At 46.4% G+C, this 70,578-nt stretch overlaps 4 protein-coding genes across 8 annotated transcripts in view; 2 read left to right on the top strand and 2 right to left on the bottom strand.

Moving 5' to 3' along the window:
- The window catches only part of LOC102794599 (casein kinase I-like), a 21,394-nt gene extending 20,100 nt beyond the window's left edge, over window positions 1–1,294 (bottom strand). For all 4 annotated transcript variants that reach the window (XM_087850597.1, XM_087850599.1, XM_087850598.1 and 1 more), the window contains exon 1: window positions 1,129–1,294. The gene's annotated coding sequence lies outside the window, so the exon portion shown is untranslated. The remainder of the gene's footprint in view (window positions 1–1,128) is intronic.
- A 25,214-nt stretch (window positions 1,295–26,508) lies between these two features.
- Window positions 26,509–32,928, top strand: mrpl37 (mitochondrial ribosomal protein L37). Its single transcript, XM_006809737.2, has 8 exons — window positions 26,509–26,980; window positions 27,298–27,481; window positions 28,902–29,017; window positions 29,089–29,277; window positions 29,373–29,527; window positions 29,607–29,738; window positions 31,696–31,770; window positions 32,687–32,928. Exons 1-8 carry the CDS (start codon window positions 26,611–26,613, stop codon window positions 32,762–32,764), a joined length of 1,299 nt encoding a protein of 432 aa, XP_006809800.2. The 5' UTR covers window positions 26,509–26,610; the 3' UTR covers window positions 32,765–32,928.
- Window positions 32,929–39,355: 6,427 nt separating this feature from the next.
- Window positions 39,356–59,778, top strand: LOC148098714 (acyl-coenzyme A thioesterase 11-like). Of its 2 annotated transcripts, XM_087850576.1 has the most exons (18): window positions 39,356–39,406; window positions 39,485–39,656; window positions 42,549–42,740; window positions 42,821–42,890; window positions 42,966–43,026; window positions 43,152–43,256; window positions 44,141–44,276; window positions 44,968–45,059; window positions 46,100–46,161; window positions 46,367–46,486; window positions 46,558–46,696; window positions 50,598–50,653; window positions 50,763–50,829; window positions 51,826–51,909; window positions 51,984–52,117; window positions 59,164–59,331; window positions 59,405–59,531; window positions 59,604–59,778. In XM_087850576.1, exons 3-18 carry the CDS (start codon window positions 42,557–42,559, stop codon window positions 59,730–59,732), a joined length of 1,734 nt encoding a protein of 577 aa, XP_087706702.1. In that variant the 5' UTR covers window positions 39,356–39,406; window positions 39,485–39,656; window positions 42,549–42,556; the 3' UTR covers window positions 59,733–59,778. The 2 variants fall into 2 exon arrangements, with proteins under 2 accessions (XP_087706702.1, XP_087706703.1); XM_087850577.1 differs by lacking the exons at window positions 50,598–50,653; window positions 50,763–50,829 and having other exon boundaries at window positions 39,360–39,656.
- A 2,040-nt stretch (window positions 59,779–61,818) lies between these two features.
- Window positions 61,819–68,910, bottom strand: LOC148098713 (protein FAM151A-like). The gene is made up of 8 exons (XM_087851414.1): window positions 68,544–68,910; window positions 68,229–68,386; window positions 64,411–64,551; window positions 64,154–64,303; window positions 63,924–64,086; window positions 63,563–63,620; window positions 62,059–62,148; window positions 61,819–61,899 (listed from the first exon to the last, which is right to left on the bottom strand). The coding sequence occupies exons 1-8, from the start codon at window positions 68,606–68,608 to the stop codon at window positions 61,819–61,821; spliced, it is 906 nt and encodes a 301-aa protein (XP_087707540.1). The 5' UTR covers window positions 68,609–68,910.
- Window positions 68,911–70,578: the final 1,668 nt, after the last annotated feature.

Raw genomic sequence — 70,578 nt, 5'->3', positions numbered from 1 at the left:
GGTTCCAACATTTGTATTGAGTAATAAAAACACACATCTGTGTGAAGCCTGAGCAAACACAAAGAACATCCTCCTCTGCCAGCTGACCACAGTTTGGAGGCACTGCTTACTAAGTACTTCCTGCCTTCCCCAGAGGTGATTTAAAAACAATACTACTGGCTCATCTTAGCCATCATGGTCTCAGCCTGCACCCTTACACTGCTGAGCCAACCAGTGTATGACAGTATATTACCCCTGCTCTTTGTTCACCTGCTCTTATAGCAGACCTATCTGAAACGCATCTGTCCTGATTGTCAGATATGTGTGTATCAGTGAGCTCCTCGTATTAAAACCTACTGAGCGCCTGTCGTGCAGCTGCAAACATCACTCCGTTCATTTTAACCAACTGTTAGCAGAAATGACTTCTTCATGAGGTCTGTAGGAGAAACACAGCATATCTAAATGCATCGCCGTGGCCTCGTCTCGCCACCCACACTCCACAGTTCTTACTCATTTCTGAGTCTCTGTAATAGTGCATACTTCAAAGCTAAGCTAAAGGAGTACAAACCATAGCTTTGTTCACTGGTTCCGCGGGCTGTCAACGTTTTACAGTTACAGACAGAAAGCTTTAGGCTGACCTGAGAAGCTCTGCTAACGGTTAGCTGATCGGACTGTAGCGCGTCTCAGGACGGGGAGAAGCCACTGTGTAGTCTGATAACTAAACACCTGCATTTATTACACGACGTTAGCTGCTAGCCAGAGCTGGGAATTATTCTGGTGTTACTGTTCGTCAACTCTCAATCAAGCTAGGTAGCGCAGGAAGTTAGATTTAGGCCACATTAGTTTGTGTGAGGTTGGCCCATAGACTGCAGCTTGACAATGTCAGCTTCATTGAAACAAATTTAAAGTGGCTAACTGCAGACAGTGCTACAGTAAACGCAGCAAAGCCATATAAAATGACTCCCAAGGTAATCACACGACAGTGAATACTTAAAGGATTCGGCTAGCGCAGCTAAGCACTGCCTGTCAGAAGCTAACGCTGGCTAGCATGATAAGCAGCCAGCTAAATAGCCAATGTTGGCTAACGCCGAATTTGTGCTCATACACAAACACGGTTAGCTCGTTTACACACAGAGCTCACGTACGTACCCGCTCTCGATGTTTCTACGCTGACCTTTGGTCTCTGTTTTTCTAACTTGTTATAAACTGTTCGCGTTTTCTTCGTCTCGCTTTCCTGCTCATCTCTTTTCTATGGATGTTTGGCTAACCAGCTGAAAAGGCTCGCCAGTGAACCTGAACGCAATTTGCGTGGATGTAGACGAGAGCTACGCAGTAAACGAAGGGAACCCGCGCAGGGCCCTTTGAAGAATACCCACAGCAACGCTTCTTGTGCGTGTCTGCGCCTGTACGTGAGAGGGGGCCACGCACACTTCAGTTTGTGCAGAAAAGTTTAAATATTAACTTTCACCACTACTTTCTGACACTCTCACCGTCCGTGTTTTATGCAAAGCTGTGTGAAAGTTTTTGTGTGCAGTTCAGCATATTTTTCTCAAATGTATGTGGACAAAATATAGACAAAAATACAAAAACATAACAATCGACCTTCTCATTAAACACACAGTCCACACTCTTTAAATTAAACATTTCACATATACCCACGTGCTCCATAAAACCCTCAGCCTGTGCAAGCAACAATAACGTTGTTTTAACAGCTAGTTTTTGTTTAGTTTGTTTCAACCTGTTGTTGATAGAAATCATCACAGGCATCAATATGACGCTATTTTATTATAATGATTGTAGGTCCAGTATATATGCTATACACTATACGCTGCCCTAAATCTCTGAATGAGTGGTGCTGAGGGTTCTGTATCAGTGATCATGATTGGCTACAACTGAACTCGCTGAACAGTCAGAAGGTTCAAGCACTCAATGAAGGAAAACTGTAGATGTAAATACTTTGGGAAGGTCTCTTGGAGGCTGTCACTGCTCCAACACTTTCAAACTTGACTGAAATTTGCAGCTGCCCACATGAACACGCCGAACGCCTTCTGGAGACACCGTTTCTAATCAAATGTTGAGCTAGTTGGCCATGATGACAAAAGATGACTTCTCCACACATGAGAACACAACTGTGAAGCCTGCTGTTAGCATCGACCCCGAGGCTGTACCGTTACACTTCACAAAGTGGATGGAATTGAATTTTTCATCAAATCAACAATTACGCCTTTGGCACAGTTATGTGATCTAACACGGTAACGACCTCCAACACACATCAGAACTGGTTTTGGAATAGATCATGCTAACATTAGCAAAGCCCCAACCCTGTTGAAGGTTATGGATTATGCTTGAATGTGGGTGCATCCAGGTTCATTTCACCAATCCTGCCAAGAACAGTGCTCAAACATCAACCAGAATTATACCAGGAGCTCGCTGATGGCTACCAAAGCATTTGGCTGAGGTGCAACATGCTAAGGGACATTTAACCATATATTAGTGTGGCTGTATCCATGTGAGCCTGTATAGAAAATCAAAAATAAATTCAAACTTGTGCACCTAACACAGTTGTATGCTGTACATCAGTTCAAAGCAATCATTAAAAGTTTCTATGACATTCATGTCCACGATGAAAACCTCTGACCACAACTTTCCTGTGGAATCGTCCCCTCAGTGATTCTTACACGAACCAAACTGCAGCTTTATTCCTCTTCATATAACATTTAATAACCATTTTTTTCATTAATTTATAGAATAACATTTTTAAAAAATCCAGATGTTTCTAAATATTTAGGCAAATTAGCACACAGTTAATAGGCTAATGCTACATTTGCATACGTAAACATGCAATTGTAGAATATTTGCAATACAAATAGTTGTCTGAATGTAAGTAATCAGCTGGAAAGTCAACCTGCAAATAACGTGTTGTGACAAAAAGCTGAGAGACTGGAAGGTTCCAGAAATGATTCATCTGTCTGCAGCATTATTAGCAAATGTGTAATCACTCATCTAAGTGACTTCTTACGTAATAAAATATGGATATTATACAAATGAGAGATGAACCCCGTACAGCATAGGTGTCAAACTCTGGCCCTAATTACATTTGGCCCGTGAAGCCATACCAAATTACTATCAGAGCTGGCCTACTGGTATTATACAGCTAATATATATATTGTTTAGTATTAAGCTTTGCTTGTTCCATATTCAGTTTTTCAGCAAAACGTGTTTGAGTCCATAAGAAAAGATTCATTCTCATATCTGGAGGAAGATTTTTTTTTCAATAAATATTCATGTTAGCCCGCGACTTTGTTCCAGTTTTAAATTTTGGCCCACTGTGTATTTGACTTTGACACCCCTGCCCGACAGCATGCTTTGGATCAATGACATCATCACATCAGTGACAAATGTGGCTGCTCCTGTGTGTCCACCTTTGGACAGTAACAGGGTGCAAACATATCAGTTTATACTACAAATTAGGGCAACATCGTGGCATGTTAAACCCTTCTGAAACATGAGGAAAGAAAGGTTCATGAAGTATTTACTCTGGTACTTGAAGGTACAACTTACTTCAAGTCATGTGACTAGAGGACCAATGAGAGAGGGGGGGTGCACACAATTTATTGTGAAGACTAACCATTTAAAGAATAAAACTAACATTTGGTGTTAGTTAGGCCACGCGACAGATATGCATTTTTAAACTTACGTTGGTAACTGCATTTGACCAAAGATCAGCATGTATTTAAGGCTGCTGGTAAAAAAGAAAAGAAGGAATCAGTATGTTTCTGTGGTGGTGGGAGGGGCTAATGGCCCATTTTGAGGCACATGAGAGGCCTCCAGTTTTAGCTACCACAGAGTACTTCCTGTCTTTCTCTACGCTCTTTTGACCATTTTGTAGGTGAGAAGCAGATTTCAGCAGCCGTTGGATTGTTGCTCCTGATGACAGGCAGATATTATCTCCAAGTGAGACCTTGTCCGGTTGGTGTCAACACAGAAACGACCAAATATCCCGTATTTGTGCTCAGCACATGTGGGGATTTTTCTTCTGAACAAAGTATGAAGATTAAAGACGGTCGAATGATGCTGTTATGTTCAGTTTTATCAGTGTTCCTGCTCTGGCTACCACAGCCTCCTTCTGCTTGAGGCGCAGAGGTGTACATCCTGTCGGGGACTCACGTCAGCCGATCGTATCTCCCAGTCCTGATACGCACGTATTTCCTGTGAAATATAGCCAGCACTGACACTAGAGGTGTCCAGATGCAGGCAGTGAGAGGCAGGTGACAGACACACAGGATGAAGGCAGAGCTGTTGGTTCTGGTGGTGAGTTTGCTGTGCTGGACTGAAGCTGAAGGTGAGACGCTACATGACAACTTCACAAAAGTCAATGATGATAACAGACATTTTAATTACAAGCAACTAGTTTAAGTCTGTATCAGTGTTGTTGTAGTTACTAAACTCAAACTGGCTTTGGTCATGGACGCTGGGCGTGGCTACAGTGTTATGAGTTTCTGAAAGTCTGAAGCTGACAAATACTTAAAAAAAATTAAACTGAAAAACAAAGCTATTTTAAAGTGATTGGCACTAATTCTCCTTTGTGACATCGTGTTTTAGTTTTTGTGCAAAATCCAGACTCAGTGTGTAATCTGTGACATTTTTATTACGTCCTGTAAAACCAGTGAACTTTCTTCTTCTTCTACTGTCCACTGATGGTGTTATAAACGCTGCTCTCTGTAGTTTGTGCTTTACAGGAGTCTGAGTCATGAAACCAACAACTGTTTGTATTTAGAAAAGAGTCGACACTCATCTGATCTCTGAGTGAAACAAATGTCCCAGACAAACAGAACAAAGCTGATTAACTAACACACATACATACACACACACACACACACTCCTCGTGCCTATGGTACACTGCGCAGAAACACTTTGCCACACACACACACAGGCACACACACACACGCACACACACACGCACACACACACACACACACAGGCACACACACACACACACAGGCACACGCACACACATACACACACACACACATACACACACACACACACACACACATACACACACACACACACACACACACACACACACACACACACACACACACTCTCTTCCTGTGAGTGTAGACGTTGCTGCTTCAGTGCACGTGTCTTACTCCAACAGTCGTCCTCGGGTCGTCCTTCATGTAAACTGCAGTTGTTGGGGCAGACGTGGAGCCTGTTTCTGAGAGCAGAGGAACTGAAAGCTCGCTGACAAATACGCACTGAACTAATGAAACACGAGTAAAAGTTAAACATGGATGTAAAAAATTGGGTGTAGGTTTTTAAAATCCGTCTTTCTGTTCGTAGATGATTGTGACCAAGCTGGAGTGAATACCTCTGGAGACATGGTGATCTCACCTGGAGAAGCCTTCAGGCTGAACTGTACTTTCATATGTTTAAAAAACAACCACGTTGCACAGCTGTGGAAGGTATACACGTCTCAGATATTAGTATACATTTAGTATTATACCAGGGGTGTCCAACTCCAGGCCTCGAGGCCCGGCGTCCTGCAGGTTTAGATCTGACCCTGGGTCAGCACACCTGATTACATGACTTCATTACCAGGCCTGTGGAGAACTTCAGGACATGCTGAGGTCATTTATCCATTTAAATCAGCTGTGATGGATCAAGGACACACCTGAACCCTGCAGGACACCGGCCCTCGAGGCCTGAGCTGGACACCTCTGTACTATACTTTGATATCATGTATTAAAATACTGATACTCATAGCAATGTGATGCATGAGCTGCTGACTAACATGTTTACCTCCTTGTCTGAAGCATTCATATGATAGGCTGTAACATGGCTGTGATGTTTGTCAGGTTAACGTAACTGCAGTAACTGTTTTATCTTCCAGAACAACGAGTGTCTTGTCAACGTTTCCTCTGCATTACCCAATGTGACCCTGGTCCTGAATGTCCAGTCTTTTACAAAGGCACACACTGGTCAATACCAATGCAAGACCTACCCACCCCATACCATTAGTCCTGCTTTTAGTATTCAAATAGCAGGTAAGGACTAATTATTACTATTACTGCATCTTTATTGGCTTGCATTTCATTGTGGAATTTTCCAGATGACACTTTTATTTTTCATGCCTTCAAATGACGTCTTCAGCCACACCTTTCCTCTTAAAGCTCACAATCACATTTATGTCACGTGTGCAGTGCCCTACTCACCTGACTCTAGCACCACACCAAAGATGGATAAATTATCAGTTAGTATTAGTCAGAAAATCAGAGAACAGCAGTTGAGCGGAGAACTGACAGCAGCTGAAAGGAAAGCCCTGCGAGACAGTGTTTCTGTGCCACGTGTGCAATGAACACATCACTGTTATTTCTGCAATGATCTCTGAGTGTACAAACCATCAGCTAACTGTTCCTAAAAATTGATATCGATATTAGTTTAGGACGAGGGATATGTGGTTGTGTTCTAACCATGCAGTGTGATCACTCTAATGAGTTAGACCACAAAGCCAAATGAGAACAGTAAAAACAGACAGAGCCAGAAAGTAAACCTAACCCCGTTAACGTTAAGCTGAACAAGGATACATAACAGTTACTTTTTTCTTTTCTTTTTTTAAATCTAACGCAGCTAATGCAAGTTTTCCTGGTTTTTCCTCCCCACTGTTGCCAAAGTGCTTGCTCATAGGGGGTCATATGATTGTTGGGTTTTTCTCTGTATGTATTATTGTAGGGTCGACCTTATAATATAAAGCAATTTGAGGCGACTGTTGTTGGGATTTGGTGCTGTGTAAATGAAACTGAACTGAATTGAATGCCTCATGTTACCATAGACTGAACATTAAAGATGGAAGTATAGCTTCCAGGTCTGAAGAGTGAAGTCAGTGTGGAAATGCTTTAAAACTTGCCGGCTCTGTGGGAACCCATGAGCCTGGTTGTACAGAAGGATGTAGGGGGGATGCTCTCTGCATGTGTGATGTCAGTAAACACTTTGCTAATGAGTTAATGGTCTTAAATCTAACTTGAACATCATTTAGTAAAAGATAGTAATAATAATAATAATAATACATTTTATTTATAGGCGCCTTTCAGACCCTCAAGGTCACCTTACAGTAACACGTAAACAATACCATAAAAAACATAAGAAAAATGTATATATAGCAAACATGGTGGATAAAATTTAGACATAAACAGTCATAAAAGCATAAAAGCAAATATAAAAACTGAGCAGGTAAAAATGGCCTAAGACAGATCAGGTGTATGCAATTCTAAACAGATGGGTTTTGAGACGTGATTTAAAAGTGGTGAGACAGTGTGTGGTCCAGAGAACAAGTGGAAGTGCATCCAAAGTCTCGGGCAGAACAACTAAAGGCTCTGAGTCCAATGGTAGTCAGGCGAGCAGGTGGAACTGACAGAAGGGAAGCTGAGGAAGAGCGGAGTGTACGAAGGGGCGAGTATGTGTGGAGAAGATCGGATAGATATGGAGGAGCGAGGTTATGAAGCGCTTTGGAAGTGAGAAGCAGGATCTTGAAATTGACACGGAGGTGAACTGGGAGCCAATGGAGCTGTTTAAGAACAGCTGTTATATGTTCAGTGAATCTAGTTCTGGAAATAATACGAGCAGCTGTATTTTGAACCAACTGCAGTTTATGGAGGGATTTATGAGGTCGACCAAAGAGAAGAGAATCACAGTAATCCAGACGAGATGTGACAAGATCATTGACAAGTATGGCGGTACTGTGTGGAGTGAGTGAGGGACGAAGACAGTTAATATTACGGAGATGAAAGTAGGAAGACCGAGTGATATTATTTATATGTGCTGTGAAGGACAGAGTGCTGTCGAGGATGACACCAAGACTCTTAACCCGAGGGGAGGGTGACATCAGAGTTATCAATGGATAAAGAAAGACTGGTTGGAACTGTAGTCAGTTTTGATCTGGTGCCTATTTAAATGAATTCTGTTTTATTGCCATTTAGTTTAAGAAAGTTGTGAGAAAACCAGACCTTGATTTCACTTAAACAGTCAGAAATGGATGTGGGTGGGAGAGTAGCTGTGGGTTTGGAGGATAGGTAGAGCTGGGTGTCATCTGCGTAGCAGTGAAACTAGATGTTATGGTTCCTAAAAATATTACCTACGGGTAGGAGATAGATGATAAAAAAAGTAAAGGACCCAGGACAGAGCCTTGGGGTTCACCGGAATTAACCTGGAGTAGATAATGATCTGTGAGGGAGTAACTGAACAAACTGAGCGGCCAGAGAGATAAGAAGTAAGAAGAAGCTGTACCATTGATGCCAATAGATGCTAATCTGTGAAGGAGGATGCGGTGGGAGATAGTATCGAAAGCTGCTGTAAGGTCGAGAATGAAGATGGAGATGAGTCCAGAAACAGCTGCAAGCAGAAGATCATTGGTGATTTTTACTAGGGCTGTTTCTGTACTGTGACATGAATGGAAGCCGGACTGAAACTGTTCGTACAAGTTATTTCCAGTGAGATGATGATGAACCTGTGCAGCCACTATCTTTTCAAGAATTTTTGCTAGGAAAGGGAGATTTGAAATTGGCCCGAAATTATTTAGATTGGAGGGATCTGAACCGTTCTTTTTCAGTATTGGAGTTATTATTGCAGTTTTAAGAGAAGAAGGAACAGAACCAGATATAAGAGAGGAGTGTACGATATTAGCAATCAGTGGGGCAAGAGACGGGAATAAGAGTTTAACAAGATTTGTCGGCAGTGGATCAAGTTTACATGATGATGACTTTAAGTTAGTAATTATGGAAGATGGCTGAGTTATTGTGGGAAGTTCAAAATTGGACAGAGAGGATGACAGCTGAGAAGGACAAAAAATGCAGATAGAACAATTGACCATAACACAGGACGAGGGCAATTGTTGATGAAGATTCTCAATCTTGGTGTAAAAAACTCCAGTTCCTCTAGGTGCCACTAGAGCAGGGCAGATTGATATTCCATCCATCCATCCATCTTCTTCTGCTTTATCCGGGGCCGGGTCGCGGGGGCAGAAGCAGGCTTAGCAGAGAAGCCCAGACCTCCCTCTCCCCAGCCACCTCCTCTGGCTTATCTGGGGGAACACCAAGGTGTTCCCAGGTCAGCCGAGAGATATAACTGTCCAACGTGTCCTGGGTCTGCCCTGGGACCTCCTTCCGGTGGGACATGCCTGGAACACCTCACCCAGGAGGCGCCCAGGAGGCAGCCTTGTCAGATGCCCGAACCACTTCAGCTGGCTCCTTTCGATGTGGAGGAACAGCGGCTCTACTCTGAGCCCCTCCCGGATGGCTGAACTTCTCACCCTATCTCTAAGGGAGAGGCCAGCCACCCTTCGGAGGAAGCTTGTATCCATGATCTCGTTCTTTCGGTCACTACCCACAGCTCGTGGCAATAGGTGAGGGTAGGGACGTAAATCGACTGGTAAATTGAGAGCTTCGCTTTTACACTCAGCTCTCTCTTCACCACGACGGACCGGTGCAGCGTCCGCATCACTGCAGCCGCAGCACCAATCCATCTGTCGATCTCCGGCTCCCTTCTCCCATCACTTGCGAACAAGACCCAGAGATACCTGAACTTCTCCACTTGGGGCAGGAACTCATCCCCGACCCGGAGTGGGCACTCCCCCCTTTTCCAGCTGAGAACCATGGCCTCAGATTTGGAGGTGCTGATCCTCATTCCCGCTGCTTCACACTCGGCTGCGAACCGTTCCAGTGCGAGCTGGAGGCCATCACCCGATGAAGCCAACAGAACCACATCATCCGTGAAAAGCAGAGATGAGATTCTGAGGCCACCAAAGCGAAAGCCCTCCGCCACTTGGCTGCACCTAGAAATCCTGTCCATAAAAATTATGAACAGAATCGGTGACAAAGGGCAGCCCTGGTGGAGCCCATCACCCACCGGGAACGAGTCCGACTTATTGCCGGCAATGCGAACCAAGCTCTTGCAACAGTTGTATAGGGATCGAAGGGCCCGTAGCAATGGGCCAGACACCCCATACTCCCATAGCACCTCCCACAGGATGTCCCGAGGGACACGGTCGAATGCCTTCTCCAAGTCCACAAACACATGTAGACTGGTTGGGCAAACTCCCATGCACCCTCCAGTATCCTTGAGAGGATAAAGAGCTGGTCCAGTGTTCCGCGACCAGGACGAAAACCGCATTGTTCCTCCTGTATCCAGGGTTCAACTAGCGGACGAACTCTCCTTTCCAGCACCCTGGCATAGACTTTCCCAAGGAGGCTGAGGAGTGTGATCCCCCTGTAGTTGGAACACACCCTCCGGTCCCCCTTCTTAAAGATGGGGACCACCACTCCAGTCTGCCAGTGTAGAGGCGTATCAACCAGGACATCCCTACAACGTCCAGAGCCTTCAGGAACTCGGGGCGGACCTCATCCACACCAGGGGCTCCACCACCAAGGAGTTGTTTAACTGCCTCAGTGACCTCGCCACCGGAAATTCGCGGGTCATCCCCAGACTCTGCTTCCTCCTTGGAAGATGTGTCAGTGGGATTAAGGAGGTTCTCGAAGTATTCCTTCCACCGCCCGACAATTTTCTCAGTTGAAGTCAGCAGCGCTCCACCAGCACTATACACAGTGCAGGTAGAGCACCGCTTTCCCCTCCTGAGACACCTGACAGTTTGCCAGAATCTTTTCGAGGCAGTCCGAAAGTCTTTTTCCATGGCCTCTCCGAACTCCTCCCACACCCGAGTTTTTGCTTCAGCCACTGCCCGAGCCGCATTCCGCTTGGCCTGTCGATACCTGTCGGCTGCCTCCGGAGTCCCACAGGCTAACCAAGCCCAGCTTCGGCAATGGAGACGCTGAACATGGTCCATTCGGACTCAATGCCCCCAGTCTCCCTCAGAATGCTGTTGAAGCTCTGCCGGAGGTGTGTGTTGAAGATCTCACGGACTGGGGCCTCTGCTAGACGTTCCCAGCACACCCTCACTACGCGTTTAGGTGCACCGGGTCTGTCCAGCGTCCTCCCCCGCCACCTGATCCAACTCACCACCAGGTGGTGATCAGTCGACAGCTCAGCCCCTCTCTTTACCCGAGTGTCCAGAACATATGGTCGCAGGTCTGGTGATACGATTACAAAATCGATCATCGACCTCCGGCCTAGAGCATCCTGGTGCCACATGCACTTACGGACGCTCTTATGTTTGAACAAGGTGTTCGGTATGGCCAAACTGTGATTTGCACAGAAGTCCAATAACAAAACACCGCTTGGGGTCAGGTCAGGGAGGCCGTTCCTTCCAATCACGCCCCTCCAGGTCTCCCTGTTGTTACCCACGTGAGCATTGAAGTCTCCCAGCAGGACAACAGAGTCTCCAGGTGGAGCACCTTCCAGCACCCCCCCCCCCCCCCAGGGACTCTAAGAAGGCTGGGTACTCTGAACTGCCACTTGGCAGATGACAGTCAGGACCTGTTCCCCGACCCTAACGCGCAGGGAACAAACCCTCTCATCCACCGGGAAAAACCCCAACGTACAGTCAACAAGCCGAAGGGATATTAGAATACCCACCCCAACCCGCCCCCTCTCACCAGGGGCAACTCCAGACTGAGACAGAGTCCAGCCCCTCTCCAGGAGACTGGTTCCAGAGCCCAAGCCATGCATAGAGGTCAGCCCGACTATATCTAGCCGGTACCTCTCAACCTCACACACTAACTCAGGCTCCTTCTCCACCAGAGAGGTGACATTCCATGTCCCTAATGCCAGTCTTGGTAGCCAGGGCCTCCGCTCCTGGCCGCCGCCCGGCACACAATGCACCCAATGCGCCTCCTGTGGGTGGGTGGGCCTGCAGGAGGATGGGCCCATGTCCCCTTTTTGGGCTGTGCCCGGCCAGGCCCCATGGACTAAGGCCCGGCCACCAGACACTCACCCTTGGGCACCCTCCCCGGGCCTGGCTCCAGGGCGGGGCCCCGGTAACCCTATCCCGGGCAGGGTAAACTGTTCCTTTGATGTTTTCCTCATAAGGGTCTTCTGAATCGCTCTTTGTCTGGTCCCTTGCTCTTGCCCAAATTCTCCAAGGTCCATGCAGATTCCAGGGGCTATGTTGTCCGGGGGACAACATAGCCCCTGGAATCCCTAGGACACACAAACCCCTCCACCACGATAAGGTAGAAATTCACGGAGAGGATCGCGTGAGAGAGATTGATATTTCACTGATGATTAAATAAAATACAACAACAGCAATAATAATAGTAACCAGAATCCTATCTGAGCTCAGATATGTCCGTCTTGCCGGCTTAATAGTCCGTTTTCAGTCAAGTCAAATCCAAAAGGTCAAAAGTCTGTGATGGGTGTGATTTTGTCCAACCGCTCTGTTGCAATTCTTCGTGAGAGAAGAGCAACCTGCCCTTCTGGGCCAACTCGCAATGGGTGTGGTTCGGTTCAAAGGGAACGGCTCGCCATCTTCCTCGTCAGGAAGAAATCCAGGCCTCACGATCCCACAAAAAAAAGCCAGCACGCTTCTAATGTTCAACTCTCAGAGAGGATCTTGTCCGCTTCACCTGCGCCCGTGCAGATCACGATGGTTCCAAAGTCCAAAATGTTCACAACAAATCAGGTCCGTTTCTCCAAGGTCCATGCAGATCTCCAGTATGGATATCTGCTCAGTTTCTCAAGTTTATAGTTATTTTCCAGCAACAAGCTGGTCCCGTGCACATCCGTCTCTCTGTGTCTGAGCACATGTTGTGCCAAAAAGTGATCGTCTGCCAAAAACTGATTGCTTGCTTTTAAACTGCTATAAATAACTTGTTGATCTATAATATGTGAAACATATGTCAAATTATCCCTCATGAATGATATCAAGTTATCTTGAGCAACAAACAACATTCCTGTAACAAGGTAGAAGCCGCAATCAGTTTTTGGCAGTGACTTTTATGTATTCTTCATTTATGCAGTTAAAAAAAATTCTTGTTGACTTTAAAAATGTCTCTTTTAATAGTAGTCTGGCCAAGAGGACAGCTGCAATTGCAACAAATGCAAAAATAGTTCTGTAAACAGCAATTCACGGAGAGGATCGCGTCAGAGAGATTGATATTTCACTCATGATTTCTCCTTCAGTACGCCCCTCCTGTTTAATCAGAAAGCAGAGATGACTGTGCAAACAGTGATCCTATCATACCTGGCATGTACTCTCTGCTCCTTCCCTCCTCTGATGAGTTTTGTTGTAGTACCACGACCTGCCAGCAGAGGTCTTTCAGAGAGGCAATAAAAACCCAGGTAGCTCAGTGTTTCTGTCACCTCACAGCAGATCTTCAGCAGTATTAAAGTTAATTTTAAGTGTTATTGGTTGCTACTTTAACGACGGGTTATATACAGGCTAACATGCTTCAGCCCACTGAAGCATGTTAGATTAATATTAATATTTTATTAAATGATCATTGAAAAAGGCAGACTGTAATAACACTTTTGTGTGAACTGTAAAGTGAATTTATTTATTGATCCCATTTAGAACAACAGAGGTTGATCCAAAGTGTTTTCCAGGAAAGTGCATTCACATTCCAGCTTTCCAGAAAACCCCGTTTGGAACATGTGAACAGTGTGTATTACTTTTTTAGGCTATCATGACTTATTCCTGGTCTGATTAATGCTCCTCTGTCCAGATAACTCCACAGGAATACCATCTTCCTTGACCCCCAGCAGCCCAAAGTGTAACTGCACCCAGCAGACCCACAATGCAACAGGTGAGCGCTCACAAGCATGTTATCAGTTGGATGTCACTGATTGTGCTCATCAGAGTCAGGACTAATATGTTATAACGTATGATTGAAAGTCTTACACAGAGCAGGATTTCCACAGCAGCTGCTGTTTCTTTTTTTTTAGTGCTGATTTTTTCAGTCTTTCAGTTTTTTACAGTTTCCAAAGAGCAGTGCAGAGGCTCAGACTTCTCTCCCAGTATGTGTTGGCTTTCCCCCCCTCCCTCCCGGGGGTTCACACTTCACTATCCATTCCAACCCCTGCACAGGAAAACACACTGAGACTGAGAGACGAGGAGAAAGTCAAATGTTTCCTTCATGTGTGCTACATGCTAATCTATCGCTGCCCTCTAACTGCGGCTCCTCTCTGCGTGCTCGTTAGCTTCTGAGGGATTTTATGTAACCTGGTGTACATTCATCTGTGTCCACGCAGGTCTGAAGGGTCAGATGTGGTTCTGGGTGCTTCTGGGAAAAACGACCATCCTGCTCCTGAGCCTGGCCTCGCTGGCTGTAAAACACAAGACAGAGTGAGATCAGACGGACGCCCATATCTCCTCTCAGCATCGCTTTGTTTGTATTACTCAGTTTGAAGATGTAGCCTCTTTTATTCTGTCTTCTTTTAAATTTAAGCTCTGCATTATTTAGTCCGCAATTAACATGCATGCACACACACATTTGACTAAATACCCACTGCATGGAACAATCAGTTTATACTGGGGCTCACTCATTTGCAGTAAATTTGTTTTTTTGTGGTGTCTGATTTGCTGAAGCTTTGCTCTTTAAATTAACACCAGGATCCATGATTTTGCTAATTATTTTCATCATGATTTGCTTAAAATAATGAAAACATGACAAACGTGTTTTTAAAACAACTCGAGACATAAAAACAGTAAATATTTCCCTTATTAACTCTCCAATAGTTTGCTCTGTGGCTGCATAACCAACACCAGATTATGTCGACTCCTTCAGTGGACGGGAACACGACAGTACTCTTCAGTGTTATTGTCTGCACACAGAGAGGACTAGATGATCACTGTTGTGATCTACACCCTGAAAGGCTGATGGTGCAGAGGCCCCTGAGCTGTTTGCTGCTCCTCTTTGTCCCGGCTTTCTTCTGTTCTCTTCAGTCATGCTGCTAAATAAATGCAACAAATAAAAAATGGTCTTGTGTGCTCAGTGTCCAGTTTTAGAGAGCTTGTTTAAACATAGCTTTATTAAGATCATAGCACAGGGCCTAAAATAACAGTAATGTAACTGTGTTCCTGATCCCGGCTGACAGAGATGATGACCGTTTGGAATATCGTCCAGGTTTATCTGTATTATCATATGTCCTGCTCAACCATCCAGGCAAGTGTAGCCAAGTACAGGACAGGGGAGGGGAGGTTAAAGTACGATGGAGAGAATGGGCCAATAGCTCGATTCGCAGGAGGGTCATGGTGAGTTGCGTGCAGAGGAATGAGTGGAGCCACAGGGAAAGTTGCTTTGAATTGTATTGAATTATATAGCAACAATTAAACAGCACTTTATAAACAGGAATGAAACATTAAATAAGATACAACAGCAGCAATAATAATAGTAACCAGAATCCTATCTGAGCTCAGATGTGTCCGTCTTGCCGGCTTAATAGTCCGTTTTCAGTCAAATCAAAAGGTCAAAAGTCTGTGATTGGTGTGCTTTTGTCCAACCGCTCTGCTGCAATTCTTCATGAGAGAAGAGCAACCTGCCCTTCTAGGCCAACTCGCAATGGCTGTGGTTCGGTTCAATGGGAACGGCTCGCCATCTTCCTCGTCAGGAAGAAGTCCAGGCCTCACGATGCCACAAAAAAAGCCAGCATGCTTCTAATGTTCAACTCTCAGAGAGGATCTTGTCCGCTTCCTCCGTGCAGATCACGATGGTTCCAAAGTCCAAAGTGTTCACAACAAATCAGGTCCGTTTCTCCAAGGTCCATGCAGATCTCCAGTATGGATATCTGCTCAGTTTCTCAAGTTTATAGTTATTTTCCAGCAACAAGCTGGTCCCGTGCACATCCGTCTCTCTGTGTCTGAGCACATGTTGTTCCAAAAAGTGATTGCTTGTATTTAAACTACTTTAAATAACTTGTTGGTCTATAATATGTGAAACATATGTCAAATTATCCCTCATGAATGGTATCAAGTCATCTTGAGCAACAAACAACATTCCTGTAACAAGGTAGAAGCTGCAATCAGTTTTTGGCAGTGACTTTTATGTATTCTTTATTTATGCAGTTAAAAAAAAAATTCTTGTTGACTTTAAAAATGTCTCTTTTAAGAGTAGTCTGGCCAAGAGGACAGCTGCAACTGCAACAAATGCAAAAATAGTTCTGTAAACATATTTTAAGTGGACAAAAGGAGCTGATTGATTATAATGTAAGAACAATAACACAGTTACAAAGTTACTTGAGAAACAGGTAATTTTTTAATTTTATATATAACCTGTTCACCAAAGTCTATTTAGCAACATACGTAATGATGTTACACATAAAACACACACGGAAACATTGGACATCAGGTTTTGGCCCAACAGCGGTGCAGAGCAGGGGAAGGCGGGGCTTGTTCCTTCCTAACCAGTAGTGGTGTCAAATTTACTCTCTGGGGTTTTATTCTAATATTTATATTATTTATCTTTTATTATTGATTTACTTTAGCTCAACTCAGTGATTAACAGAGTAATGAATCACAATTAACAATAACAATGTTGTAGTGCATTACTGAGTCGTGTAAACTCACTGGGCTACACCTCCCAGAGAGTTGGTTCTTCTGGTGCTGGGTTCAGTGGAGGTCACATGTCCTCATCCACACATGTGACCTCCTGAGTCTGACTGAAGCTTTTAAACAGTACATCTGGATACTGGTCAAAACTGGCACCATTACTAAGAATGGACTATGAGTTCAGTTTACTGGTCCTTAATTATTAACCACTGATCAATGGCCATTTACAGAGAGCTGGGGAGCGGCTGCAGTCACAGTACCCACCTGACCAAACACACGACTCCACTGGCTCACTGAAAACGTCAGAGGATGGTTGCAGATGTGCTCTACATGACCCCACTGCCAGTCTCACTAAAAACAATGAGTCATATATGCCACAGTAATACTAAACTTGGGTATAAGACTGTAAAGAGTAAGCTCCACACAGAGAAGAAGGCAGGAAGCCAAAATCAGTGAAGTCAGTGAACAGAGGTGCAGATAGACACCATGACAAACATATCCTGGGTGAAAAAGAAGCACTACAAGATGTCTGTAAGTACAAAACAAAGGCTCACAGCTCCGTACACTGAAGAGATATAGTAGGAAAGAAGAGGTCCAGAAAAAAAGGCTTGTTCTCCAGAGCTCCATGCTGTGAGGGGAAAGGGGAGATAGCACAAAGACAGACCCACTTGTAGGAGCCATATGAGTTGTTCCTTTTTGGACTAAGTGGGTTGGTTTAAATTGGCTCACTGTATTGGTGCACGGGTGTGGGGCGTGTCTCATGGGTGTGGTATATAATAAATGTGGTTGCACTCACTTGTTCACAGCACCTGATGTTGATGAGCAGAAAGGTAGGGTGAGCATGAGGCAGAACTTTCTGTTGACCGCAACTTGATCGCAGCTTGAGCGCAGCTTGAATTATTTTGATGTATTTTAACTGTAACTTGATGGTTTTTGTATTTGTGCACTAATTTGATGCCATGGACCAAGTTGTAGTTTGGCATAGTAGTTAGTGCAGTTGTTGATGAGTTGCAGTTATTTGTTTGTGGTCTGTGCATTTGTCTAATAGTTAATCCCAGGCACTGATTTGTATATGGAACAGTTGCATGTGGAATAAAAGGAGCAAAAGGTACAGAAGTGTATTTTATGTGTTCATTGTTGCGCGTCATCTGTGTCCTCATGTTTAGCCTGCCGCGGCCATAGGTTGGAGGAGCCGCAACAAATTGTCAACAGAAAAGTTTGTAGGTTTTATTGGATTATTTATATATAGATGAGTTTTATTATTGAGAGTTTTATAGTTTGCTGTTGCCTTTGTCCACCCAGCTTTTAGATTAAGCCTTTGGCTACACAAAACAGATTTCTTTCAGGAGTTTTGTTCCCCTGTTAGGTTTCATCAGTACAGCTGCACTAGGCGTTGTGCTGATTTATTTTCTAGTTATTGTGCATCAGGCGGCTGAAGCCATTGGCTTGGGAGTACCGCCGCAGTTTGTGTTTAAGACAGTTTGTCTTCCTCACAGCTGACGGTATGGAGGTACATAAATACCCACCGCTAGTATGTACGGAAGACTAGGTTGAGTTAGTTAGGTTTAATAGGCAGATAGTGGGGGATATTGCTCCTGTTAATTGTGTGTGTCCAAGGTTTTATGAAGTGAATGTCACCAAGTTTATGTGTTGGAATGAAGCTGTGTGGCATAGGTGCAGTTCAGCGTTTGGATTCTGTAATATTTTGAAGAAAAATGGAGACACACCAATTAATACAATGTGGTGATGTGGATGGAAAGAAAAGACAGCTGAAACCGACTGCTAAGGCTTTGGAGAATCAGATTGAAAGGCTGCAAACAGAACGTCACACTAAGATTAATTAAATTAAAAAGGTCATAAAGGTTATTAAAGATTTAAAGCAATCTGAGGATAATGTTTCCATTGTTCAGGCTCACTTGGAGAGTTTGTCTGCGTTGCTTAATGAGGCAACTCATTTGCATGAAACCTTGCTTCCTTTGCTTCCTCAAGAGGAGCAAGAAAAACAAACTGCTTGGTTTATAAGTGTGCGAGCACACTACTGAGTTTATGGAAGAGATAAAGAAATGGCTTCATGATGCAAAGGGAAACCCTCAGAGTAAAAATCTGGTGTCTGAGCTTGATTTGCCACATTTAAATCCACCTGTTGTTGATTCCTCTGATGTATTACCTGCTGGAAAGGGTTCTGGTGCTTCTAGGCACACCGGGAATGTTGGTATAGGTGCTGTGATAGATGATGTTAATCCAAGTGATAGCATTTCTAATGTTGGAAGCAGAAGTTGTAGGAAAAGCAAATCATCACTCAGTAGCTCCATGGTTTCATCTGCCTTGTCAGCACGCATAATGGCAGAGGCTGACATGGCAGCCCTTCTTGTTCGACAGAGGTTGTTGAAAGAAAAGCATGCTTTGGAAGAACAAGAAATACAGCTTAAGAAAAGAAAGGAGCTGCTTGACTTAGAAACTGAAATAGCAGCCTCAGCAGCAAAGGTGAATGTTTTAAAAGCTTCTGAAATGTCCCGAGTCTCAAGTGCTGTTAATGGTGAATCTGATGGAATGAATTCATATTTAGAGCAAGAACAGGGGAGTTTAGGCGTTTTAAATCCTAATGCTCCGACGTTCAAACCTGTGTTACCAGAGCAACCATATCAGGGTGTTGATGCAAGTGATCATCAAGCGCATGTATTGGATGTGAGGCCCAAGGTTAAAAATATTTCTCAGCCTAAGGTCGTTTCGTTGGAACAGTCAGAGACGAAGCCACAAGTATTTCCAGGTGCAGTTTCAACTAAGATGATGTTGCAGTCTCACGCACAATCAAAACATCTTATACACACAGCGCAAGGTAGTGAGGGTCATGATCATCTAGTCACAGTTTTGAAGAAGCAAAATGAAATTACAACTTTATTGGCTGAGCAGCAGTCTCTGTTTTTGCTACCAAGGCGTGACATTCAGTTATTTGATGGTGATCCTTTGCAATATCAAACATTTATGAGAGCTTTTGAGCACGTGGTGGAGAGTCAAGCTCACAGTGCTAAGGACTGTTTATGTTTTCTCAAGCAATACACTACAGGCCATCCAAGAGAAATGGTCAGAAGCTGTCAGTATATGCCTGCTGAGTATGGATATGCTAAAGCTAAATCTTTGCTCCAGGAGAACTTTGGCAATTCGCTGAGAATTGCTGCTGCCTACATTGAAAGGGTCATTAAATGGCCACCTATAAAATCTGATGATGTGAAGGCTTTGCAGGAATATGGGTTTTTATTAAGGCAATGTTGTAATGCAATGGGGGACGTTGAGTCCTTGCATGAGTTGGATGTCTCTGCTAATATGCAAACAGTTATAAAAAAGCTGCCTTATAAACTCAGGGATAAGTGGAGGAATGTTGTCTGCGATTTGCAGGAGAGGTTTCAACGTAAAGTGTTTTTTTTGCGATGTTGTTGAGTTTGTCGAGAGGCAAGTTAAGATCGCAAGTGACCCATTGTTTGGAGATATACAGGATCCTCCGACAGCCATCAGAAAAGAGGCGAGGAATGGTAAGTCTCAGTTATACCCTAAGGCTAAGAGGAGTAGTTTTGCTACTACAGTGGCCGAGGTGGAAGGGAAGATTGAGCCAGCGTTGAGGCGAGAGAGTGGTTCAGTTGTGACCAAGGTTTGCTTGTTTTGCGAAGCAGGGCATATGTTGGATTTGTGTCCTTCATTTGAAAGAAAGTTGCACTGTGAAAGATTATCTTTTTTGAAAGAGAATGGTGTGTTTTGGTTGTCTGCGCATTGGGCACAGAAGCAAGGACTGTAGGAAACGTCTCTTGTGTAAAGTCTGTAAACAGAAACACCCCACACTCTTACATATCCACTCCAAGCAGAGGGAAAGTGTCTCAGTGCAAACTATAGGAGGGGGAGAACCACCAGATGAAGGTCCTTCATGTGCGGTGCAAAGCAGTGGTGTTACTGGGGCCGGTGAGCAAAATAGTGCTCTGTCCATAATACCAGTTAGAGTGAAGTCCAAGAAAGGTAATCAGTCACTGATAACCTATGCTTTTCTAGATCCTGGGAGCTCAGCTTCATTTTGTACTGAAGGGCTCATGAATAGGTTAAATCTTTCAGGAAGGAAAACTGGCATTCTTTTGCGGACAATGGGTCAGGAGAAAATGGTCAGTAGTTATGTGGTTTCAGATTTGGAAGTAGCTGGTTTGGATTTAGATCACTACTGTGACTTGCCTGACTTATTTACTCAGAAAAGCATGCCTGTTCTTCGATGTAATATTCCCCGACAGGAAGATCTCGATAGATGGCCACATTTGCGCTATATTAAGATACTGGAGATCAATTCCGGGGTAGACCTGTTGATCGGGACCAATGTGCCCAAGGCTTTAGAGCCATGGGAGGTTGTTAGAAGTCAGGATGGAGGTCCCTATGCAGTAAGAACTATGCTGGGTTGGACGGTGAATGGTCCTCTCAGAGAAGCTTGTAAGACTGACATTTTTGATGTGAGTGTCAATAGGATTTCCGTGGCAAGAATGGATGAGCTGTGGGAATGTCAAATGAAGGCTGATTTTCCAGAATGTGTTCAGGATGAGCAGTTTGCTTTGTCTAGAGAAGATCAGCAGTTTATGAAGTCAGTGATGGACTCTGTTAAGTTGGTTGATGGTCATTACACCATTGGTTTACCTTTTAGGTGCAATCAGGTAAAAATGCCAAATAATAGGAAGGCTGTAGAACAGCAAGCTATGAGCCTTAAACGGAAGTTTGTCAAGGATGATTCCTGGTTGTCAGGGCCAAAGTTTCTTGCTGAACCAGAAATTAATTGGTCAGTGAACCTTGATTTTGGAAAGATCTCTTTAAATGATCCAGAGATTAAAATGGCCATTTTAGTTCATGCTGTTGATGCAAATGAACACAAGAGTGCATCAATCAGGGACATCAAGAAGGCCTACAGAAAGCTGGCTTTGCAGTTACACCTCGACAGAAACCACGACGACCCGCAAGCCCTGGACAAGTTCGCAGACTTGGGGGCAGCCTATGAGGTCCTCTCAGATAAGGAGAAAAGGAAACAGTATGGCATGTATGGAGAGTACGGGCTCAAAGAGGGTCACCACAGCTTTCACAGCGATATCTTCTCCAGTTTCTTTGGTGACTTTGGGTTCGTGTTTGGTGGCAACCGACAGCAACAGGACAGGAATATTCCCAGAGGAAATGACATAATACTGGACCAGGAGGTTACACTGGAAGAAGTGTGCTCTGTGAACTTTGTGGGTGGTGAACGTGAGTTGAAAGAGGCAGTGGAAGGATGGAATCAGGCACAGATTCATGAGATGCTGCTGCAAAAAGGCATAAAGTGGATTTTTAATCCTCCTGCTGGTTCCCATCATGGCGGTGTTTGGGAATGTCTCATAAGGTCTGTCAGGAAGGTGTTAAATTCCATTTTAAAAGTGCAGAATTTGGACGAAGAAGGCCTTTGTACAGTTCTTTGTGAGGCAGAGGCTATTGTAAACAGTAGACCAATAACCAAAGCCTCTACTGATCCTAATGATTTGGAGGCCTTGACTCCTAACCATCTGTTGCTGCTTAAGACCAAGCCATTGATACCACCAGGAGTGTTTCAAAAGGGGGACGTGTATGGACGACGTCGATGGAGGCAAGTACAGTACATGGCTGACCTGTTCTGGAAGCGCTGGGTTAAGGAGTACCTGCCCCAGCTTCAAGAGCGTCAGAAGTGGCAGAGAATCGGACGGAACTTCATTCCTGGGGATGTGGTTATCGTTGTCGATGATTCTGCGCCTCGTAACTCTTGGTTGACTGGAAGGATTGTGGAAGCAATTTCTGACGGTAAAGGACTTGTACGTCAGGTTCGTGTTAAAACAAAGACTGGTTGTTTGGACAGGCCGATCACTAAAGTGTGTCTTCTACAGGAAGCAGAAGAGTCATAAAGATTGACTTTTTCAAATGTCTACTTGTATTAATGTGTATTTCCTTATTTTGAATTAAAAATTGTATCTTTGAATGTTTGATAAAGGATTGATCATGTTTCTCAATATGTCTCCTACATGGTGAGTATGATGTAATTATTGCTCTAAAATAATTAGGGGCCGGTATGTAGGAGCCATATGAGTTGTTCCTTTTTGGACTAAGTGGGTTGGTTTAAATTGGCTCACTGTATTGGTGCACGGGTGTGGGGCGTGTCTCATGGGTGTGGTATATAATAAATGTGGTTGCACTCACTTGTTCACAGCACCTGTTGTTGATGAGCAGAAAGGTAGGGTGAGCATGAGGCAGAACTTTCTGTTGACCGCAACTTGATCGCAGCTTGAGCGCAGCTTGAATTATTTTGATGTATTTTAACTGTAACTTGATGGTTTTTGTATTTGTGCACTAATTTGATGCCATGGACCAAGTTGTAGTTTGGCATAGTAGTTAGTGCAGTTATTGCTGAGTTGCAGTTATTTGTTTGTGGTCTGTGCATTTGTTTAATCGTTAATCCCAGGCACTGATTTGTATATGGAACAGTTGCATGTGGAATAAAAGGAGCAAAAGGTACAGAAGTGTATTTTATGTGTTCAATGTTGCGCGTCATCTGTGTCCTCATGTTTAGCCTGCCGCGGCCATAGGTTGGAGGAGCCGCAACACCACTCATGGCTGAAATTTGGGAAATACTGAAAGAAACTCGTGGAGAAAGCAGCGTCACATAAGGTAGCTGGAGAACCAAAGACCACGACAATCTCACAGAGCAAGAGCCAGACAACATCTCAAAGGCAGACATCTACTAATGTGTCTTCAGAATGAAGCGTTGGACGGTGCCAAGACCTGACATTATCTGTGCCTACTGGCTGAAGAGGCCGATGGCCCTCGGTGATCAGCTGGCTGCACAAATATGGGTGCTGCTGACAGCAGCTAGCTAACACGGGGCAGACCTTCCTCCCTTCGGTCATTGCAGATGGCCCCGCCCCTCCCTGAACCTGGTCCTGCCACAGGTTTCTTCCTGTTAAAAAGGAGTTTTTCCTTCCCACCAGTGGCGGTCCTAGCCTGTTTGGGGCCCCGGGCAAACACTCCCTCTGCCCCCCCCCCCCTCCACACACACACACACACAGACACACACACAAAACGTATTAAGGATTGTACGTTAACATAAAACTGTTGTACACACACACATATGAAGAGAGAGAGTATGCATTGTATGCAAACAGCCATCATAATTCATCATACTGTGAGAACGGGACAAATCAACAACTGACAATGACTAATTAACATTCAAATCTGTAACATAATGTATTGATTGGAGTTTAGTCTGTTACTGTTACTATTTTTACCATTTCTTCTTGGAGCAACTGTAACACACATAATTTGTAACTGTAATCCAAAAAGTTGGAGCGACCATGGCTCAGGGGGTTGGGAAGCGTATCTGTAACCGGAAGGTCGCCGGTTACAGATACGCTCTCTGGGCTCTCTGTCCTGGTCGTTGTGTCCTTGGGAAAGACACTTCACCTACCGCCTACTGGTGATGACCAGACGGGCCGATGGTGCGATATGGCAGCCTCTCTTCTGTCAGTCCGTTCCAGGGCAGCTGTGGCTACAACTGTAGCTGCCTCCACCAGTGTGTGAATGTGAGAGTGAATGAATAGTGGTATTGTAAAGCACTTTGGGTGCCTTGAAAAGCGCTATATAAATCCAATCCATTATTATTATTATTATTATTATTATTATAATTTCTTTAGGGATTAATAAAGTATTCTGATTCTGATTGTTTCAGGATGACCTGCCATTATCCAATCACACATCTGCTTACCTGCATCTTTTGCTCGTTTCTCCTCTTCTTTTCTCTTTTTTTCTGATGGCTTTGAACTTTTCTTGTCCATCTTCCACTGGTTTTCATTTTGCACTCCAGTATGAACACCCATCGCTCAACTCGAGGATCACCACAACATGATCTAACACACCTACACCTTAGTTCACAGATTCACTTTGTCTAAGGTTTATTTCTGAGATTTCACACAACCCAGGATTCAAATCATGAATCCATAATTTACAACATTATGAATGAAATGTGCTCTATTTGGAAGCAGCAGGCCCCCTCCCCTTTCGATGGGTTGTGTGTGAGACTTTAAATCATCAAACTGTAAATTATAAATTTTAAATTGTTATTGATCTCTTTATCCCGAGTCCCCGGCCTCGGTGGGGCGGTGGGGAAGCTGTGGCGGGGGCGTGGTTTGCTGGCCTGCTGCAGAGGAGGGGTGACACAGTGAACTCTCTGGGCGGCACGGAGGCGGGGAGGCAACAGGTGTACGGGACAGTGGGAGATGTCTTTTTGTGTGCCCACAGTGAGATGGAGCAGATGCTGGCAGAGAGAGGGAGTGGCTGCGTCCGAGGCGGGTGCCAAAAAACTGCAGATTATTCCCAAAATAAAAAGACACTAAGCATAACCCGTGTGTGTGTGGGTCCTGTGTCACAGACCCCTGGTCCTAAAGTTATATTTATTTTCTTACTCTTCTTATATTTATTGTTTGTTTTCTTACACTGCTGTAACTGGAGTCTCGTCGTTGACTTCAGCAGCGAGCAGGCGCACCGAGGGCTCTCGCTCACTTTTCGTGTACAGAATTTTGAAAAAACACCGGTGCGAATTATAAGTCTGTATCATAATGTCTGGTGTTTTCGTGTTTGTTGTTTTGTTTTTATTTTGTTTTATTTTGCGAGTTATTAGAGCTGCTCCAGCCACCAGAGACTCCCCGCCGCCCCGCCCTCTCCTCCCTGTGCTGCTGCGTACCTCGCAGGCGGAGGCCGCCCTCCAGCAAATGGGCGATAGAAAACCGATCGGTGCCTGTGACATTCCCACTATGCGCTGGCCGTGATCCCGCCCCCCACCACGATGCCGCCCCGGGCAACCGCCCGTGTCGCCCGTATCTAAAACCGCTACTGCTTCCCACTGTCGCCAACGTCATTGCTCATATGATTGTTGGGTTACTCTGTATCAAGGGCGTAGATTTCGCATGGACGCAAGGGACATGTCCTCACCAATATCCATATGAGTGTCTCATTAGTAATGTTTGTATAGTGTGCTTAAAATGTTGCATAATTTTGCTGAGAGATCTTTTACTTTGTGGTAATCTTAGATAGTTTTATGGACCAAACCCACCAGGTCATTCAGTGTTCCCTTAGTGCTGATGTATATAAGAGATGTTGGTGTAATATAACTGAAGTAATGTTGTTAAGTCCTTAAAGTCATTTTCTTTTATTGTCATGACTGTATTTGAAGCTATTTTTATTTTTGTATGATACCTGATTTATATGAAATATGGCTGAAGTAAACTAAACTCTAAAATACTTAGTCAGTCATTTGTTTAATAGTAATTTAACATTATATAATTCACATATAAAACTATGAATTGTAATTTTAAATGGTTTAAAAGCATGTAGAATAACATATGTAGGCAAGTATATTTTTCTCTCTCTCTCTTTTTTTTTTTTTATCAAGAAGCAAAGACAAAAATGAAAAAAAAAGAAACAGGGCAGGGTTTGGTGGTTGAATCATCCGTCCCCACCAACGCCTAAACCAAATCTACGCCCTTGCTCTATATGTATTATTGTAGGGTCTACCTTATAAAATAAAGCGCCTTGAGGCGACTGTTGTTGTGATTTGGTGCTGTATAAATAAAACTGAATTGAATAGACCAGTTCTGAACGCAAACAATCCCTACAATGGGAAAACACCCTTAAACTCCCGCTAATTACCTGCCTCCTCTCAACTATTGTAGTAACCAAGCTGAGAAAGACATGAGCGGCTTCTGTAGCTGGGATGGCTCAGGTGGTAGAGCATCATCTATTATGGTTCATACAGAGTCCAGAACTGGTGACTACATCTTGACTGCATCCGTCTTTTCGCCAGTCTCTTTATCCTGTCACATTTACTGCAAACAGTCCGAGAAGAAGTCAGCGGTCATCAGATACAGGACCGGGCTAGAATGGCCTGTTCAACATATACAGAAATCACAAAGCTGTTTAAAATAACGGCTTCATAATCTCCACAATGCGGGATTAAGATTATAAACACGTAACAGCAGGCGGCGCTATGCTCCCCCGTTTACAGCTCAACACAAATTAAAAGAAGAAGAAGAAGAAGTGTCATGGCGCCGTCCCACAGCACGGTTACAGACAGGCAATGAATCAGGTCAGAGTTTGTTGTTAAAGGCTCAACGAGAAGAACAACGGGAGGAGAAATGTTTCCTGAAACGGCTCAGCGTTTAAAAACGGCGGCTCCGCTCTTCTCTCACGCCGCCTTTTTGACGGATTTGAGGCGGTTGTCGGCACATGGAGGGGCCCGGAGACACCTCACTGTCGGCCGCTGCCTTACAGCCAAGGTCCCCCCTCCGCGGAAACCCAGGGAGAGGGTCGAAATCCCGGGACTGGAGATGGTCACATACGGAGAGAGGATGCACTATGTCCCGGGGCTGGCGAAACCTGCTGCCCAGCACTGGGAGAGGGACTACAAGGACCCGCGATACTACAAGTCTCCCCCTGCCCACGAGATGCTGCTGTACAAGGACAAGCCGTGTTATGTGTTCAACCAGAGGACCAGCGCGCTGGAAGGTAACGGCTGTGAGCACGCCGCTGCCCGGTGCTCGCTGCCCGGGGTTCATTACACACACATGAGCGTTATTATGGAGTCTACGGGAGAGCAGGGGATGCGTGACTGACGGGCCTCATCAGAAATCACTTGTTTATGTGCAACATAATCAAGATTTGAATAAATAGGCGCAAAAGGACTTTACTCTGAGAGAAGTTTATTTTGAAAGTCTTTGTAGCTAAACGTAGACCCACGTGATCACGCAGCTTTGATTCATTTAAAAAGCTTTTATTTGAAATCTTCAGTTTTATTTATATAACATTTCTCCTGTCGGTGTCAGGTGTGCGTCAGGCTGCCTGGCTGACCAAAACCCAGGTGATCCCAGGTCTCCCTGCACAGCTGCTCTCCCTCGCAGAGAACCCTGAAAACCAGATCCCAGATCAGGACGAGCGCGTACAGAACGCCATCAAACACGCACGCTTCTGGGACACGACAGAGGATCGACCGCGGAAAGAGAAATACAGGTTGGGTGACATCTATGCTTACACATGTGGGGGGGCTGTAGTTCAGGAGGTAGAGCGGGTCACTACTGACCGGAAAGTTGGTGGTTCGATCCCTGGCTCCTCCAGTCCACAGTGTCCTCGGGTACTAACCCCATGGATGCTCTCCGAAGCGTCCATCGGAGTGTGAATGTAGTTAGTATAGAGAAAGTGCTCGGGAGAGTGGGTGTGATTGGGATGTGGTGTATCAGAATGCAGTGTGGACGTCCACAGACACACTCGACCACGATGCAACATTTCCTGAGGGATTAATAAAGTATTCTGATAACAGGAATAACTGCTTCTACACATGTGCATGTGTGTTTGCAAACCCATGATTCACCACTGTTTTTAAGCAAGATCTGACATCATTTGAATACAGTCTGTTTAGGGCTGCTCGATTATGGCAAAAATGATAATCACGATTATTTTCACTGAGATCTCGATTATTTGACGATATTTATTTAACAATAACAATGTGTTGAATAATGACTTTAAAGATTGTCAAAAATAATATAAAATAGTGCAAATACTGATAACAGTGCAAATGTTTGCAATATAAGAAATAAATGAAAAATGTAAACATCTATGTTTAGTGAACTTTGCAGTGTTGCTCTGTGGTGCAGCTACGACACTGTAGCAAAGTTTACACACTGTGTCTACTTGATCCACGTCTGACTCTGAACCCATAATGTTTCCACACCACTCAAGTTTTTTACCTCTTTTCAACCAACAGCAGTCACTCTCCTCTCCAAATAACTTCTGCTTAGCTTTCCGAGCTTCCCTCGGCTCCTCTTAATCAGCGGTCCCCAACCCCCGGGCCTCGGACCGGTACCGGTCCGTGAGTCGTTTGGTACCGGGCCGCGAGAGTTGAGGCTCAGGTGTGAAATGTTTAGTTTTCAGGGTTTTTATCGGTTTTCAGCGTTATTTTGTTATCGTTTTTATCGTTTACTCGGTTTTCCTGGGTCTTTTCACGTGTGTTATGAATAAATCTTCTTTTTTTCTGTACCGGTACTAGTTTTATTTTGTTGTATTTATCCGCGACACCTTAAAGGCCGGTCCATGAAAATATTGTCGGGCATAAACCGGTCCGTGGTGCAAAAAAGGTTGGAGACCGCTGCTCTTAATTGTTGTGACACGTGTTGGAAATGCAGAGAGGTGCGCTCGATTTGCCACACGGAGCAGCGCGAGAGTAAAGCACGAGGGAGGGGCTAATAATCGGCTCAGTCATTTTTAATGATCGTTGAAAGCCCAGATCGTAATCGAGATTAAAATTCGATTAATCGAGCAGCCCTAGTGTGCTGTTTACGGCAATATTTTTTCATTGAGTCATAATAATGCTCATTATTTATTTAAATGTAAAAGAGAAAGGTATAAGCTAACTGTCCCTTTGCTTGTTCCTCAGCAACACTCTGCTGCTCAACCTGCTGCACCTGTGTGCGACGCTGCAGTCCAGCCACCCGGCCGTCGGGAGGAGGATGCTTGCGGAGAACTACTCGCTGGCGACCACGTGGAACAGAGGTATCGTACGCTCGTGCTCAGCAGGTCGTTTTGACTGCGAGTCGTGACTAATACGATCAAACGTGTGTCAGGTGAGGATCTCCTGCAGATACGAGGTCAGAACGGTTTACTGCTGAGCAGCATGGATCCTCTCCCACAGATGTCGGGTAAACAGGAAGTGGCCGACACAGCGGATCACGTCCTGCACGCCTTCTATCCCGTCTCCCCGACGATCGACCTCCAGAAAGTGCACGTGTACAAAGAGGAGGTGAACCACACAGGTGAGAGGTTAGCCAGCTGTCGTCCTTTCTGTAGCGCAGGTGTGCTTGTGTCTGCTGCTCGCGCTCAGTGACACAAGTCTGTCACGTCCACTCAGGTTTCAGAGATGACTACCCTTACCCTCACGCCCACACGCTGTACTTCCTGGAGTCAGCTGATCCTCGTTGTAAGCTCCGCCCAGAGCAGTTTAGAACCAAGATGATCATGTTTACCTTTGGAAACGCGCTGGCCCGTGCACACAAGCTCCACGGGGTAAGCAAACGAACAGCAGCACTTTACCTCCGTTTGAACACTGTTGTGTTTCTTAATTGTCCGTCTTCATGCGTGTCAGACTCGTCCACAGCGACTCTTAGACCGTCCTGTGACCGTGCAGTCAGTCGGGACCAATGGTAGGATTTTCCAGTTCATGGTTTTCCAGCTGAATACCACGGACCTCTCAGGAGACGACGGAATTAAAAACCAGGTGAGCTGCATGTGAGGAATCCTGTAGGGGTGTGGTCAGGGTGGACCGAGGCTACAGCACGTCTTTAATGACTGTAAAACCTTAAATGTGTTTTCTCTAAACATATATGTGCAGATTCCAACACATCAGTGGTGCTGACGGCTCTGCAGCGTCAAGGATAAAACATGTTAACCCTTTAAAGCCGGTCGGAGCAGCACGCTCTGTTTGGTGCAACTATTTTTAAATCCCGGTAGCTCTGCAACCACGTGAGCTAGCGCAATAATTTTTTTGCATATGAAACCAGAGGAGTTGTACTTACATCTTATGCCATCAGCTTGTCCTCGGTCACAGTTTCCTTCCACATATAACTTTGCAAAAACTGCATAAAAAGCACTTGCAGCAACAAAAACATAATATTCCAGAAACACACTTTGCCGATCCGATCAGCTGTTTGTAACACTTCCTACGTCCATCAACACGAACTATCGCATGTCCGCCATGACCTGCCCGAAACTGGAAGTGACGTCATTTTGCAGAAATGTAGTTTTTTTTTTTTTACCATCAGGGTCTCATGAGCCTATACTGGTGTTTTTAAAAGTTATGTTTGACTTTATGACTTTCTGTGTGGTTTCTGGGATGCTTAGGACTCATATTGCACTGCTGGACATAGTTTATTTTGATGCATATGCTGCTTTTTTGCAAATTTGCATTATAATATTTATTTTTGTTTTTCCTGCAGTGTATAAAAATTGGTGTATTTCAAAAATAAAACTATGAAGACACTCAAAATAAATTTCCTGTGGTGGGAAACTATTTTGTGCAACTTTTTTGTATTTACAGTTTTGAGGGATAAGCCTCTTAAATTTCTCTAACTAGAAATATATGTTAAAAAACAAAAACGATTTTCAATTTTTTGTAGTTTATTGCACTTTTTTGCAATTTATGTAATTACTATGCACTTAATGCAGACATATTATTAAAATCTAGGCTGTAATGGTTGTATTGATGTATAGCAACTTGAAATGCTCCCACAAATGGCTCCACAGCATGTAAACATATAATATAAGCTCTGGCGGACTTGGTTCTATGGTCGGTCTTAAATGGTTAACCTGTCATAAGTGATCATGGAGGCGTGTCAGGTGTAGTTTCCATTTACACAGTTACATACGAAGGATTCCTTTGATAGTACTCAGTTACTGCCCAGTACTGGTCAGAAGGGTCATGTTGCAGTTTCCATGATCATCAGTTCAAACAGTTTAAGTTGTTCAGAGCTGGATGAAGACCCAGACCTGCTGTGTCCTCACACCTGCACTGTGCTCTGCTTCAAATCAGTTGATCACTTTGTAAACTTGTAGCTTTTCTTCATGTTTGTTTTGTTTTCACGTGGAGAAAAATCAGAGTGAAGCTTTCAAACCAGAACTTCAAATGAACTCTACAACTCAGCGGACGAGCGGAGAATAATCTGCCAGCATGCAGTCAGATTACAGCGCGTTAACCTGTGTGGATTATTTATGCTGTGAAATCATCAGTACATGTACAGGATGCTGACATCACGCCCGTGATAAGTAGGGAAATATCTCTGCTGTAGATGCTGTAGATGCAGTCCATTTGCTCGCTGTATTGTTCACCATGATCTTCTTCTTACAGCTCGTGCTATGTTGTAAGTATCACTCCAAAACCTGTCAGTGTGCACAAAGACGTGGCTCATTCCTCGCCAGTATGTAAATACTATGCATGTGTTGGTGCTTCCTTGTGTTATTGAGGGTTTGTAATAACTCCACAACTTACCCAGTTTAGCCCACAAACATAAGAGCAGCCTGCTGTGAAGATGCTGAACCGTGGCTGCGTCTCGTGTGCTTACTCAGTGTTAAGACAGGAAGCTTATGGATGTGTCAACAAGTTGTTTGTCCTCCAGCTAATGAGCCCAAAGTTAAACCCCAGCAGTCTGTTTTAGCTGTTTCATTTTGTCTGTTTGCAGATGTGGCTGGAAGAAGACGTCGAGCTGTATGATTTTGCAAAAGTTCGACCGCTCATTAAAAAGAAGCAAGTCAAGGTACAGTGTGAGGGGAGGCGTGGCTTTCACTAACTTTATTTATCTGTGTAGCTATCAGCCTTTGTGTCAGTGTGCAGGAAGCTCCTCAGTGCAGTAACTCTACTCTGCAGTAATCAGTTACTGCAGAGTAGAGTTACTGCAGAGTACAGTTACTGTGCAGTTACTGCAGAGTAGAGTTACTACGGGGGGGTGGCTGTAGCTCAGGTGGCAGAGCAGGTCAGCCACTAATCAGAAGGTCGGTGGTTCGATCTCAGGCTGCCTCCTGGCTACATGCCAAATATCCTTGGGCAAGATACTAACCCCATGTTTGCCTACTGGTGGTGGTCAGAGGCCCCGGTGGCGCCTGTGTCCAGCAGCCTCGCCTCTGTCAGTGCGCCCCAGGGCAGCTGTGGCTACAATGTAGCTGCCATCACCAGTGTGTGAATGCGTGTGTGAATGGGTGGATGACTGAATGTAGTGTAAAGCGCTTTGGGGTCCTTAAGGACTAGAAAAGCGCTATACAAATGCAGAGTACAGTTACTGTGCAGTACTCTACTCTACTCAGCAGTTACTGCAGAGTACAGTTACTGCAGAGTAGAGTTACTGTGCAGTTACTGCAGAGTACATTACTGTGCAGTTACTGCAGAGTACAGTTACTGCAGATTAGAGTTACTGCAGAGTAGAGTTACTGCAGAGTAGAGTTACTGCAGAGTAGAGTTACTGTGCAGTTACTGCAGAGTACACTTACTGCAGAGTACACTTACTGCAGAGTACAGTAACTGTACTCTGCATGAATTTTTAGCTGCAACATTTTTGATGCATAGTTAAACACACTGGTGGAAACTGTTACAGACGTATTGCTTCCTTTTGACTGTGTGATGGGAGGAGCCACAGTGAAAATGTAATGGTTCTGATTGGTTGCTTTGTGTCTCCACAGGTACCAGCTGGTCTGGCCGGATACAAGCCTGAGGTGTTCAGCAAGTTCCTGGCACTGTACCTGCATGGAGCTGTGTAGGACTGCAGACCTCATACATCTGTTGTGTGTTTGTGTGTGTCTGGGATCTAAATCAGCATCTTCTCAAAACTCCTGATTTTCTTTCAGTCAGTAACAGCGTTCGGGTGTTTCACACTTCATCGACATCTTTATGATAGCTTCTGAATAAAGGCTGCTTTTCTCAACACTTTGTTTATTCTTTCTTTCTCATTAAGTTTATCAGCTGTTCATATGTAAACTCTTACACTCCAAGCTAAGTCCTGAAGCATGTCAGTACACAACACGTTTTCGTTGGGTTGCTATTCTATGTTAAATGTGTAGACATACTTTTCCTTCCACATCGAAAAGCCAATGAGTGGTTTTACTGTTCAGTGACTATATTTATGCTCATGTTAGGACATGGCCTCTGGCGTTCTGAGAACAACCACAAATGACACATTTGTGGGTTTGCAGGATTATCTTCTGTAGTGTAACATATCATTTTATCAAGGTAAATCACACCAGGCTCAGGCTGAAGTCAGTCTTCCACATCCTAAACAGAACAAATACATCCTGAATGAAGCTCAGAAGCAATGAGAGTTTAGCAGTCTGAGGAAACTTACAGCACACAGTGGGGAGCTAAGAAAAACAGCAGGTAATTCAGTGGATTTATCACGGCACAGATATCTAAAGCTCATGTTAAAATTGTCGTTCTGACAAAATGCTGAAGACACAAATGCTCATAGAAGTCACAACAGGATTAAAAGTGGCAGCGCTGACCTGAAACCTACAGCAAGGATTGTGATTTCACTCTTACTTTAAAATCTTCTCACATACAAGTGTGTCCATAAATCTGCTCCTTCCTGTTTGTGTGACCTGCTTCATAACCACCAATCAGTGCTGTTTCCTGCTCTCACATCCTCATCTTACTGTCCCTTCTGCCTGTCTCATCACTGTGGGGAGCCTTCAGTCGCTCTGCTCCTCGGCTCTGCAGCTCTTCCTCCTGCCATAACAAATATTGACTCCCTCTCCATATTTAAGTCACAGCTCAAAACACATCTGTTCAAACTGGCTTATTCGCTTTAGTGCTGATTTTATCTGTTGTTCTGTTTTGCTATTTTAACTTATTTTATGTATTTTATAACTATTGCCCCTTTTATTTTGTCTTTTGTAAGGTGACCTTGGGTTTCTGAAAGGCACCCTCAAATAAAATGTATCATTATTATTATTCCTTCCAAGGGAAACCAGTTTCTATATGTGGAAACCACTGAGATGGTTCAGGATTTACGGTAATAGCCAGTGGCTCACGATAATAGTGAAAAAGTGAGGGTTGAGATGTCACTCACGGGACCTCATAGTGAGAGGCGCTGCTCCCACCCTAGCAACGGGGAGGAAGTGGACCCTGGCCACATCTGTGCTACAGGCCAAATCCGCTCTTCAGCATCGTGACGTGGTGGGTCACGTCCAACAGGGCGGAGGAGGATTTGGTCTTGGAGCAGTAACACCTCGGTGGCAACAGGCGTCTGTAACCGAACGTCGAGAAATGATAGTGGAGGAGGTAAAGTGACAGGAGGAAACAGCCGGACATGCCAGAGCCGTGGCGCTGGACAAACAGGGTCGCTGGGTGAATTGGGAGGAAAAGAGGAAACTCTCATGGAGTGAAATCTGGGGCTTGGAGTCTAATAGACTAAGTTTCATCATCCGACCGACGTACCATGTTCTAACTTCCCCAATAAATCTGCAGCTGTGGTTTGGAAAGGACCCAGCCTGCCCCCTGTGTACAGTCCCAGCAACACTCAAGCACATCTTGGTTGGTTGTAGGACTAGCCTTACTCAGGGCAGACACACATGGAGACACAACCAGGTCCTAGCCGAGAAAGTTGAGCGCAAAAGAAAATCCATCAACGCTCAACCTTTCACGAGCCAAGAGGAGCGTCAGTTTTCATCAGCAGTTGTCCAGAAGAGAGACAAGTCGAGGACCAGCCCCTCAACACCAGACCTCGGCCAGCTGAAGGCTGCCAGGGATTGGCAGATGCAGGTGAACTTGGATCAGAGGCTAATTTTTCCCACAGAGATCGTAACAACTACTCTGCGACCAGACCTCATCCTCTGGTCTAACTCCCCAAAAACTTGCGTACGTCATTGAGCTGACGGTACCATGGGAGGAAGCAATTGAGGAAGCGTTTTAGTGTAAGAAGCTGTGGTATGCCAACGTGGCAGCTGAAGCAGAGGCTGGAAGATCAAGGTGCGCCCGATGGAAGTGGGATGCAGGGGCTTTGTTGCCAGTACAACAGCAAAACTGCTCAGAGAGATTGGGATCAGAGGACAGGCACAACGGCAGGCTATAAGAGAACCAGCTAACACTGCTGAGAGGACCAGTCACTGGCTATGGCTACGAAGGGCTGACATCACTTGGGCAGCTAAGGTGTCTAGTGATAATGGCCGAAACACCCGATGAATCCAAGGTCCACTACTGACGATGTGTCCCAAATTTAATATGATAATCTATATCAGATCTCCAATCCCTAAACCTAACCAAGGAAGGAAAAATGGCAGATTAGCGTCGGTAAAAGACCGAAAGTTGAAGCACACAACGATGTGTGCTGCTGGTAAAGTTTCTGGGCTTTCCTCATAACAGCCATCCCTCAAACTTTTCTCAATTGAAAGCAGTGCATAATCAGGGATTGTAACATCTAGTCCTTTTACTGAAACACATCAAAATAAATGCCCAAATACGCTGCCAAGAACAACCCAAGTTTTAAAGCTTTTTATGGAAAATTATTCCGTTTAATGTTTCATTGCACTCTGAAATAAAAGCATGGTACAAATAAGAAATTGGAGTTAAAAAAGAAATCATGAATCAATTTATAGACCAAAGTCTAAACGTCTGACTCGTGGCTTCTTTCTACAATAGAAATCGAATCTTCTCCCATATCTGTAGCAGAAGTTCCCATAAATGTGGACCTTGTAGCTGCTTTGCTTTCACTCTTCTGTCCAGTTCAAACCAGCTCGATGGGGTTTCAGTCTGGAGACTGTGCTGGACACTCCCTTGTTCTATTTTCCTGAGGTAGTTCTGGCATAGCTTGAACTCATGTTTTGGGTCATTATCTTGCTGTAGGATGAACCCCTGACCCCAGAGGGCGCTGCAGGATGCTGTGGTAGCTGTTTTGGTTCAGGGAGCCTCTCACTCTGTACGAGTCACCGACCCTGGATCCAGCAAACAGCCCCAGACCATCACACTTCCTCCTGCATGTTTGACAGTTGATGCCACACATTGTAGAACCATCCTTTACCTACTCAACGCCGTACAAAGATGATGATCCATCAGTCCATAAAACCTTCTTCCAGCCTTCAGTAGTCCAGTGTCGGTGTTTCATGGCCCAGACGAGCCTCTGTGTCTTATTCTGACGTCTTCTTTCTTTCTGCAACTCGTCCTGTCAAACCTGCAGCTCGAAGTTTTCTCTTCACAGCTGGAACTGAGACTTTCTCACTACGACCACTATGAAGATGCTTGAAGCTGTTGTCCTGTGAGCTGCCATCACACAGCTGTTAACTCTCAGAAACGTATCCTCTGATTGAGTCGTGTCTTTGGGTCTGCAGACCTCCTCCTGTCATAGTTTGTTTCTGAGCCTTTGGATGCTGAAGGAAACTGAACTCACTGACACTTTGACTTTCTTTGCAGTTTCTCAGACAGACCGACTGTAACAGGGCTGGAAACACAGTGAGATGGACCAAGGCAAGTGTAGTGGAACAGAAAGTATTTATTTGCCATACAGCTCTCTTACAATAGTGATGGGCCGCTTGAAGCTGACGCTTCGGTGCGTGGGTCAAAAAAATGAACACACTGCTTCAGAAGCACTGTGTCGAAGCTTGATTCGTTTGGCCAGAGTCACGTGATCAGTGACGTCCGAAGCTTCGTTTAGAGCCTAACTGCTTCGGTGTCTGATTCACTGGTTTATAAGGAAGTGAATCATTCGCGGGATTTGTGGTGTTTTGATGGTGACAGCGAACCACTGATATTTCCACTGAGAGATTTGGAGCCAGCGAGGAAGAGAGGAGGTTCTGTTGTGTGGCAGTACTTTGAGTTGATTTTGGTCAGTTGGATGGGTTTTACAGCTTTGTGTTCTTGTTGTTTGCTTTTGTTTTGTGCGTTTATTTTATCTTATAATGAGAAAAAACTTAAAATGTCAAAAAATCTGCTTTCATAATATAAATATCATTAAATAACTTTAGAAAACTTTAGACTTCCACTTGACTCTTTACATGTAATGTTATAAAAATATATATTTTATTGTTTAATTCATCTGAAAATGTTAGTTTGCCAAATGTGCAGCAATTGAATGTATTTATTCTCTTTAGCTGATAGTTTGTGGGGCCCAGATAGACTGTATAACTGCATCTCTACCAGTTTCTCTGCACTCCAGCCTCCTCTGTGCCATGTGAAGGGATTTTCCTTAAGGCAGGAGAAATTATCTAAATATAAAAGGAACAGGTTCGGCCATCGCACACTAGAACAAATTTTCTTCTTAAATAAAAATGAAAAAGGGTTACCTTAAATGCATCATGTTTTTAATTTACAAGTTCATAAGCATTTTCCCTTTCCAGTTCACAATCAATTCTACCCCCAGGTCACAAATATGTATAGGAAAATGTCCCTAATATAATATTATTTATAAATATACCCGTCTAGCTCTTGCACAAGTGCATGGAGGCAGGACCTCACAGCAGAAGCATACTCCATAATGTTTTGTACATTATTATATGTATATTATATGTAACGTGGTATTTTTCAATTATTGTATTTACCAACATCAAGAAGTCACAAGCAAAGAAAGACCACACCGTGGTGCATGTTTGACCAAGGAGAGTTTACTGGTCAAAATTATTTATTAAACAAATAAACAACATTTTTTTAACCAACAAAAAATATACGTTCAAAGCAACACAACAGCGGCCCGATATCAGACAGAACTCCACTCTGCAGAGTGAGCAATCTTAATGAAGCGGTTGGTTTTATTTTGTAGATTCAAGCTGCTCTTCATGGTTTTGGCCACCAGATGTCACCAGAGAGGACTGTGTTGAAAAGCTTCGAGTAATGAAGCATTTTTCAATACAAGCTTCAGGAAGCTTCATTTGGCCATCACTACCTTACAGCAATTCACTCGTCGAGCTTCTTCACAGCACAATCAACCCTCTAATGACAACTGGCAGCCTTAAATATGTTCAGCTGTCACAGACTTAACCATTCTTCCACTCTCAGGTAAATTCTTAAATCCCAGCCTTCCACCACAGTATACAATATATCAATTAGAATAAGTAAATACATAAATACATTTCACATTTTTATATAAATAAATATTTCACACTTTAATTTTACACCAAACCCAATATTATAAAAACCCAGAAACCCAAGCACAAAAAGATTCACCACACTCTCTTAACCCGTGGTCTCTCCCGGAACCTTTAGAAAGACTTCCTTATTACTCTTTAAATTTAATAAAATAAAAATATTTTATTTTTAAAATCTTAAAATGTTATCCTACTAAATGTGCAGCACTTTAATGTGTTTATCCTCTTTAGCTGATAGTCTGTGGGACCAGGAAGAGCGCACACCTGCATCTCTACAGTTCCTGTGCACTCCAGCCTCTTCTGTCCATGAGAGGATTTTTCCTCTGAGGCAGGAGAAATCATCTCAGAGAAAGCAGACTGGGCCATCACACAGTGGAACCAATTCTCTGCTTAAATAAAAACCAAACAGGATGACCTTAAATGCATCATGTTTTTTACTTTACAAGTTCATACCACCCCCCCAGCTCACAATCAGTTCTACCCCCGAGTCAAAAATATGTCTAAGAAAATTGGCCTAATATCATATTATTTATAAACACAGCTGTCCAGTGATTAGCTGCATAAGTACGTGGAGGCGGGGCCTCAATGCGGAAGCATGCTCCACACTGTTGTACATTATTGTATTTACCAACATCAAGCAAAGAAAGAACACACCATGGCGCATGTTTAAAGAAGGAAACTTTATTAATCAAACAGACATAATTATTTCAGGTGAAAGCAACCTAAGGGTGGCCCAGTGTCCACTCTGTGGTGAGCAGTCTTAATGAAGAAGAGCGCTTTAAATTCAAGCTGCGCTTCATATTTGTGGCCACCAGATGTCACCAGAGAGGACTGAAACGTTTCTAACACAAGCTTCGTTTGGCCATCATTACCTGCAGGAATAGGAAGCGCCAGCTTTCAAGGCTCGCTCAGCCTCCGTCGCTGCAGAACAGCTGGTTAACCCACGCTGCGCTGCCTGAAAAAGCCTCTTTGTATAAATCTGAAATGTACATTATTTCTCACTTTCGGGTAACCTTTTTTTAAACTGCTGGTAGGTCACCTCTTTGTACCATTCCAAGGACAGACTTCATTGGACTTGAAGGACTAACTGCAATAAATAACTGGAAGAACTGGGCTGATCTAAAACTTTTGACCGTTGACTTTGTAAAAATTCGCTTTTCCCTTCAGCTTATTATCCAGGAGCTAAAAGTTGCACATGTACAGCACAGGGTTGGTAAAAATCAGCAAATCGACGCACATAGGCGTGCCAGACTGTGTGTGTGGCTTTTATTTTGAAAGGTACTGGCGAAATCCGTGTTGGTCGTTGTGTTTCGTGAGTCTGTGGAGCTGAGCTGTGTGAGTGGCCGCCCTCAGGTTTGTTCCTCTAATGTAGACTAACATGTAGGTAATGGTCTCGGCTCTAACTGGAACCAGGCTGCCTCACAGGCGCAGTTTGTGGAACTAAGGACGCGCAAACCTGTGAACTGGGAGCTGCTGGGCAGAAACTAGTGGTTAGACTGGGCGTCGCCGTCAGTCACTGTGAGTCTGTTGTGTGCACAGTGCAGGAGGACACCGCTGCTGTTTGTTTTAGAGCTACAGACCACAGGTATGTAACTGGTCCCCGCTCCACCTGTCCAGACCAGGACAACATCTGTACTGGGACTGAGCAGACCAGTCGCTGAACGAAGTATCGTTCAAGAAACTGTTGCCGTTAATGTGTCGCCCACGAGCTGTGTCAGAAACGTCACGGCCACAGTCTGTGAAAGTTAATCTGAGGTTTCCGTGTCAAACTGCGACGTGTTTACAGCACAGTCGGTCACTGAGCAGGAAGCTTGAGCCAGCTGATTCCAACAGTGCTGACAAACAGACTGTGGTTTGTGTTGTGAAAGCGGCTCATTAACCGCCTTTCTGATACGTGGAGTGACTTTGTTTTGAATGCAGTGTTGCTCATTGACTGAGGTTACAAACGTTTTCACTGCGCTGAAGGCACAAAGCTGTTGTTCCGTAGACTTGTATGCAAAAGCGTTTCTGCAGCCAAAGACATCGCCCCCTGGTGGCATCCAAGAGAAAGGCTTTTTACTCATCAGGCCGGTGCTGGCTGTGGAGGCCCTGAAATGTCTCAGTGTTATATTCATCCAGTCTTCATGTAGTAAATGCTTTTACTCTAGTCGAGCCCTCAAAGTGCTTTAACAGCATATCTCATCCAGCTGCGTGTACAGCCTGAGTGCTTTGCTTTGTATCCACTTTGAGTTTTATTGAATTTTCTGTTTGGTTTTTGTTGTTGTTGTTCTCGTTACCATGGAGCCACCTCCTCTATCCTATTCCACTTTAAGCAACGATACAAAAGATCAGTTGTAACAAGTGAGAACAAGTCTGGCTCTGCATGTTTCACATGCTGTCTTTACAGTCAGTAACCTGTGGTTACCTCACTTCCTGTTAGGTTATTCTAAATGCTCATTCTGTGTTAGCCTTTGACACGAGTGCTGTTAAGTACACACAACATACTGTTTTTGGCACCATCCCATTTGTAACAGTAACTGAGGTTAATATTTATAATAATATAATAATAAAATTATAATAATGTGTTTGTATCCAAAACAACATTGCAAACTGCTGTACACCTAACCTGTATGTAGCACAACAACAGAGCATCTGTGTATTTATACACATGTGCAGCACATAAATGAATACAATGAAAACAAAGAACAATCAACAACATATCAAACTATGTATTAGAACCTGAACTATAGGATACAATAAAAAGAAAATCTGATGCATTAAGAACAAAACCCCTCAAAAACCAACCTACTGTGTTCTGGAGCATGCAGCGTAGACAATGCTGTGCAGGCTTACAGTGACCAGCAGAACCAAGCAATCAGCCACCACAGCTGTCACATCTACAGTCTGATATGCAGCTCCACCATAGATCCCACAGCTTTAGCTGTCAGATGGCCTCACAGCTGACTCTGGACTCCTTTGGTGTACAGAGGAGTTCATGGTGTGCCCGGATCCTGTGGCTGCAAAGCAAATGTAAAAAATCCCCATCATTGAGCGTTCATATGAGGAGGTCTGGTGTGGCATTGTGCATTATGGCTGAACTTGTGTTCACTTTGTTCCAGGACTCTCTATGTGCACTCAGGTGCATCTTTACAAACCTCAGCTGTGCTGCACCTTCTTTTCCACTGATAACGGGCTGACGTGGATCCATCGACTGACACTTACAGTCAGTTACCTGATGAATGTTTGGGTGGGAAGCAGACTGGGAGTGCTGAGCAGCAGCTCCTCAACCAGTTTACAGTTGGTTCTAGGGCTGTTCGATATAACGATATATATCGATGATGATATAAAAACATCTATCGTTTCATTTTACGCTGTCGTTTGTTTCATGGTGTCGCAAAATAAACTGTTTACAGCAATATTTTTCATGGTTTTGATGTCACCGTAGTTATTGTTAATTTCTTAAAGTTCTCTCTTTCTCTTATATTTAATATAACCACACTACGGACGGACAAGCGCCTGTTTTTATGTGTTGTCATTAGCAACAACGACGGCAAAACCACCGCGTGTCCGCTTGTTCCACATAAACCTTTCACAATAAAGCTCAAGATCCTGTTGAGACTTTTCAAAATAAACTGAATCACGTGAAAGATGCAGATTATTTACGGATGAGAAGTAAAAAAGACGCCAGGTGCTAAAAAATAAACCTTAGACTCAAACGTTAGAACAGGCTTTTCCCCGCAGCACGCCGTGTAATAAATACAAAGAAAACGGCGCCGTTACAACTTATGTCTAAAAATGTATCGTTTCATGCATCTGTTAAAACACTCGACTCCAGCTACATGACGCACAGCTGGAAACACTTCACGCAAGTCGAGCTGATTCACAGACTTTACAGAAAATGTTACATTTTTGTGATTTATATCGTTATCAGACGATAGATGTCTTATATCAGGATATGAGAGTTTGGTCATATCGCACAGCCCTAGTTGGTTCTTTGCTAAATTGTCTGTTGTGTGTAGACGCACTGGTTCACCTCCTGGGTTAGGTGCCTTTTTCGCCCCAACCAATCACAGCAGATGGCCCCGCCCCTCCCTGAGCCTGGTTCTTCCTGTTAAAATGGAGTTTTTCCTTCCCACTGTCACCAAAGTGCTGCTCATAGGGGGTCATATGATTGTTGGGTTCTTCTCTGCATGTATCACTGTAGGCTCTACTGTACAGGTTAAAGCACCTTGAGGTGACTGTTGTTGTGATTTGGTGTTTTATAAATAAAGCTGGATTGAATGCTTCAAAAAGAGTCATGGGTCAGTTTTAAGTGACTGAACAAACAAAAAGACATTCATCTGAAATTGGACTAGAGCGAAACTCTTGTTCAGTATCAGGTTTCAAAATGATCACAAAGTCTGGCTCTTTGGGGCAAAACAAAAGAAAATGAGGTGTGACTCAAGACTTTTGCACAGTACTGTAGCTTCAGTGTCTTTCCTTTACTTTGTTTCCCCAGCTTTCCAAATGAGTTCCAGGACATCAGATTGTTTGGAGGAAGAGGATGGAGAAGAGGAGGAAGAAGAAGAAAACTACAACCCGACAGAGGTGAAAATGAGTCAGATCGTGATGCCCTGTCACAGCAACCATCGGCAGGAGCTCGGCGTGGGTCAGCTGCTCAAATGGATCGACTCCGCCGCCTGCCTCTCCGGTGAGCTTTGTGTGTCTCAGGTGTGTGTTGGAAGCTGTGAGCGTGTAGTGTTGTAATGACCCAACTGTTCGACCGTGCAGCTGAGAGGCACGCTGGGAGTCCCTGCGTCACTGCTTCCATGGACGACATCCACTTTGAGCACACCATCAGGTGAGAGGAGGCGTGTGTGAGTGTGTGGAAGGGTTGGGCTGAAGGTAGTAACTCCGCCTTTCCATCTTTCTTCAGTGTGGGTCAGGTGGTGAATATCAGGGCAAAGGTCAACAGAGCCTTTAACACCAGCATGGAGGTCAGTGAACTTCTGCTGTTCTTTGTGCCTTTTGTTGTTTTTGAAATCAGTTAGCTGCGTGTGCTTTTCTCACGGGTACAACCATGTGTGTTTACCTTAACGTACTGTCCCGTACTTCCCCTCAGGTGGGCATACAGGTGAACTGTGAGGACCTGTTCTCTGATCGTCACTGGAGGGTTTGTCATGCCTACGCCACCTTTGTTACCCAGCGCACAAGCACAGGACAAAAGGTGCATGATCACGACACTCTGGAGAGTGTGTGGACGTTTGCCACATTACTGATAACTAGATGAAGATCGTTGTTTAAAAGCATGTTGTTCATGTGTTGTTGCATCTCAAAGGAAGTTTAGTACGTAACCTAGCAACCGTTCAAGATAAACATCACAAAATGCTTCACAACATAAAAACAAAGGTTGACCAAAAGTCTGAAAAGAGTTTTTAGTTGTTTTTCAATCCAGTTTCATTTACACAGCATCAAATCACAACAACAGTCACACCAAGCTGCTTTATCCTGTACAGTAGAGCCTACAGTGATACATGCAGAGAAGAACAATCACATGACCCCCTGTGAGCAAACACTTGGTGACAGTGGGAAGGAAAAACTCCCTTTTAACAGGAAGAACCAGGCTCAGGGAGGGGCGGGGCCATCTGCTGTGATTGGTGGGGGGGAGCTCAGAGTCTGGGGGCTGCTGCTCGTGTGTCTGCTTTAGTTTTCAGCATCGTATGATGCACAGCGAGCACACGCTGTTCACGTGACCTCGGGGACACATCGCTGACGTTTGTCCTTGTAGAGCTCAGAGGTCAAAGTCCTAAAGTGGACTCTGAGTTTGATGTGACAGTTTCCTTGACCTTAGTCAGGACTTATGTTTCTCTTTATTAAATCAGAGGAAGCTGTGACACAACGTCAGAGTCTCAGCACTGATACAGGAGCTTTGTGACGGCGAGACGAACTGCAGCAGCACCACAGACACCATCATACCACCAGCTGTCATTGTGAGACAGAGTCATGCCTTTTAGTGGTCTGACCTGTGTGTGTGTGTGTGTGTGTGTGTGTGTGTGTGTGTGTGTGTGTGTGTGTGTGTGTGTGTGTGTGTGTGTGTGTGGTACCTCACAGGTGACCTTGAAGCCCATTGTTCCTGTCACGCAGAAGGAGCAGGTTGAACACAGCGTGGCCGCTGAAAGGCGGAGGGTCCGAATGGTGCACGATGACATCATCAAGGATTTGCTTTCCAATGAGTCTGTGCAGCAGGGTGAGTGATGCACCCGGCCACGTCCCGGCAGACAGTCTTTGCACTTCACTGCGTCTTTGTGCGTGTAGAAAGCACAGGACAGACGAGAGCAGCTGTGGGTTTACATGAGAACGTCAGAAGTGCTGGAGAAGCATGTGAGGCTGGTGCATGACATGGGGAGGGTCTGCTCTCAGCCCCTTCTGTGAACGTGAGGTTTGCAGATGATGTGACCTGTAGGGAGAGCAGGTAACAGGAAGGAGTTTAAATACCTGGGCTCAACCATCCAGAGCAACAGACAGGTTTCAGGGTTGATATGTGACGGAGGATTGAAACGATGGTAGTGAGAGCTGCTATGATCTGGAGGCAGTGGCACTAACAAAAACAAGAGGCCGAGCTGGAGGAGTGAAGATGTCGGGGTTTCCACTGGGAGTGACCACTATGGACAGGAAATGAGGACATGAGAGGAACGACTCAGGTTAAGCGTAGGGAGGCAAGGCTGCGATGGTCCGGGCGCTCACGAGGACAAAGGAAGCTCAGGCAGGAGGAGAAGCGGCGAAGCTGAGAGAAGAACATTTGAACTGACCTGATACTTTAGCCTGTGGCTTCCATGGCGTCTGCTGTGGTCGCTAACAACGACAGTCTGGCAGTAAATGACGATCAAACTTTAATTAGTACTTTCTTCACATAACGACTTGACTTGTTTCTGTATCAGTTGACAGCTCAGTGGGAGCCGATGCAGTGGCAGCAGAGAGGACTCGGGTGGAGAGTGTGGAGCTGGTTCTGCCTCCACATGCAAACCATCAGGTCAGTTCATTTCATGTGTTTCCCATCTGAACTAGAGCGGGCGCGGCGGTGTCTCGCTGGTCGGTTTCTCGCTGGTCGGTTTCTCGCTGGTCGGTGTCTCGCTGGTCGGCGTCTCGCTGGTCGGCGTCTCGCTGGTCGGCGTCTCGCTGGTTGGCGTCTCGCTGGTCGGTGTCTCGTGCTGTTACAACGTGGAATATTTGAAGCAGACTGAATTTGAACCTGTTGTTACCAGAAACACCTGCGTGGCCTCGTTTCTTACTGTTGGGTACGAACAAAACATTTGGCTTTTATTTAATACGATGAAGTGGAGATGCAGTAGTTTTATTTCTTTTACTCCTTTTTTGGTTCAAAACATCAGCTCATGGCCTCCAAACACTGACTACATCTGAGCGTGAACTGAGGCGCTGACGGCTGCTGTCAGAGCGATTTGGTTTTGGTTTCTTTGCCAGATCTGTTGTCTGAAGACCAACAAGGAGACCCAATGGATTTACTTCACCAAGTGGATCATCACAGCTTTGCCGTATTGGTCCATTTGATCGACCTTTGTTGTTATTATTTATTTTATTTTATTTTCAGTTGTTACAGACGGGACAGACATGACTGAGGGATAGGAAAGGGAGAAAGAAAGAAAAACAGAAGGGGAGAGGGACAGTGAGAAAGGAAACATAAAAAGAGAAAGAAGAGAAAACAAGCAAAAAAAACAGAGCAACATACTAAACACAACACCATCACGTTAATCTAGCTAAGTGTAAACAGCAGTAAATACTAAATACTGAATGTTGTTGTGCAGCACGCAGGACAGACAGCGCACAATGTGCTTTGAAGTAGCAGCAAGAAAGGTGTAGTTTATGTCTATGAACAGTGAACACCCGTGTGCACACCTGTGTGGATCAGCGCGTATGGATCCTACACACAGGTTTGTAAATGAGGCCCAGCTGTTTTACATGTGCACATATATGTGACTGTTCAGTGCATCAGTGTGTCATCGTACCGCTGAGACATGACTGTCAGATCATGCATGAGGTGTGTTTGAATCCCAGGTAAACACATTTGGAGGGCAGATCATGGCCTGGATGGTGAATGTAGCTACAATCGCTGCCAGGTACAGTCACAAACACTTCTTTCCTTCATATTTTTACCTAAAAATAGGATGCATCATTGTGACCTTTGACCTCCATGTTGTGATCAGTGTAGTTCAGTCCTGGTGCAGATTAAAGGATCTGTCCAGCTGTATCTGTATGAGTAACCTGAACACGGCGAGCGCGTGGGAGGTCGTGGCCTATTGTCTCTGTGCTCTTTGCTTGCAGTCGTCTGTCTCAGGCTCATCCCACCCTTCGAGCCATCGACATGTTCACCTTCAGAGGACCTTCTCAGGTTGGAGACAGATTGCTGCTGAAGGCGATCGTGAACAACGCCTTCAGAAACAGGTATCCCAGAACACTGGCTCAGCGCTGCAGCTGTGCAGCAGACAGAGAACTGACACGTGTCCTTACTGCAGCATGGAGGTGGGCGTGCGTGCGGAGGCCTACCACGAGGAGGGGCCTAACCGACACATAAACTCCGCCTTCATGACCTTTGAGGTGCTCGATGATGGCGGGAAGCCACGCACATTACCACGGATACGACCTGAACCCCTGGTGAGTTAAGCTAACAATCACAAACGGCTCGTTAGCGTGCTGCATCCGTAAAGTGTCTGGATGTGACGCGGCTGTCTGTGATTGGCTAATACTGACTGAAAGACATGAAATCTGCTTCAGAATTTGTGGTATGAAACCGCACTCTGATTGGCTAACAAGGTGTCAGTCACAAGACATCAGCCTGTGAACGTTTGATTTCACAGCCAGACTCCTGATAACAGCTGATCCAAGGTGAGCTCAGAGAAAGCAGCGGGTGACATCAGTGTAGCTGGGTCGGTCTTTTACACCGCCCGTGGTGCTGATGGATGGATGAGCAGGAAACATGGCCTCTGCGTGCGTTTTCTTTCCTTTGTTTCTGGTGGAAGTGTCACAGCGTCTGTGGCTCACAGGGCTGAGCACGTCCACATGCCCCATCACTGTGAACGCTGTTATTATGAACTCGATTCAAATGTTAAAAACATGTAAATACAGTATTAAATTACTATGATTGTTACACGTTGTGTGGCCATGTGTGGCTCCTTCCCCACACATGGTGGGGAAGGAGCCTGAGTTAGTGCGTGAGGTTGAGAGGTACCGGCTAGATATAGTCGGGCTCACCTCTACGCACGGCTTGGGCTCTGGAACCAGTCTCCTGGAGAGGGGCTGGACTCTGTCTCAGTCTGGAGTTGCCCCTGGTGAGAGGCGGCGGGCTGGGGTGGGTATTCTAATATCCCCTCGGCTTGCTGCCGGTACGTTGGGGTTTTTCCCGGTGGACGAGAGGGTTTGTTCCCTGCACCTTAGGGTCGGGGAGCGGGTCCTGACTGTCATCTGCGCTTATGCGCCGAGTGGCAGTTCGGAGTACCCAGCCTTCTTAGAGTCCCTGGGGGGGGGGGGGGGGGGGGTGCTGCTGGAAGGTGCTCCACCTGGAGACTCTGTTGTCCTGCTGGGAGACTTCAATGCTCACGTGGGTAACGACAGCGAGACCTGGAGGGGCATGATTGGGAGGAACGGCCTCCCTGATCTGAACCCGAGCGGTGCTTTGTTATTGGACTTCTGTGCTAATCACAGTTTGGCCATAACGAACACCTTGTTCGAACATAAGAGTGTCCATAAGTGCACGTGGCACCAGGACGCTCTAGGCCGTAGGTCGATGATCGATTTTGTAATCGTATCACCAGACCTGCGACCATATGTTCTGGACACTCGGATAAGGAGAGGGGCTGAGCTGTCAACTGATCACCACCTGGTGGTGAGTTGGATCAGGTGGCGGGGGAGGACACTGGACAGACCTGGTGCACCTAAACGCGTAGTGAGGGTGTGCTGGGAACGACTAGCAGAGGCCCCAGTCCGCGAGATCTTCAACTCACACCTCCGGCAGAGCTTCAACAGCATTCCGAGGGAGACTGGGGACATCGAGTCCAAATGGACCATGTTCAGCGCCTCCATTGCCGAAGCTGCTGCATTGAGCTGCGGCCGCAAGGTGGTTGGTGGTAATCCCCGAACCAAATGGTGGACACCAGAGGTGAAGGGAGCCACCAGGCTGAAGAAGGAGTCCTATCGGGCTTGGTTAGCCTGTGGGACTCTGGAGGCAGCCGACTGGTATCGACAGGCCAAACGGAATGCGGCTCGGGCAGTGGCTGAAGCAAAAACTCGGGTGTGGGAGGAGTTCGGAGAGGCCATGGAAAAAGACTTTCGGACTGCCTCGAAGAGGTTCTGGCAAACCGTCAGGCGTCTCAGGAGGGGAAAGCGGTGCTCTACCTGCACTGTGTATAGTGCTGGCGGAGCACTGCTGACGTCGACTGAGAAAATTGTCAGGCGGTGGAAGGAATACTTCGAGGACCTCCTTAATCCAACTGACGCGTCTTCCAAGGAGGAAGCAGAGTCTGGGGATGAGGGGAATGACCCGCCAATTTCCGGGGGCGAGGTCACTGAGGCAGTTAAACAACTCCTTGGTGGCAGAGCCCCTGGTGTTGATGAGGTCCGCCCCGAGTTCCTGAAGGCTCTGGACGTTGTAGGGCTGTCCTGGTTGACACGCCTCTGCAATGTTGCGTGGAGATCAGGGGCAGTACCCGTGGATTGGCAGACCGGGGTGGTGGTCCCCATCTTTAAGAAGGGGGACCGGAGGGTGTGTTCCAACTACAGGGGGATCACACTCCTCAGCCTCCCCGGGAATGTCTATGCCAGGGTGCTGGAAAGGAGAGTTTGTCCGCTAGTCGAACCTCTGATGCAGGAGGAACAATGCGGTTTTCGTCCTGGTCGCGGAACACTGGACCAGCTCTTCATCCTCTCGAGGATACTTGAGGGTGCATGGGAGTTTGCCCAACCAGTCTACATGTGTTTTGTGGACTTGGAGAAGGCATTCGACCGTGTCCCTCGGGGTGTCCTGTGGGAGGTGTTGCGGGAGTATGGGGTGTCTGGCCCATTGCTACGGGCCATTCGATCCCTATACAACCGTTGCAAGAGCTTGGTTCGCATTGCCGGCAATAAGTCGGACTCGTTCCCGGTGGGTGATGGGCTCCGCCAGGGCTGCCCTTTGTCACCGGTTCTGTTCATAATTTTTATGGACAGGATTTCTAGGCGCAGCCAAGTGGCGGAGGGCTTTCGCTTTGGTGGCCTCAGGATCTCATCTCTGATCTTTGCGGATGATGTGGTTCTGTTGGCTTCATCGGGGGAGGGCCTCCAGCTCGCACTGGAGTGGTTCGCAGCCGAGTGTGAAGCAGCGGGAATGAGGATCAGCACCTCCAAATCTGAGGCCATGGTTCTCAGCCGGAAAAGGGTGGAGTGCCCACTCCGGGTCGGGGATGAGGTCCTGCCCCAAGTGGAGGAGTTCAAGTATCTCGGGGTCTTGTTCGCGAGTGATGGGAGAAGGGAGCCGGAGATCGACAGACGGATTGGGGCTGCAGCTGCAGTAGTGCAGACGCTGCCCCGGTCCGTCGTGGTGAAGAGGGAGCTGAGTGTAAAAGCGAAGCTCTCAATTTACCGGTCGATCTACGTCCCTACCCTCACCTATGGCCACGAGCTGTGGGTAGTGACCGAAAGGACGAGATCGCGGATACAAGCGGCGGAAATGAGCTTCCTCCGAAGGGTGGCTGGCATCTCCCTTAGAGATAGGGTGAGAAGTTCGGCCATCCGGGAGGGGCTCAGAGTAGAGCCGCTGCTGCTCCACATCGAAAGGAGCCAGCTGAGGTGGTTTGGGCATCTGACAAGGATGCCCCCTGGGCGCCTCCTGGGTGAGGTGTTCCAGGCATGTCCCACCGGGAGGAGGCCCCGGGGCAGACCCAGGACACGCTGGAGAGATTATATCTCTCGGCTGGCCTGGGAACGCCTTGGTGTTCCCCCGGATGAGCTGGAGGAGGTGGCTGGGGAGAGGGAGGTCTGGGCCTCTTTGCTTAGGCTGCTGCCCCCGCGACCCGGCCCCGGATAAAGCGGATGAAGATGGATGGATGGATGGATGTTACACGTTATACACCTGTAGGAAAGCACGGTTAGGGAAAGCGAGTGTGTGCTGGTGGTGTTGTTAAAAAGGGTGGAGCAGTAGATTGACAGTTGGTGTCAGCTTCATTCACACTGTGGTGAAGCAGTTTGTGGAGATCGTCCTGTAGAATAAAACATGAGTATCATAAACAGAAGGTGCAGAAACACTCGATTAACCATTAAGCCGAAGGCTGAGCAAAGATCAGAGCTGTGAACTTCAAATCATGTTATCAGTCATAAACCCGTCTGATGGAGCGACCATGGTGTCGTTACAGGCTGAAGGGCGCTCGCTGTAGTCGTAGATCGTTATCAGCACGAACAAACACTGAGTAATAACACTCCACTCAGTTTGTAGCACAGATCGGTGTACTGGTCATAAACTGGTGCTGGGAATCTGCCTGCTGTGTTACACACTGGTGCCCTCTGCCTGTGTGTCTCTCATTTACAGGAAGGACAAAGGAGGTTTCAGGAGGCAACAGCCAGGAAAAAGATCAGGCTGGACAGGTACATGTCTCCAAACAGCCCCTAAAGTCTCTGCGTTTACATCAGCTTTTGTTGTGCAGCTGCACAGACCCACAGTGCCATCATCCTGATTCCTGTAACTGTGTTTTAGGAAGTACATCATTTCCCGCACGCAGGGGGAGGTGCCTCTGTCTGTTCCCTGGGATCCCACCAACCAGGTGAGGAGAAGCTCCACGCGTCACCTGTACTGCTCACGTTAGTCCACGACTCACAGGAGAGAAGTCAAACCTTCTTTACATACATGTGTATATTACTGTATTACAAATAACAGACAACTTGGCACTGATTGTGTAGGCACCTTGTTGCTAGCAGCTTGTCACAAAAACATCATTAGTTCTCATTTCTGTAGCTGAATCTATAAAAACCGGACATAAAACAGTATTTTTGATTTCCACAGAGCTGCTCATCAGCTGTCGTTGATGATGTCACAGCCTGTGCTTGAGCTGGACACAGTAAACCTTTAATAGGCTCATTTAGTTTCTTTTCACCCACATCAGCGTCTCAGCTGTGTGTCGGTGGTGCGTCGTCACGACTTTTGGGACATGATTTCTGTTTCTTTCTTAAAGGATGTTCAGTGATTTTATTTGTTTGTTCCACTGCAGTTTATATGTCAGTGTATGATCTGACTGAGCAGACCTCAGCGTGTTTATGTCCCACTTAGCTCCAAAGCTGAGCCACAGTCAGACTCTCACCGCGCCTGCAGACTGATTTAGTCGACAGGCCGACGAGTCGCACCGCTGTGCTTCACCTTCACTGCAGATGAGAAATAGTGCTGCAGCAGTTTGTCTTCATTTTGCACCCTTAATACTTACACTGTTCCTTCTCTCACCAACCAATCACAGCAGATGGCCCCGCCCCTCCCTGAGCCTGGTTCTGCTGGAGGTTTCTTCCTGTTAAAAGGGAGTTTTTCCCTTCCTACTGTCGCCAAAGTGCTGCTCATAGGGGGTCATATGATTGTTGGGTATTTCTCTGTATCTATGAAGCGCCTTGAGGCGACTTTAGTTGTGATTTGGTGCTATATAAATGAAATTGAATTGAACTGTTGGACGGCACTGATTCATATATAATAAGTTGTATTTGAATGGCGGGAGGCAGCCTGCTAACGCTGAGCTCTGGAGATGAGTTTGTGGTGTTTCCTGTGTTTGTGCTTCCAGGTGTATCTGAGCTATAACAACGTCTCAGCTCTGAAGATGCTGGCAGCCAGAAGCAACTGGCGCCTGAGCTGTGAGAAGGACCAGGTATGTGCTTCTCATTAATAAGCTGTTTGTTTGTGTGAGTCTGCCCCCATCGGTGCTTTATGTTGTGTTCACAGGTTCAGCTTTACACCCTGGAGCAGAAGTCCATGCTGAGTTTCAAGATTGAATGTGAGGTGGACGTTCCTGCTCACAGAGCCTTTGATTTACTCGCTGAGCTGAGCAACAGGCCGAGCTGGGACTCGCATTATAAGTAAGACTCTGGGACTCGTCTGTTTGACCTTTGCTACGATCAGCGGTTTCTGTGCTTCACAGCAGCAGTCGCTCCGCCCTGTTTCTACTCGCTGCCTCGGTATTGTTCTCCGATTCCAATGATGGACTTTTCTGAGGCTCAGGGTTAAAAATAAGCGATGTGTGGTTTAGGTTCATGCTGCTCACTTTGCACTGAGGCTGACATGTTATCAGTTAAGGCTAAAGTGACATTAGCTGTGAGGGCCTGTCTGTCTCTTTATTCTCACGTTTAAATAAAAGTGGCTCTCCCCCAGCCGAGCCAGCCTGCAGATGAAACTCATCCTGGCTGCTTAGATTTGCAGCCTTACCCTTTGCATTGATCTCATGACCAGCAGGTGGTGGAAAGAACATGTCTGTGGAGGAGGCGGAGCTTTGTCTCCCATGCTGTCAACACCGTGGGCCTGTGCTGGTGGAGCAGACCACTGTGGGAAATCCCAGTTTTAAAACAATAACTAGATGTTGTGGATCGGTCACTGAGGTATCACAGTGGGGCAGACTCCTGCCCTCGCTTGGGGCAGACAAGCGAGGGCAGGAGTCTGCCCCAAGCGAGGGTTTTTAATACGTTGGATTGTAAGGTGGAGCACGAGCTGTTTATGCAGTGTCAGCAGTGATGTGGAGTTTAGATTTACAGCTCATCTAATATGCTATCATTGCATCAGGCCGGGGAGTGTGCATGTTCCCCCCGTTACCCCCTGGGTTCTCCTCGCGTCCCCCTGGATTCCCCCCGCGTCCCCCTGGGTTCTCCCCGCGCCTCCCTGGGTTCTCCCCACGTCGCCCTGGGTTCCCCCCGCGTCCCCCTGGGTTCCCCCCGCGTCCCCCTGGGTTCCCCCCGCTTCTCCCCGCGCTCCCCTGGGTTCCCCCCGCATCCCCCTGGGTTCCCCCCACGTCCCCCTGGGTTCCCCCCGCGCCTCCCTGGGTTCCTCCGCGTCTCCCTGGTTCTCCCCTCGCCCCCCTGGGTTCTCCCGGCGTCCCCCTGAGTTCCCCCCGCTTCTCCCCGTGTCTCCGTGGTTCTCCCCGTTTCCCCCTGGGTTCTCACCGCGCCTCCCTGGGTTCCCCCCACGTCTCCCCGCTTCTCCCTGGTTCTCCCAGCATCCCCCTGGGTTCTCCCCGCGTCTCCCTGGTTCTCCCCGCGCCCCCCTGGGTTCTCCCCTCGTCCCCCTGGGTTCCCCCCGCTTCTCCCCGCGTCTCCTTGGTTCCCCCCGCGTCCCCCCCGCGTCCCCCCCGCGTCCCCCCCGCGTCCCCCCCGCGTCCCCCCCGCGTCCTCCCCGCGTCTCTCTGGGTTCCCCCCGCGTCTCCCCCGCTTCCCCCTGGGTTCCCCCCGCTTCTCCCCGCGTCCCCCTGGGTTCCCCCCGCTTCTCCCCGCGTCCCCCTGGTGTTATGCTGAGTGAACGGACTCTATGGCAGAACACACAGAAGCGCAGAAAATGCAGGGAGTGCTCTTTATTTGTGGTGTCAAAGTTATTTTCACGGGATGAAATTATACAGAGGGACAAACAGAGGGAAACCAGGGGAGGAGGCTGACACGTATTCGAAGGGAAAGGGGTTACCCGCGCACGCAGGGTGGATTTGTCACACTGGCTGTACGGGCTAGGGCGGGGATCCTCGGGATGTGGGAGAAACGCTGTAAATGATCTCCGTAGTGATCCCGGAAATGCGGCTTCACAAACAGCTGACAGGTAAGCGGGTGATGGATCCGGCACTCGAGGAGGTGGCAAATACTCCGACACCAGACATCAGTCGCGCTGCTCCTAAGTAACGCTCCATCAAATGACGTCTGATGCACCGCCGGTGTGTCAGCATCCCGTGACACACCACCCCGCCTACCTGAGCTGAAAACAGAAGCAGACCCCGTGACACCACACCAGAGAAACCCCACCAACTCCTAACAGTACCCCCCCCTCAACGGGCGGCCCCCGGACGCCCTCCGGGCTTATCAGGGTGCCTCCTGTAAAAGTCAGCAATAAGCTCAGGGTCCTCAACAAACTAACTCGGAATCCAAGACCGCTCCTCAGGCCCGTACCCCTCCCAGTCCACCAAGAACTGGAATCCCCGACCCCGGCGGCGCACATCCAGCAGCTGCCGGACCGAATAGGTCGAAACGCCATCCACCACACGGGCGAGCGGGCGGGGGTTCGGACAGGGGGCACAACGGGCTGAGAGAAACAGGCTTGAGAAAGTGGGATGAATCCTCATGGAAGCGGGCAGTTGCAATCTGACACACACAGGATTAACGAGGCGTTGAACAGGAAAAGGGCCCAGAAAACGGGGCGCCAGCTTCCGAGACATGCACTTCAAAGGAACATTGGCAGACGACAGCCACACCTTCTGTCCCACGGAGTATAGAGGAGCGGGAGACCGTCGCCGATCCGCCGTACATTGGGCCCACGTCACCGCCCGAAGCAACGCAGCCCTGGTCTGATGCCAAATCCGTCTATTGCGGCGAAGGTGGTCCCGCACCGCTGGGACCGCAACCTCCGCCTCCTGCGAAGGAAACAGCGGGGGCTGATAACCCAAACAAGCCTCAAACGGGGAGAAACCAGTGGCAGAAGAGGTGAGCGAGTTATGCGCATATTCCACCCATGAGAGATGAGAGCTCCAGGAAGCAGGATTAGCCGAAACCACACAGCGGAGCGCTGATTCCAGTTGTTGGTTGGTCCGTTCCGTCTGTCCATTAGACTGCGGGTGATAGCCCGAGGAGAGGCTCGCCCCACCCCCAAGGCCGCGCAAAAGCCCTTCCACACATGCGACACGAACTGAGGACCCCTGTCAGAAACAACGTCCTGGGGAATCCCATGCAGCCGAAAAACATGAACAACAAGCAAACGAGCAGTCTCAAGGGCAGAAGGGAGTTTAGGCAGGGGAACAAAATGGGCAGCCTTGGAGAACCTATCCACAATGGTAAGGATGACCGAGTGACCAGAGGAACGTGGCAGCCCCGTGACAAAGTCCACCGCGACGTGCGACCACGGTCGACTGGGAACGGGCAGAGGATGCAAAAGCCCAGAAGGCGCCCGGTGACGGCTCTTAGAACGCGCACAGACAGCGCAAGCCGCAACATACTCGCGAGCATCCGCTACCAACGAAGGCCACCAAAAGGACCGTTGCAACAAAGACACCATACGACGAACGCCGGGATGACAGGCAAAGCGAGCAGTGTGCAGCCAATGCAGAACGCGAGCGCGCACGGCGGACGGAACAAAGAGCCTACCCGGAGGCCCCGAACCCGGATCAGGCTCATGCCGCTGAGCCCGGCGCACCACAGCCTCGATTTCCCAAACCAAAGCCCCCACCACGCAGGAGGGTGGAACGATCGTGCTCACGCTCGAAGCCTCGACGTCCGAAGAAAATTGGCGCGACAGCGCATCAGCCTTCGTGTTACGGGAGCCCGGACGGAAGGAAATCGTGAAATTAAAGCGGCTAAAAAACAACTGCCACCTGGCCTGCCTAGAATTAAGCCGCTTGGCATTACGAATGTAAACGAGATTTCTGTGATCGGTCCAAATCACAAACGGGTGCACCGCACCCTCCAGCCAGTGGCGCCACTCCTCCAAGGCCAATTTAACGGCCAGGAGTTCCCGATTCCCAACATCATAATTTCTCTCGGCGGAACTAAACCGCCGGGGAAAAAAAGCGCACGGGTGGAGACGCCCGTCCTCCGGCGAAATCTGAGACAGCACGGCTCCCGCGCCCGTATCGGAAGCATCAACCTCCACAACGAACTGTCGGGACACGTCCGGGTGGGCGAGGACGGGAGCGGAGCAAAATAAATCCTTAAGCCGTGAAAAAGCCCGATCAGCCTCCGGCGACCACTGAAAAACACGAGCAGGAGACGTCAAACCTGTAAGCGGGAGCACAACCCGACTGAAATTCTTAATGAACCGCCGATAAAAATCAGCGAATCCCAAAAACCTCTGCAACTGCTTGCGCGTAGAAGGGGTCGGCCAACTCACAACGGCCTCGAGCTTACAGGGGTCAGCCCTAAGCCGTCCCTTTTCCAGCACATAACCCAAAAATGACACCGACCCCGCATGGAAGACACACTTTTCCGCTTTCACAAACAGTTTATTCTCCAACAGCCGCTGTAACACACAGCGCACCTGCCGGACATGGTCATCCAGTGAACGGGAAAAAATGAGAATGTCGTCCAGATACACAAAGACGAAACAGTTCAAAAAATCCCGCAACACATCATTAATCAGAGCTTGAAACACCGCTGGCGCATTAGACAGTCCAAATGGCATCACCAGATACTCATAATGTCCCAGCGGAGTGTTGAATGCCGTCTTCCACTCGTCCCCCCGACGCATGCGGACCAAATGATAAGCATTACGAAGGTCCAACTTAGTAAAAACAACCGCCTCCTGCAGTGGAGTAAAGGCGAAAGAAAGCAGTGGAAGGGGATATTTATTCCTCACAGTGATGGCATTGAGTCCACGAAAATCAACACAGGGTCTGAGAGAGCCGTCCTTTTTCCCCACGAAAAAGAACCCACCAGCCACGGGCGAAGAAGACGGCCGAATCAAGCCCGCCTCCAGGGACTCCGTGACGTAGGTTTCCATGGCAGCCCTCTCCGGCCCAGACAGGTTATACAGCTGACTAGTAGGCAGCGAAGCTCCAGGCAACAAGTCAATAGAACAGTCATAGGGCCGGTGAGGAGGCAGAGACAGAGCGCGACGTTTGCTGAAAACTGACCTCAGATCATGATAGGTCTCCGGCACCGACGACAGATCCAAATCGTCTGGCGTTGATTCGGGCGCACGGGTCGCAGGAGGTGGTAAAGCAGACCGCAGACAGTGTGACAAACAGTGACTACTCCAACTCTCTATGCGACGGGCGGCCCAGTTAATATGGGGATTGTGGCGCTCGAACCAAGGGTAACCCAAAACTACGGGGGAATCAGGGGACGCAAAAACAAAGAACCTGAGAAATTCGCGATGATTACCCGAAAGAATTAATAAGACAGGTTCCGTTTCATGGGTGACCGAGGGCAAGGACTGTCCATTGAGGGCTACAACAGAAACAGGGACCTCAAGAAGCGCCTTGAGGCGACTTTTGTTGTGATTTGGCGCTATATAAATAAAATTGAATTGAATTGAATTGAAGAAGCCGTGTGTTAATACCGAGGTGACGCACCAGATCGCTGTCAATTAAATTCTGTTCAGCCCCAGAATCTAGAAGAGCTTGAGTAGAGTAAGTCTTGGCGTCATTAGATAAGACAGCGGAAAGCTGCATGCGGGGAACCTGAGACCGAGAAAAGGTGCCACCCACCAGTACCCCCGCAGTTACTGGTGGGCCCCGCCTTTTAACCGAAGCTGGCAAGTAGATATAAATATGACCACAATATAAGCACAGCCGCCCCTTAAAACGCCTCTGACGCTCCTCGGGGGTAAGTCTAGTGCGACCCAGCTGCGGCTTCGTCCGCGCGCAAAGGGTGGTGAAAAACGGACCTAAAATCCTGGACAAACTGAACATAAGTGAGAGACTCAAGAGGATGAAGAGCCAAATACGATTCGGCCCAACTTAAGGCCCGATCACGAAGGGCGCCAATCAAATATGAAATCATAGAGGCGTCGTCGGCAAATGCATGGGGAGAACGCTGAAAAAGCACCGACACCTGAATCAAAAAAACCCCACAACAGCCCAGCTCCCCCGCGAATGGCACCAGTGACGGGGGAGCGGGGTCCCGAGTCGAACATGTACTCCGCGACGCAGGAAGTTCGGGTGGAGGGGGCGAGGGATCAGGGGTCGAGGGTGGAACAAGCCGAGCCAGTGTTTCCTGAATGGCTGTCAGAGTATCATTAACTCGACCGGCCCACTGTTCAGACTCACGGAACTGACGGGTCAAATTTGACAGAGATGTTTCATGTCTCTGGAGCTGGTCACCAGGAACCAGTTCTGTGCGTTCTGCAGAGTCCATAGAATGGTCGGAGTATTCTGTTATGCTGAGTGAACGGACTCTATGGCAGAACACACAGAAGCGCAGAAAATGCAGGGAGTGCTCTTTATTTGTGGTGTCAAAGTTATTTTCATGGGATGAAATTATACAGAGGGACAAACAGAGGGAAACCAGGGGAGGAGGCTGACACGTATTCGAAGGGAAAGGGGTTACCCGCGCACGCAGGGTGGATTTGTCACACTGGCTGTACGGGCTAGGGCGGGGATCCTCGGGATGTGGGAGAAACGCTGTAAATGATCTCCGTAGTGATCCCGGAAATGCGGCGTCACAAACAGCTGACAGGTAAGCGGGTGATGGATCCGGCACTCGAGGAGGTGGCAAATACTCCGACACCAGACGTCAGTCGCGCTGCTCCTAAGTAACGCTCCATCAAATGACGTCTGATGCACCGCCGGTGTGTCAGCATCCCGTGACACACCACCCCGCCTAACTGAGCTGAAAACAGAAGCAGACCCCGTGACACCACACCACAGAAACCCCACCAACTCCTAACACCTGGGTTCCCCCCGCGTTCCCCTGGGTTCCCCCCGCTTCTCCCCGCGTCCCCCTTGGTTCTCCCCGCGTCTCCCTGGGTTCCCCCCGCATCCCCCTGGGAAGGTTCTCCCCGCGTCTCTCTGGGTTCTCCCCACGTCCCCCTGGGTTCTCCCCTGTCCTCCAGATTCCTCCACAGTCCAAGGACATGCAGTTAGTGGGTTAGGTTAACTGGAAATCTCACATAGGTGTGAATGGTCGTGTTTAGCCCTGCGACCGACTGGCGACCTGTCCAGTGTGTACCCTGCCTCTAAGACGGCTGGGATAGGCTCCACCCCCTGCGACCCTGAGAAGGATAAGCAGCAGAGATGGGTGGAGATCTGGGTGATGTCATCACCAAGCCCTTTGTTATGTAGTTTTCCCCTTCAGTGTCCCTATGCACGAGCTCCACCCTCAGCTGGTGAAGCACAGAAGCAGCTGTTTGCCTCTGCCGTGGATACATGTGGAGTAAACTGCAGCTCAGTCTTTAAACAGTGCTGTCAGTCACCTTTTTCACAGTGTGTATGTGTTTCCTCAAACAGGAAGTGCGAGCTGATTCAGCTGGTCGACAACGATGACTTCATATATCGTGTGGTGACTCCATCGGTGCGTCATGGCGCGATGGGATCTCCCACTGCGGCCAATCAGGCAAAAGGGATTCTCCAGGACTTCATCCTGTTGGCCTCCAAAAGGAAGCCATGTGGCAGCGGGTCAGTAGAACCAGATCCATCCACCTGTGTCCTGCAGGATTTCCTGATGCGTTCCCTTTCTGTTTTCCTTCAGAGACCCATATGTCATCGCCCTACGCTCAGTGTCCCTGCCCACTCAGCCTCCCACTGAAGGCTATAACAGAGGAGAGGTTCTGTGTGCTGGATTCACCATACTGGAGACCAAAGACAACAAGTCACTGGTGAGCAAAGCAGCAGTCGTACATATACTCTTATCACAGCTGGCTGTTATTAGTGTGTTATCTTTCTTTCAGATCAGCTACTTTAACCAGGCGTCTCCGGAGGTCCTTCCCTACATCTCCACAGATATTGCCGGCCTGTCCTCCTCTTTCTACCACACCTTCTGCTCCTGCAGCCAGTACTTGACCAGGAACAGACTGTGACAGCGGCAGCAGCCTGTCCGAGGCTCTGCTCAGCACCAGACGCTCACTGTAGGGACAGCCTGCTTGGTTTATGTGGTCTTTATGATCATTTCATGGATTGATACAAAGGTCAGCAGTAAAAATCTACTTGTTAAGTGAGTAAAATCAGCCGCTGTGTCAGTTACTGAGTTGTTAAGCTGCTGTTCATGTTTGAGGTACATGACTGTAACAGCTGTACAGGTGTGGGCTTGTACTTAATGCAGGTTCATTTTAACACTATAACTGTTTGCTGCAGTTCAACATGACGAGCTGGTTTAAAACATGAATATTCACTTTTTCCACTGAACTACAATAAAGTGTTGTGTTGTATTTTTTTCTTGTTTTAATCGAGTGATGGATGATTTTCTTTGTTGTAAACGTTCAAAAATCAGCATTAAAAGTACCGAGTGAGACTGAGAGCACTGATGTCACCTGTGACACTTTAAAGATTTATGGATGCAAATAAATGCAGTGCTGCAGTCAGTAAGAGAGGCGGGCTGCATGTGAAGTGTTAGCTACAGCAGGAGAGCGTTTCATATGTGTGCGCTGTGGTCAGCTGCTGCTGTAGCCAATCACAAACCTCGGACTGGCTCACACAGGCTCAGAGGCTAATTCTGGTTTTGGACTTGGTTCCTTTAATAGAATTTATTATGAATGTTATAATAATCATTGAATCATATATATACAGTATGATGATGTTAACTTCAGCGACCCAAAGCAGCAGCATTTATCTACACACTGAGACAAACTGAGACTCTGTGGTGACTTTGAATATAAAAGCACATTGAAACCTGCTGTGATCACGACTGATACTCAAAGGCACAAATGTTTGCTGCACCTCTGCAGCAGTCACTTCCCCGTTGTCCAACACGCCGCCTCTGTCCACTGCGGCTTCAAACACTGATTTCTGATCAAGCAGCTGTGCTCTGTACTCTCTGCTCAGCACAGCTGTGAACACTTCTGTCGCTTTCATTTCTACCAAAACAACAGATAGTTTTCGTTTTTCACAATTGTTACTGTAATGGTCAAAATCCCAGGACATCAGCAGGTTCAGAAATGTTCAAACCAGCTTTTCTGCCACCAAGAGTCACTAAGAACATCATCCTGATGACCAATGTGAACACAAAGGTTCAGCTGCCACATGACGTCATACATCAAGTTCACTTTAAAATTACCTTGAGAAAAACCTCATGAGGGATCTCTGAATGCTTCGTGGCACAAATGAGGCAGTTTCTTGGTGTTTCTCGCCACAGTGCCACACTGTCATTCATAATGTTACCACCAGATGTCGCTAGCATATGTAAAGTACAACTTTGAGAGCGTGTTTTGCCCGGGCGTTTCAGTCTGGCACGTTAAAATCAGGTTATAAACCCTGAGGTGTAAAACGTTTGTGTCAACCTGCCTGAAAGCCGATGGAGCAGGGAGGCCCGGCCGGTGACGGGAAGAAAAGCCACAGCCAGGCGGTTCATGAGGTCTGAGCTGTAACCTGGGTGGAGAAACTCCATCAGATCTCCTCCAGGATAGAACCTCCTCACGCTGTCCTTCTTACCTGTGAACACACACAATGAACGCAGGAAGAACTAAACAGAAGCAAACTCTTCTTCATCTCAGAAGCTTAAACAAATACACACAATGAACAAAAGGTTTAGTTTTCACTGATTTTTCATGTAGTTTTCTAATGTTTTGCTTCTTCAACAACAGTCAGGAAGAACTCATTGAAAACAAATCTGTTGATTTGAATAAATCACACAAACACAATTATTATTTTACCCAAACATAATCTGTGTAAATCTGCTCCACATAAACGCTCCTCACCTACAGCCTGCTTAAATTCTGACAGCGTGGGTTCATATATGTCATAGTAGACTTGCCACGGGTGGGTGTTGTCACGGACAAACAGCAGGTCGCTAACGCTGGGGTTAACAGAGCCCTGACACAAAGTCAGGCTGAACCTAGACACAAAACATACCAGTCAGTCTGTGGCGCTCATGGATAGACAGCAGCCCCCAGTTACTGGTTTGATTTGCAGATTTTCAGTCATTGCCATAGTGAACTTGGAAGTTATCTGTTACTGTGGTGACAAGTTGAGGAGCCAGCTCAGGTGCTGCCAGCCGCTGCGAACCAGCATGGCGTGGACTGGGAACGTCACCTAAGAGATGAAACGTTGAACAGTCAGCTCTGCCTTTCTCCGACACCTCAGAGCGTTCTCATCCCAGCACGTAACACACCGACGATTTGTCCCAGGCGTGTTGGGATGGGAGCGTGTCGAACACCTACTGGGACCACTGAAACCTGGATTCACACTCACCCTTTGAGGTACGTCTTTGATCATGTTATACATTTCTTCCACCTTGGCTCTGGAGTAGGTTTCGTTTGTGAGCTGGTGAATGTAGAGTACCTAAAGAAATAAAGCAGGTACAGCTGTTATTCAGTCAAAAATATAAACCATGTGTTTACCATCTCCACTGGGTTCAGGCCAGGTGACTGTGGAGGCCAGGCCTCCATCACTCTCCTTCTTGGTCAAACAGCCCTCACACAGCCTGCAGGTGTGTTTGGGGTCATTGTCCTGTTGAACAATACATGATGGGATGTTGCTGCAGGATGCTGTGGTAGCCATGCTGGGTCAGTGTGCCTTCAGTTTAAATAAATCTCCAACAGTGTCACCAGTAAAGCCCCCCACACCAGCAAACCATCAACTCCATGCTTCACAGTGGGAACCATGCATGTAGAGACCATCCATACACAAAGTGGAACCAAAGGTCTCAGAATTGGACTCATCAGACCAAAGCACAGATGGTCTAATGTCCACTCCTCGTGTTTCTTGGCCCAAACAAATCTCATCTTGTTGTTTTTCCTCAGTCGTGGTTTCTTAGCAGCTGTTTGACCATAAAGGCCTGATTCACACAGTCTCCTCTGAACATGTAGAGATGTGTCTGCTACTGGAGCTCTGTGTGACATCTATCTGGGCTCTAATTTGAGCTGCTGTTAACTTGTGATTTCTGAGGCTGGTGACTCGGATGAATGTATCCTCAGCAGCAGAGGGACTCCTGGTCTTCCTTTCCTGGGACGTCCTCATGTCAGACAGTTTCATCGTAGTCTTGATGGTTTTTCTGACTGCACTTGGGGACACATTCAAAGTTTCCGACTGACTGACCTTCAGTTCTTACAGTAATGATGGGCTGTTGTTTCTCTTTACTTAGCTCATTGGTTCTTGCCATAATATGAATTTCCACAGTTGTCAAATAGGTTGGTACACAGCTAACAGCCCTGACTTCTGCACAACACGACTGATGGTCCCAACACCACCAATGAACCCTGACAGGCTCACCTGTGAGGTGAAACCATCTCAGGTGACGACATCATGAACCTGAGAGAAGGCCGCAGCTCTGTCAACAAAACAAAGGGCGCCTACTTACAGGAATCTAAATACATTTAGAGTTATCATTTTTCCTTTGCTACATAATTCCATATATCTTGCTTTGATGTCTTCAGTATCTGCAGTGTAGAAAGTAGTAGAAATAAAGAAAACCATTAAATGAGAAGGTGTCCAAACTCTTGATGGGTAATGTATGTCAACATTAATCCAACTGTCTTTAATTTTAGGGATCACAAGAACATAAAAGCTATTTTGTCTACTTTAGCTCAAAGGATTGTTTTGAAGCTCAAAGTTAAAATTCTTCTTTGAATTCTCTCATAAATGTCAGTTCAGGATTCCTTGAGTCTCTTCCTGTTTCTGACAGGAACATTCCCAGAGCCTCGTCACATGCCTGCTACAGTGGTTCAATGGGATTCTTACTGTGAGCATGCTATACCTTCCATCCAGGAGACAAAGTCACATCTGGAAACTTGTCCTGAACGAGCTCCAAAAACCTGAAAAAGAGGGAGACATGGACTGATTCTTACATAGCGCTTTCCTGCTCTCCCAGGTTCTCCACACCACACTCACCCAATCACTTTCTTCTAAGCTTTTTAGTGCTTCCTAACTACATTCATGCTGAGATCGGAGAGCAACCTGGGGCTAGTATCATGCCCAGGGACACTTGGCACGCAGACTGGAGGAGCCAGGGATCGAACCACCAACCTTCCGATCAGTCTTTAGATGTTAGACATTTTCCCTTCCTAACTCTGAACTCTGTCCGAGGGTCTGTGTCCGGTCTAGCTAGGATTTCATACCCGCTTCCATTGACTGGAGCTACAAAGCTTGGGACGTTGGGGCCTCTGAGGATGTCTGCATTCAGCCACACAGGTCTGTTTATTCCCTTGTTGCTTTCCTTTTGTTTAAGCAGGTCCAGTGACAAACCCACTGATTCCAGAGCCTTAAAGTCCAACTTGATGCCTGCAAACAAACACGCCTTTAAAAACTGATCTGATGGATGTTCTGTGGAGACAGCTCTGATCTGTACCTTTTCCAGAAGCCAGTACAGCATCTAACCATTCGTCGAGAGTGTTGTCACTATATATGTCGGGAGGGTGTGCCATGATCGGCACTGGCTTTTCATCAGGGGTCCCATAACCCATGAGAGTGACGTCAGCTTCCAAGATCATGGTGTCACCTGAAAAGATGACAGGAGGCGGTGTTTTGTCTGTACCTGACTGTAGGTTCAGGCACCAACACCATCAAATAATGCAGTGTTGTCTGTGTGAGTTTGGGTGTTTTTACCCATGAGAGCTTTGAACATGTCCTCCTTGCTGTTGGCTCGGTGAAACCACGTAGCCAAAAGGCCGTCCGCTTCACTGATGTTCCCCGTCTGCACCAAGTACTCCAGCATGTCTCCACCAGAGAACGAGGCAGAAGAAGGAGCTGAGGGACACGATTGGACAGCAAGACAGTGACAGAGTCATAGGTACGTAGTCCCTGTCACAGCAGAACTGGGAGCTTTCAACTCAAACAGCCGACGGTGTGTTTTTGGGGAGGCTGCTCTTTGTTGGGAGAGCAGTTTGTTTAAAGTTCATTCATTTCTTCAGCTTAAAGATTCTGTTTAAACCCATCCCTGTCATAGTCACACAGTCAGCTCCAGGTCTCTGCATATAATTATATCGTTTCTTTTTTGTTTGTTGCCCAATAAAGATGTCGAAATGCTGCTTTGTGGCAAAACTGGTGCCAGACTTGAATTTTGATGGTTTGTGTATGAACTCTTTGTTTGAATGACATCAACCCCAGACTCAGAAAAGTGTAAGTGGTCTCAGTGTTTTTGACAGTAACAGCCCTGTGACATCATTTAGCCATCAGCAGGTTATCAGGTTCATATGGATGTAGGTCCAAGTGCAAAACACCCCATGTTTTACTATTTTTACATCAATATATTAATTCTACAAGATAACAGCTACAGTAGCCACCTCTTATTTCTTTATGTTTTCCTAGGAAAATACTAAATGGGAGCAATGTATGAAACATGCAGCCTGTACAGGTCTAACGAGCTTCAAAGATTTGGTCCAAACAGCCTAACCTGTCTCACACGAGCTCTCGTCTCTTTGGGAATATTTAACCTGAAGCTCCAGGTCCAGTGTGGCCAGTCCACAACAATGACCCACTGTGTGTTTTTCTATCATGATATGCTTTTACTGCACTGGCAGTGTGTTTGGGATTGTCAGCATGAAGCCATTGTGAGACAGATGGGATTTGAAAGTCTGCACTGGCTTAACGCTGCAGATACTCATGAATGCTTTTTTCTTAGTGTCTTTTTTAAAGAAGCTACTGTCACATATTACTCAAAGAGACCAAGGTCTAATAGCACAAAACACATTGTGTAACATTATCTTTGTTACATTTCATGTCAATTGATTCAAAAGTCACACAGTTCAAAGCAGCCGTGTACTTTTTGTCCACATGACTATGGTCCTGTCATAAGACCAGAAGCCAAATGATGAGCACTCATGCATCATGGCATTGCAATGAGCTGCAGTATGATATCAAATGAACTTTGATCACTGTAACCACTGATTTTAGCAGCAGCAATATAAAGTTGTGATGCTGACACAGCGAGTATTTAAGTGTCACGTTTGGAGAAGGCCCACTGCTGGAGGCTGCAGCACCCTGTGAAACCCTGCAACACTGTGGGCTGTTTCACCTGTGCAAAGACATCTTACTGTCACTGTACACTCAGGTGAACTCTACATGCAGTAGGTATGTATGTCACAACACTGCCAGTCGTGAACTTTGACCTTCCATTCGACTTTCAGAACCACGGCTAAGCCTACAGTCTGTGTTTGGCCTTATTAGACAGACACGGTGAAGAGGAAGGAGGGGGACACACGCAGCAAAGGGCCGCAGGTCGGACTCGAACCAATGTGGTCGCCTGCTCATCCAACTAAAGCAGGTCTTTGAGATACAGGTAAAAGGTTAGGTAAAAGCAGTAATGTCACAGTTTACTGATGGTATAAATGACAGCAGGTAAAAAATCCTGAACTGAAATATTTGGAAGAACTATGGTGCAAATAGAAAACAAGAAACAAAGCTTTGGCACGTCTGCTCAGATTTGACTGTTGTTCAGATCCAATGCAGAGAAAATGCTTTGAAGAAAGGCCACAGGTGGGTAAAGGCTGCTGCATGGTGATGAGCAGTGTTGGGACTAACGCGTTATTAAGTAACGCGTTACAGTAACTACGTTATTATTGTGGTAACGAGCACGGTAACTAGTTATTATGCCAAAATCAGGAACGCGTTAGTCGTTACTGGGATTTAGATAGGGTCGTTACTCGTTACTTCGTGTGGTGGCTATCGCGGAGCTTCCACAGATTCTGTAACATTAGCAAGTGGTGGAGGCAGCAGGTGGATGAGGGAAAGGGGACGCAGAAGGAAAAGAGACCCGAGGAGAGCCGCCGGTCCAAGTGTGAACTGAACTTCAGGTAAGAAGTTATGACCTGCAGTCTATCTGGATATAAACCAAGTTTAGGTGGAGTTTATCTTCGTTATTCTGACTTTTTCCGTACTGCGTACTAGCTAGCATGACGGAGTTTCTATACAGCTGGGTGGGTGCTATGAAGTTAATGATGTTGAACTTTATTTTGTTCATAAGTTATTAGAGTTGCCAACCGTCCCGTCTGGTATTCAGAGAAAATATTAAGCGTTTCTTATTGAGGTGAAAAGGAACAGTTTGTCCCGTAATTCAGCTACAATGAAAAAGACACAAAGCTGGAGTTAATCTGTGTCTTTGCTGAACAGCTGCCTCTTCTTCTTTCATTCTCCCCCCTCCCTCTCCCGTTTCTACTTCAATCATGAAAACTGATCAATGATCAGCTGATCGGCTCTCTTGTTTGTTTATCGCCCACTTTGCGCCAGAAAGAGGAAACCAGCCGATGTCGCGCTAAACAGCAGCAACACGTTTAAGCTTGATCAGCTGTTGTTAGAATTTATTTAATATTAATTTCTAGTATCAGCTGATGTTTGCTGGAGCCACAGCTGCAAAAAAGCTGCTGGTCATGATGTCGGTTTGGTTATCTGGTGAGAGGGAAACATGAAGATGAAACCAGGAGATGTCCTTACTGAATCATCAGAGCTGTGATGGAGAAACAGGTTTACCTTTTAGGTGACATGAATGAGTTGAAGGGAAGTTATGAACTGTTTCTGAGAGACAGATAACCCCAGGATCCTTTTTAGGTAGCTGACAGCTGGTAACTGTGCAGGTGCGGATCTAGCAAAGTTTTGCCAGGGGGGGCAGGTAGGGCATTAACAGGGAGAGGGGGGGACAAAGAATACTTTTCTTTCTTATTCTCATTTAAAATGTCTAGCTTTTAAAAAATAAAAATAATAATCTGAATCTTACAACAAACGATTGATAGATTGATGCATATATACCATCAAAACAGTGTACATCACTGTCACAACAGCGTTTGTTTTCATTCAAAGGCTTTATGATTTTTCCTATAATGGTGGGCCAGTCTCTAGTCAAAATGCCCGGGGTGATTTTTTGTCCCAGTCCAGCCCTGTATGCAGCTCATCTGCAGTCTGGTGTTACCTACATCTTCCTATTCAGAAGGCAGAATTTCCGAGTTCTGAGTACAATCAAAAGCACCACGACTGCAGTTTTTGTGTTGGATGTAAAAGGCGCACATGACGCTGTGACGTAGGCTAGAATCATGGCAGCAGTAAATGACGGTCCAGGCGTGGGATTTCTCTCGTGGAAATATGCACATTATCTTTTCCTTTCTATTGGTAGGTGGCACAGTGCACTTGTGGCAAGTGAGCAAGCTAGAAGACTGGCAAAGTTGTGGAAGCAACATATTAACAAGAGAATTCTGAGTAAAACCAAAGTTACTTTCCCTAGTAACTAGTTACTTTGAAAGTAACGAGTAACTTGAAGTAACTGAGTTACTTTTGATAGAAGTAACTAGTAATGTAACTAAGTTACTATTTTAAAGTAACTTACCCAACACTGGTGATGAGTAATAAATACATTTACTCAGGTACTTTTCATCATCTGGATCATAAAGTTGCATCATTGTTTTATCATTTATATCGTACATATTGTAAAAATGTACCTGACGTCTTAGTGAGCAGCACAACAGGCACAACGATGACAGTCAGCAGCACGATGAGCACAACAGCCACAGACGACATTATCAGCAGTCGTTTGGGCAGCACGCCACGCTTCTTTTGACCTCGCTCCACTCGCTGATCGTCAGCCTCGGGCTCCATCCTGTGGGAATACACGATTAATGCTCGTCTGTCTATTCTGTGTTAGAAGCAGCATTTCAGCATGTTGTAGAGGTTTACCTGAGCTTACACGTGCATGTCTCACAAGTGTACATGCTGCTTCATCTATTTTATTAAAGAGCAACTGATTTGTCTCCAACCTGTTTTGCTTTCCTTCTGATCCTCCAGCAGTTCGTTCATCTCTCCTTTTAGCCTCTCCTGCCATTCTCACACGTCTTTCTCCTCCTGTCCAGGTTCAAATGTCTAAGAAGTAGGAGACCTCAGGGAGCGCTCACTCTTCTTTTATACGATCCTTTATCTCAGGTGCAGAGAACAGTTTTCCTTCTGATAAGGCACACACACTCTTCAGTGTCCACTTGCTGCCTGACGAGCTGTGAAGCTCTTCTGTTATGTAATCTTCACTGTTCTGTTGGAAGAATTGTGCATTACTCCACAGTGCCCCACGGAAACATGGGAGGGATTATGGCATGAACATTTTCACATTTCTACAAACATGTTACTTCCCACAGGTTCGTGTGTCAGCCATCTGTCTCATAGTTACAGCACTGGTTCCCAAACTTTTTCTGCTGCGCCCCCCTTTGTTTTACAAGAAAAATGTAAGTAATCTGCAATAAATTACAGGTAGTAATAAAATAAACTACTAACTCTTTTACACTACGTCCACACCTACACGGGTGTTTTTGAACACGCAGCTGTTTCGTCCACGTAAACAGCGTTTCCAATCACAGAAAACTGAGATTTTTTAAACTCCTTTTTGCGTTTACGTGTGGACGAGGAATACAGAGTTCGTCACGCCACGTCAAAGGTATGTGCCTTTATTCACGTCACGCTGTGGCCACGTTATTGTTTACATGAGATGAATTGCAGAATGATAGAGACAAAATACTGTTAATCTGACTGACTGCAGGTTTTACACACAGTTACTGTCCCTCCATTTACAAAGGCAGAGGCGTCACGCTGTGATTATTTTACATGTAGTTGTTTTTTTCCTGTGTAATAATGTTCAACATTGCTGTCAATACATTTTTCAAAAAATTCCTCTCTGTGCAAAATGGGTTTAAAAACATAAACAGCTGTGGGATCCTGTTTGTCTGTGATTTAAACAGCCCAGCGCTGCTCCTGATGAAGGGAAAACCAATCCTGCAGGGAGACCTACCTCAGCACTTGTGCAGGTGAAGCCAAAGGGAAGATTTGCTTCACCATATTTTTTAGTCTTTGGCTTAAAATGAAGTTGGTTTGGAAACATATTCAGCGATGCTTCATCTCCTGCTTTGCATTTCTGTGGGCACCGTGCTAGCAGTGTCCAAGCGTTTTGTTTTTTTTCCTTTTCATACCGCCCCCCCTCCAATTGCTCTGCGCCCCCCCTAGGGTGCGGGCCCCACACTTTGGGAAGGTCTGAGGCTACGTCCACACGTACACGGGTATTTTTGAAAACTGAGATTTTCCGTTTTCGTTTTAAAAAATAATCCCGTCCACACATAAACGTAGAAATGAAGGAAAACGCTGCTAGGAACATGCCAAAGCAGCAGGTGGCGATATATTCTTAGCTCCTCCCCTCACCTGTGGATGGACGGTGCTGTTACCGTGGTGACAGCTTGGATGTGTTTCAGTCCTGCCTGGTTATCACTGCAGGAATCTTTACTTTCACATTTATTACAGGTAATAACTCTGATTTTTCTGTGTATTATGAACTAAATGTATCCTGATACACACAGAGATGGATGAGCAGAGGTCACATGATGAAAGAACAAACATGGAGTCTTTGATTTATTTAGATATTTATTGATGAATGCAAACAAACCCTGACACTGAACCATCGTCCAGCTTTCACAGAACAAACCTGATCACATGACCTGCTGACCCAAACAGTGAAAAGCTCCATGGCAACAACAACAAACAGCCTCACATATGTTAACAGAGGCTGTTAGAAGCACAGAGTCTTTACAGTCTTTCTCCTGTTTGTACACAGATCTCTGCACATCTTCATCACAGTTACTCACAGACGTGCAGAGTGTGTGGATATCAAAGCTAAGTTTCCACCATGTTTGTAGTCTGTACTGGGACTCATGGAGCATCTCTCTATGAGCACTCAGTGCTTTAAACAGTGAGTCCCAGTTTAACCAACAGCCTTCACACCACACATCACACAGACATGGAAACTTCAAACCCTCAGAC

Source organism: Neolamprologus brichardi, chromosome 14 (genome assembly GCF_056152115.1).
Source record: "Neolamprologus brichardi isolate AB-2024 chromosome 14, ASM5615211v1, whole genome shotgun sequence".
Classification (NCBI taxonomy): domain Eukaryota; kingdom Metazoa; phylum Chordata; class Actinopteri; order Cichliformes; family Cichlidae; genus Neolamprologus; species Neolamprologus brichardi.
Note: the sequence above shows the minus strand (reverse complement) of the source record. Positions and strands in the feature narration are given on the sequence as shown.

Bases quoted from the DNA above. Each gene is read 5' to 3' on its own strand.
- LOC148098714 (XM_087850576.1), top strand. From the start codon at position 42,557: ATGAGTTCCAGGACATCAGATTGTTTGGAGGAAGAGGATGGAGAAGAG. The intron at 42,891-42,965 runs GTGAGAGGAGGC...ATCTTTCTTCAG, and splicing joins CACTTTGAGCACACCATCAG to TGTGGGTCAGGTGGTGAATA. The intron at 46,162-46,366 runs GTACAGTCACAA...CTTTGCTTGCAG, and splicing joins GTAGCTACAATCGCTGCCAG to TCGTCTGTCTCAGGCTCATC.
- mrpl37 (XM_006809737.2), top strand. From the start codon at position 26,611: ATGTTTCCTGAAACGGCTCAGCGTTTAAAAACGGCGGCTCCGCTCTTC. The intron at 26,981-27,297 runs GTAACGGCTGTG...TGTCGGTGTCAG, and splicing joins GAGGACCAGCGCGCTGGAAG to GTGTGCGTCAGGCTGCCTGG. The intron at 27,482-28,901 runs GTTGGGTGACAT...CTTGTTCCTCAG, and splicing joins CCGCGGAAAGAGAAATACAG to CAACACTCTGCTGCTCAACC.
- LOC148098713 (XM_087851414.1), bottom strand. From the start codon at position 68,608: ATGGCAGGAGAGGCTAAAAGGAGAGATGAACGAACTGCTGGAGGATCA. The intron at 68,387-68,543 runs GTTGGAGACAAA...GTATTCCCACAG, and splicing joins TCAGAAGGAAAGCAAAACAG to GATGGAGCCCGAGGCTGACG. The intron at 61,900-62,058 runs GTGAGTGTGAAT...TTCATCTCTTAG, and splicing joins TCAAAGACGTACCTCAAAGG to GTGACGTTCCCAGTCCACGC.